The sequence below is a fragment of the Anastrepha obliqua genome, chromosome 3 (assembly GCF_027943255.1).
Source record: "Anastrepha obliqua isolate idAnaObli1 chromosome 3, idAnaObli1_1.0, whole genome shotgun sequence".
NCBI classification, from domain to species: Eukaryota; Metazoa; Arthropoda; class Insecta; order Diptera; family Tephritidae; genus Anastrepha; species Anastrepha obliqua.
Window position 1 is genome coordinate 70,932,527 of NC_072894.1, and position 67,841 is coordinate 71,000,367.

The window sequence follows — 67,841 nt, forward strand, 5'->3', positions numbered from 1 at the left end:
GTCGGGGTGTGGACGCAAATTAGCGATATGTTAAAAAAAACGGGCTTTGATGCGGATTATTGCGAGACGCTCGTCTACAGGAGTGAACGGCAGTACTTGGCAACGAAGTCTCTCTCCCACAACAAATCCGTCCCCGAATTTGCGCTCCTTATATGGCAGCTGTAGTAGACGTCACAAGTTCCTATGGTTTTCTTGCCTTGCCCCGTCCATCGTATCTCTTGGATGGCAGTGGAGGACATCAACCAGCCGGGCAGAGGCACCTTCCCCATTAAGGGCCCGGACATTCCAGGTGCATGCTCTAGTTATCTAGTGGCAGCTCGTCCGCAAATGTCACTTATCGTCTTACAAAACCTAGACAAGCTTTCGGAGTTCTTAGTCCAGTGTGGACCTCACGCATTATTTCTTGTCGCACAAAGCTCAAAATCTTTCGCTCGAATGTTAAATCTATGCTGTACGAGTACGAAACATGGAATGCTGCGCCAAAAGATATACACAGAATGCAGGTCTTTGTCAATAAATACCTCCGCCAAAGCCTCAGAATCTGCTGCCCTAACACTGTTATAATAAACGATAAATTGTGGCAGAACAACATGCCGCACATCGCGCAAACCACCCAATGAAATTTCCAGACAGGATATTACATGGAATCCACAAGGCAGCAAACGTTGAGGACAGCCAGCACATAGCTGGAGAATTCAGCTGAAAAACGAATTCGAGTTTATCCAGCTATGTTTGGAAAAAAAGAACATTTGTGAATTACAGAAAAGCTTGGAAAATCTTGTTACGGCCCTTTACTCTTTAACGGTGTCATAGGAATATACAATACCCTATGATCTGAAATTACCAGGAATGTTTGAATAAAACCAAACAGAGTTAGATATCAGGCAAATTTCTTTTATCTCCTTCAAAATATTACCCGTCCGAAGCAACACACATGTGCCAACGTTTAACCCAGTCCTCCATGACCCCTGGTAGGCCGACGAAAGGATGGCCTTTAGCTCCTTCGTCGCATTCTCATCATGCAAAATCCAAGAATTGTTAGCCTATATTTCCGGCCGTTTGTGACATACAGCATCTCTCAAACGATCTGATGGCGCTAAAAAGTATAAGATGTGTGTGTACAGTCCTACGAACATAAGAAAAAAGTATGTACCGGTTCCCACGTGCGTGGTACGTTTAAATTAAACATTTCCGGTACTTTTTGATCGTAAGATATGTACTTATATAAGTATATGTACTTTTGCATACATATACCAAGTGCATTAAAGATCTTTTGAACAAAATACACAAGTCCCGTTGGAAAAAAGGGGCTATTAAAAATCCATGGAGCTTAGTGAAAAGTTGGATATAGAAACTCCTTTCAGATTAAGACCGCAAGTGATAGTAAGACTAGACAACTAAAGGAAAGCAATTAATCCCTTTAATGGCGGGAACTGTAATTATTATCATTCTTTATCCTCAAAAGTGACTCATGTCATTCAAAGATGGATTTACGGATGCGATTTACGGATTGGATCTTATCAGTGTATCTTCAGCCGCCAGATATGGATAATGTGTCAAGTTTTGGATAATGCCCGTGAAAGAAGAATAGACAAACACCAATTCTTTGCCGAGTTTAAAGCCGGTTGCGAGAGCTCGAAAAGCAAGTGAACACATGCAGCGATAATTGAATTTGGTATTTCCCTATTAGAGAAGGAAAAAACTGCTTATGCCATGCTTAATTGCGCCAGTGGTCAAATCGAATGGAAGCCGCCCACAAATTCACTCCTCTACGACGCTCCGAAATATTTAAACTGTTGGCCGTTGAGGGTTGTGAGTGATATCAGAGGAAAGCTAAGTGTCAACAACTGGCCGAATAATTTCCACCCCCTGCTGCTTCTTGAGTGATAGTGCAGATAAACTTTTGCCGCAACATATTAAATCATTCACTTAATTTTCCTATTGGCCGTTAGATGATAAAACAGATTTGCGTTATGACTGATTTTTCATACATTTGTGTATATCGCAGGAAAGTTAAGTGTTAGCAACGCGTGGTCCTGTTGTACGAATAGTTAAATGTTGTGATTTTGTTTTGCGAAAATTATTAAAATAAGTTTGAGCGCTTATCTGCCTAGGTAGGTGGATGAAATTGCCGGGTATATGCCAATGTTTGCATACAATGTATCTGATTACAAATTATTATTACTAATAGTTGTTGTTATAACGTACAATATATGAAAAATGTTGATAGTCTACTATGGTTGTAGTAGCAATTGAAAAACACTTCAAGTGCCCAGCAAAATATGCAAAGTCAGTTAACCGCTTGAGTAAGGGTATCTATTTGAGTGGGGTAGGTACAAAGCAACACAGCGATAAGCATTCTAACAAGACTCTCCCCAAAGGCTGCGCGCAATATTCCATTCAATCGCATTGCAGCAATTTGCGGGTAGACAACTCGCATGCACGCATACACACACATAATCGTGGCAACTCTAAAACACGAAGCGAAAATGATCGTGCCACCACTTAACGAATAGGTAGCAATTAATGTGTATGGCTTGCTGTCGTTTGGAACCTTGTTGGGGCGGCGCTTACTAACTGATTAACACAACAGTTAACGGCATTGGGACAGGCGACCGATGAAGACCGAGTGCATTGAATACACTGAACGCACTTCAGCCTCACAAACGATCGAACAACAAGGCGCGAATGGTAATCTTATCTTGTTTGTATCATAAATTAGACGGGAGTACAAGCAATTTGTGCGATATCGATAGGACGAAAGCAATTTTGTACAAATATATTGCCAGCAATAACAATGCGATGGTGAGCTTTGATATTCGAGTTCGCTTAAAAGACTATAGCAGCGGAAATTTGCCAACAGTTGAGCGAGTGATTTCATAACGTTAGCACTTGAAGGTTTCGGAAGTGAGTTTCGCTAGTAAATCATAGACAAAGACTTTTAAGTGAACATAGTATAATATTAGTTACATGCAATATAATATTATGTCTATGAATAAGCAAACGTTTAGTAAAAAGTAAATAACAACAAACACAAAACCAGAGACAATAACTCATTAAAAATAAAGTTAAGCAAAAACGATTCAAAACAAATGCGAAAAACTCAAGTCAAAGCGTTGCAACTGAAGAATAAAGAAAAGACTGCTTAGAAAAATCAAAAACGAGCAAGTGTCGTGTGTTTGTGTATTTCTTTTTGAATTCCACAAAATTTTAAAGTACAACAACGTTAGCTAAAATGAAGTTAAGGTGGGTAAAAAATGCATGCGCTTACAAACAAGTACAAAAAAAAATACAAAATGTATACCGTTTATCGGACATTTCTTACAGTGCTAACGCATATAAAATCGTACATACCAAGTCATAAATTACTCAAATTTTAAATTAAAAAAGGAAGATTCATTTTATGGGCATGGCATGTGATCGGATTGGATTGCTCATTATTGTGTAAGGGCGGTCATTGTGATTATTTGAATATTTTGCGGTTATTTTATTAGAGGAAATTAACGTTTTGGATTACAAATGTTATCAGCAATTAAAATTTAGAAGGCTGAAATTTGCTGAACTTTACACAAGCTTATTTGAAACGCTGAAGGGCAACATAATGAAAGAATAATTTTTACTACCATTGAATTGTAATATTCACATACATATGTATGTTTAGTGCAAAACACTAAGATGAAAAACTTATTATAATATGATTTGCTATTCTCCTGTGGGTATGCCTCGGTCATCCGAGACGATTACGTATGCTCATACATGTGTATGTATACGCAGTCTTTAAAGCCACGTATGAAAGCCGGGAAATACATGAGCAACCAGGAGTTGATGCGCCTTTACATACTGTTAACGATGTCCTTAAGATATTAGTGGGCGCTCTTACTATACATATATGCATCTTCTGTTCAAAAAGTGCCTGGCAACATCGAAAAACTTAAGCAAATTTTGATAGCTGTGCGTATTTCAGGCTGAAATTCTAGCCATTATCGAGATGGCTGTCTGATTAGGCAAAAATGTGACTGACTACCTTTAGCCCAGCGGCGATTAAATCTCCTGGTGGGGTTGTCACTACTATAAATCCATCATTGCCCGCAAATACCGTGCATCTCTTAACGATATGGCGGAATATTTCCGCATCCATTTGATATGGGTACCAGAGTATAATGGCATTAGCGAGCTATGGCACTACCACCCGCCTCCCTCTTCGTATGGAGATTGTAAGAAAACTTCTCTCAACCTACAAGTAACATTGTCACTTCAGTCAACACAGGATGGGTAGATATGTAACGTTACAAAAAGAATTCGGCCAAAAGGTGACGTCAGACGCTCAAAGATGCTACTTAGCCGGTCAAGGAAAAACGTCTCTTTGTTAGGTGCTTTGATCACAGGTCACTGTCTTAATTCGACTAATGCAGAAGCTGCAGGAATGAAGAGATAGAAGAGTCTATCATACATCTTCTCTGCCACTGTCCTGCATGGCGTGCCACTAAGTTTGCATAATTTGGCTCGTCGTTTTTGAAAGAAACTGATAATTTAGAGGTATAGGTGTCAGGCAGATCAATGGGTTTGTACCTAAAACAAATGGTTTCACGAGGAGTAGCAGGTAAACAGCTACTGTGGTATCACAATGGAACGGCAATGGTCTACGTGAGATGATTTAAAGGCCGACTGCTATTTCCACTGTATTTTAGGAAAGATACAAATTGAACCGTGGTTTATGCTGATAGTTTTGAATAACTCATAACTTCTGGTATAAAAAAGATGTTATGTACTTTTAAGATGGTATAGTAGACATTGTAGATCTGGTCGAGTTTAATACAAAACCAACTTCCAAATTTTCCATACATCACCGAAATGTTTATACATACATATATTTTTAAAGCTTCTTACTTGCTGCGTCGAAAGATTGATAATTTCGCTCCGATTTGAGACGATTTTATGAAGTGGAAGTCTAAAGCTTTTGAATCATTTACATGTATGTATATATCTATATAATCTTTATTTATTGCCAAAAACCTCGTCTTCCGATACTTGCTACATTAAAAAACTAGCAACTTCGCTCGCTTTCGACCGATTTGTTTTTTTTTTTTGACACGGTTTTATAAAGAAGAAGGTTCAAGCTTTCGAATCCAATGTGTACATATATCTACGTTTTCCTTTAGGTTTCTTCGAGTTTCAATCAAGAAACCCCCTCCTTCACAGTTGTTTATAAAGAAAATTAGCAATGAATAATCTTAGAAGTTGAAAAATGTGAAAAGGCAAATTTTTGTTTCAATTTTAAACCGTTCTTGAAAGAAATCAGCTATATTTTAGCAAATTGAAAATGCTTTACTTTGCAACTGTCAAAAAAGATGGCATCGAACTGTAACAGCTATCAAAACAAAAATATGTAGCAGCAGCTAAAACCGAAATTTAGCTTGAAATACAATTTTTATGTGAATCTTTTGGTCTTAAAAGTGACAAGAAATTTTGAGAACCACTCTTAGCTGCCTTTTCAAAAGGTGCTATAAAAAATTAGCATGCGCTCTTATGAAACTCATTATAAGTTATCTACTTATGTACGTGAAAGAGTCTAACAATTTGTTTCCCCATGCTCCTTGACTTTCTGCATGACACCTGTAATCTATGGACACTATACACACAAAGATAAAATCCCGCGTTTTTTAACACTATCAACGAAGCTGCCAGTCATGGCAGAACAAACACGAAAAATATTCCTTTCACTCAATCATTTCTGATTTTTTTAAGTATGTGCTAATAAAAAACAAAAGCTAAATTGTGTGATTATTTGAAAAGCATTGGTGCAATTCACAAAACTTTCAAGATGGTTTACTTTCCACTATGAAGATACACATTTGCATTTGTTTGTGTGTCTTTTCTGTATTATGTACATTTTTACATTTAATTACCTATCTGTAGTTGTAGGCTATTCTGTCAGATTATAATGTTATTCAGCTAAAGAAGTTTTTCGATTTATTAAAAAAATGTTTTTCAGTGTAATTGTTTGTTGTCTATGTGGAAAACGAACTTCCAACTCAATAACTGCGTTCCGCATATGGGCTATATAAGTAGATATATATATATGTGTATTATACTTACAACTTTCATTCACCAGGTGTTAAGAAAATCAAATACTTAAGATTAAAACCAGATTAAAACTGTTATCTGCACGATTATTGTTTTATTCGAAAACATAAAAATCGACTTTAACAGACTGAAGGGAAATTGCTGTCGACGCATTTTCCCAATTGGATCACCTGCACAAGTCGTGAAATGTGATCGATCCACATAAATAAATATTTTGCTACAAACAAAATGATTTTAATTACACATTTGTTCGATATATCAAAACGTGTAGGAGTCAAAAGGAAAATCGCTAAATTGTTTTATGTGTATCCCCACACGTTCATACATAAGTTATATCTACCTAATCGTTAGTGCTAATTGTCTAATTGAGGTATCATAAATTGCTGCGCAGTAGCGGTCGTTCGTGCATTCGTGCATTCGTTCATTCGTTCATGGATATGGGGGCGTCAATACCTGAAAATAACTGGCCCATATGTGGATATTGTGCGACCATACAAATGGATGACTGATTTACAGCTAAACTGTAAAGATATGATATAAACGTGCTGCTTAATTTTTGTTATTAGAATTATGGCAAACTCATTTAGATTTGAAGCAAGCGACTTTAATGCAGATTCTACTGGTCAAATTTTATTTGTTATTATTATTTTTGACAAAATGAAATTCTTTTAAGGGCATATATCTACACATATATGAATGTGTGGATGCATGCTTATATAGATAAGGACTCAGCCGCCTACACAATATTTATTACAGCAGTCTGATGAGTAGGTTTTCTATATTTGTAAATGGCTTTTAGTTGGAAAGAGATATTTATTGATTGATTACACTCTATAATACCACAAAAAAATAACGAGGTTCTAGCTGGATGGAAACTGATATATGCACAATTTTTTTACTATAGCAAATACTTTCAATATTTTTGCTTTGAATATAAACTAATATAAAAGAGATCATAAGGCTCTTTGATTTTAGTTCAAAAAATGTATATGAAAGAGTGAAACAAATAATGTGAGAATTTTAAATAGGTAATTGTTTTGTGCAGCGAAAAAGCACACGCATGCACCAGCATTAAAAATTGGTGTAGTATTTGAGACCCATGAATTTTTTTTTAATTTTCCAGACAAAATAAATTTTCCAGATCATTGATAATTCGGAAAAAACGAACTAGAACAAAATAATGCATGAATGCAAAAAGTGGAGCACTCGATTTCTCGGATAACGGGTAAAATTGGTAATAGCACCCAGTGCAAAGGAGCAGTCCCCTTGCAGTCCTTGTGATAATTATTTATGAAGTTTAAGAAATTAAAGCGAAAAAATATAACTGTTCGATTTTCATTTATTTGTGGGATATTCAAGTTTGATTAGTCAACTGTAACTAAAAATTATATCAATTGTGATTTGACACATCTATGAATATTTACCTCATCGTTAACTACAAAAAAGCATTTGAGCGTGCAGCATAGCAAACCCTTCGTTAAAAAAAACACGCCAAATCACACGTATTCTCACGTATCTGGCAACTTTCTCACATTAAGGGTGTGTTAAAAAATTTGCTCTTATCATTACCAAATATTTCCACCAACAGTGACCATCATATGATCGGTCAAATGAGTACTACTGTTCTTGTAGACGTGTTTCAAGTTTTCACCTCATTTTTTCTGAATATGTCAGAATTCACCTTTTCTTAGGATGAAGTAGCACACCTTACAAAACAATAACAAAATTAAGGCCACCCTTCAAAAGATTCAGACGTAAACTTTAAGAACTTTATTACTTGCAACCATTTGGCATATGTATGTATGTATGTACGAAGGCTTGTTGTTTTGAAAAAAAAAGACATCATAAGGTGCTATAAAAACTCTTAGCTAATTTTTTCGAAAAGCTATTCAACTTTTTTATTTCTGCAGCAATGGAGGTAGTAAATTTTTATGATAAAGAGGCATTTTCACACCCCTACATAAAATAGTGCTTAAAAACCTTAAATACTACGAGTACTAACTGTTGCCAATAATACTGCTTATCGCTACACTGAAAGTAATTAAATTTTGATTCGTTCGAATTGTCTGCCATCTAATTTACTTACTTTGACATTTCGTCAGCCATGCCTTTTTGCAAAAGATAAAGTGAATCACAATAGTGATTTCTTTTTAAAAGTTCAGTAAAATAACAAAAATTAATTTTTTATCTAGATCGTTATTGGGTCCGTTAACTTGACTTATTGTCGATAAACGCACTGTTTGGGCTACTCAAATAAGTTTGAAATATTTCCCAAAGTCGTTAAAGTATAACGACACGGGGATATGATCCTGACTTTTTGTCAAGATTTCCAGCGGAAAAGAGCTTTCACTATCAAAATAACATATGATTAAATTTAATGGGTTTGATTCGCGGTTGAAATATAGTAATACCGAAGGTTGTGCATGATGCGGCACCGCTTCTGGCTTTCTTACGTAATTGTTGATGTTTGTTTACATTTTTATATTTACAACAAACTTTTTTCTTTCGCCTCTTATTTCTATTATCTACCTTGTTTACCTTAACCTAGCCTAAATTTTCTCGTTTGTTTGCTATCGCTGGCTATTTTGGAACTCTCATCTAAATTCTCTCGTGTCGCTTATTGCATTTACGTCACGGCAGAGTTATGTATATCTCTTTCACTTCAATCCACCCAATCGTGCAAACTACATATTACGCTCGCAGTCTACTGTTAATGTAAACTGATACGCTTTCAATATGTAACTCTCAGTATGCAAAGAAAATGTATCACGCAAGAGTCTATTGTGGGTTTTAAAAAATTTAATGCATGAATTATTTTTGTGCGATCAATTTAAAATTTTCATACCCATCAAAAAATGTTAAATCTTTCTTTATTGCACTGTTTCCACGAATTACGAACAAATTGTCTTTTCTAATTTTTATCGGAAATTTATTGAAATTAATTGTAAAACAGTTAACTACCAAATTTATCGAAATTATTTGAACCAACCTTAAATAATAACTAGTAAAAGTTATTTTACAACACTGTAAGCAAAAACAGGCTTTGTTAAAAAAATAATAATTATATCGAGGAGGAGTGGAGATGTCCAGCAACTGCATCTTCTAAGAACTCTGAAGTTATCATTAACCTCTGAAAGTTTAACATTAAAGAAAGCAAGTCCTTTGAAAAGTTTATATTTCTTTCTTTTAAAGAACAAGAACAATTAAAAAAGCTACCAAAGTGAATTACGAATACGCTGTGGAAACAGTGTAACTCCCGATTTGCTTAGAGAGCCAATTACATGCTGTGAAACATAGCATTAGCGTGTATCATTCATCATGTTTTGGCAGCCAATTTCAATTGTTGAAATGGAAAAATTCCGTTCTGTTCAAGCGTTCGGGAACCACACATTAGTATCAGCTATATTGGTAATATAATCTTTCGTCTACAAATTACATTTGCCAGTTTAATTAGAAACTAATTCTCCTGCATTGCTATATGAAAAAAACAAAAAACAAACAGTTCTTGGTATTACTAATTGATATGGAACAATTCTAACACCAACGCAGAATCACATTCATCCCATATCTATGTATGTATCTATGTACTCCTACATATGAACTTCGACCTGAGCAAAATACACAAAATTACTTTTGTCAAAGAATTATTATGCACCTTCATAAATATTTATGCTTAAAATTAGAGACTTCGTTGCCAAATTTAGGCCATTGCCAATAGAGCTGTGACGCGCTCCACTATTTGTTTTTTTACTAAATTAGTAAAAAAAATTGTGTGTACATATTTATTTAAATTTTTGGCAAATATTGATATACATACATACATATGTACATATGCATGCATGCGCCTATTTTTTGCTTCCTATATTAATTTTTCCTTATTATTTTTAGACTTTTACGTTGTTTACGTCACACGAAGCCTCAAGGTCCCGACGAATTTCATACAACGCCGCAGGATGTGGAGCAGCAATTTACCGAAGTACGTAAATCGTTTCGTGAAGCCGTGAAAATTTTGTTGTTGGGTACAGCAGAATCTGGCAAGACAACTATTATCAAACAAATGCGTATATTGCATATAAATGGATACACAGATGAGTAAGTTGGATTTATAATGAAGAACAAGAGTTGTTTCCCAATACTTTTATGATTAATCGGGCAGCTTCTACAATTCATTTCCCAATTAACTTCAATGTAAATGCCAGGAAATTTCAATGAAATTCAATCGAAGTGAATTAGAGAACCTGCGCGAATATAAAGTAGTACTTAACCCGATTATAGTTAACGCCTGATAGCTGGGATGACAATTTTGATTAGATTTTTGTTGTACTTGAAAACCAAAAAAACCGATTTTCGCTAAAAAAATTAGCAAATTTATTATTGTAAAAGTAAACTGTGTACAGTACTGTGCAACATTTCACGATTGGTCCAGTAGCTTTTGAGTTATAGCGTACACTCACTTCAAAAATAACAAATTTCAGAAAAACGCTTCTAAACACGAAACCCGGCCTGGAGCAAGGGGCCCTCAAATACTCAAAACTTCGCCGATTTTGCCACGATCGACTTGACCCAATATTAATTTAAAACAATTTAGTTTACGTAAATGATGATGAATGAAACAAAGAAACGCAAACGACACAAATTAAGAAACAATTGTAAAGAGAATAAAATACAGCAGAGAGCATAAATTAAGTTGCAGGAAATTATAAGTGTATTATTTTGCTTATGAAGTAAGAAGTTTACTGCTTATCCAAACAGAATATTTATAATAGACATATGTCTTCCCACGGTGGATACAGATCCAGATTTCGTGGGGTATTGCTTCATGTTTAGCCATATTTTTTCCTACGCCTTCCCTATATTTGAAAAAAAAAAGTTACTTAAGCTTCTACATCCATATATATATATATATATATATGAATGTATATATGTATGCATGTGTTTATAATATACTTGGTATATATTAATGTATTTTTTTATTTTATTTGCAGAGAACGTTGTGATAAAATCCCTGAAATCTATCAAAATATTCACGAATCTATGTATCAGTTGGTGCAACACATGGCTATTCTTGGTCTACAGTATCAAAGTATAGCAAGTCGGAAGTGTGCGGAATATATACTCTCATTGGGAGATCAGGCGCCGGAATATATAAATGAGGTGTGTACCTATGTTTTCTATAAATTAATTTTGTTACTCAAGTATAAGTGAACAATAGTTAATACTAATTAGGGACGTTTTCTCATCTAACCAGTGAAATAAACTTTACTAACCGGTCCGATAAACTATTCCTAGCCTTAAAGTGCACTTTAGGTATTTTCTTCTTCTGAACTGCCTCACAAAAATAAATTTGCTAGTACCAAAGTTACGGCAAGGCTGGAAAGGAAAACCAATCAATTGCATCGAACTAATTTCACTCCCTTTTAAACTTAAATTATTATTTTATTTTATTTTTTATATTACATTTTATTTTATTTAAGAGTTAATTTACTTTAAATTATAATACAAGACAGAAATATTATTGGAATGATTTTTTTTTTTCTTATAATCTGGTAGGTCATTTCATGATATTTATTTTTTGATACCCGCCGTGGGATATTTTTTGACTAATTTTTCCAATAAAACTGGGCGTATGGCGTCTAGGGTGGATAGAAAATTGCAATAAATCGATTTCGCGCTGTACTATACAGCAAGTTATGCCATCTTATTGGAACCAAAAGTCATAGACGTTTAGCTGATTAGTATTTGGAAAAAAAATTGATCCCGAATAGTTTTTTTTTTTTTTTTTTCAAAGTTAATTTCCACAATTTGGAAGCGTCGCGTAAAATCGCGGGAATTTTGAAAAAGCCAAGTCGACGGTATTTAATATATTGAAAAAATATAATTCTTTTCTTAGAAAAAGTGGTACTGGAAAAGAATCCACAATTAACTCAAATGTGACCAACAGAAGGATTATGCATTTATTTGGGTTAAATGGCAGCCGTTTTGTGTGGAGAAAGGAAGGCACAGCGCTCAATCCGTCTAATATAGTTGGTACTATGACGCATGGTGCCGGGCATGTTATGATTTGGGCAGCAATGACGGCAAATTGAGTGGGCTCCTTGTGTTTTATTGAAAAAACTATGACTAAAGTAAATTATCTAGAAATATTGAAGGTGCCTATTCCCAAAACTGTCGAAGAATTACAGTTACCAGTTCACCTTCAAGCACGACAACGACCTAAAGCATACTGCGCTGATTGTAAGGGTTCCTTTACAATGTTAAAAAAGTCTTGCCCCTCCTTCTCAGACCCCAGATATCTATCATATTGAGCACTTGTGGCCTTATATTAAAAGATAATTGCGTAAGCGGCAGATTATATCTAAATATAATTGACGCGTACACCCTTTTTGGGTGTTTGGCCGAGCTCGTTCTCCTATTTGTGGAGCGTGTCTTGATGTTGTTCCACAAATGGAAGAACCTACAGTTTCAAGCCGACTCCGAACGGCAGATGTTTTTTATGAGAAATGCACTCGGAGGTTTGTCATTGCCCGCCGAGGGGGGAACCGTTATTAGAAACAACTTTTTTTCTTCATTTTGGTCTTTCACCGAGATTCGAACGTACATTCTAATTACGCACCAACTCGTTCGGAACCGACAGCCGTGGCAGATTAGTAGTAAAAATTACCTAAAATCACCCATGAATCCATGCAACGACGTCCACAAGCAGTAATTAATGTAAAGGGATACTGCACAAAATATTAGTTCGTAAATTTTCCTTTTTCTCCATGTTTTCATTACTGTCCCACTTTATGTTTGAGTTGTAAAATTAAGTTATTGTTTTGTTTACTGGAAAACGTCGAAATAATTAGAAATTTTTTTTATTTTCGTTTTTTATAATAAAATACTGAATGGAATACTTTATATTGGCTTTTGCCTTTTGAAAATTGATTGAACTGTTCTCACGTTATAGAGGATTGAAGTCAGAACAAACAAGTGTTCCAATTTTTTTTTTTTGGTTCACTGTACTTAATATTTTCATTGTGTTTTTCCAAAGAAATCATTTATGTATACGTATGTATGTATATGAGTATACAAATATGTTCATTAATATTTACGTCAACTGTAATCGCAAGTGGCTACTTCGATTTTTACATTTCATTGATTTTGAAGTAAGAACAAACACATATACACATACATACATATGTTAGTATAAATTTACACACTGTGCAATATAATGGGTTCTTTAGTTAATTGGAAAATTGAATTAAATTAAATGTGCGTTATAATGGAAAACCATCTGTCACCTTTTGGGATGCGCTTGCAACTATTAACTTATTGGAAAAACGTATGGTCGTACACAAATGCGAACAGTATATCACATAAATAAATTTCCACCCAGCAAAATTATGTTCAAAGTAGAACAATATATGTTTTGTTTATAAATGAAAATATTGAAATTTGTTTCCATAAATTAATATGATTTAATTATGAACCAATTAGTTTTTTGCGTGATGAAATTTCCGATTTTGGAGATAAGAAATACTTTTACAATGTATTCGAAAATAGGAGAAAGTATTTACTTCAATGCAATAGCTCTGGCTTCTGCTATAATTTTGGCATTCTTCCGCATTGCCAACAAAAAAGTGTTAGTCCATTTTTTTTTTTTTAATTTCCAATGAAACGAAAAGTTTCTCTAAGTTTACTTAATATGCCACACAATGTAGCGCTTGCTAGTTAGCCACCTTTACCAATTCCTTGACACACTTTTCTCAGTGGGATGGTGCATTATCACCAAGGGAAATAAATTTGTGCTGCATCTTTTGATATTTTAGGCATTTTTGAAATGAAGCCCGATTTAGTATGATTAGTTGTAGTTAATATGTGTATATTGAGTTAAGTAAAAATTCGGAGCATTAATGCGCTTTATTCCGATAATGGCAAAAACACAGTAACGATTATATGATGTAGATCAATTATGCGACGCTTTTTGCGATAGACTTTGTTAATTTTTAAGATATTTTCATAATTCCAATATTTTGTAAATGCTTGCCGACGTGATAATCCCTTGGTGCCAGGTCTGAATAAACGGTGGATGCAAAATAATCTCCCACTCAAGCTCACGGAGCTTCTGCCCCCTCGTAAAATAAGTGTGAGGCCTGGCGTTGTCCTGATGGAACCCAAGCCCCTTCCCATTCACCAATTCCATCCACTTCGATCTTCTAACAGCAGAGGATTGAATTAGGAGTTTGGTCCGAAAAAAGTAGCTCATAGGGGATGCTGCCTTCCAATCACACACGAAACAAACAGCAAAGCCTTCTGGTTCCATTCAAAACAGTATTGGGTTTACAAAAAACTTAAATTTGCTTGGCCGCCTGCTCAGACACATCGTCTTGGCCGTAGAAAAAAGAATTTCCTCAATTTTGGAACTCTGTAATACACAACCTATAAAATCAAGCTTTTGATGCAGCTGTGAAATTCATTCATTTATAGCTTGCACCTTCCATTTGAAAGATTTCTCCATAGTCATATTCCCACCTAATAAACCTTACCAGACCCGCATATTTTTAGATTTAATGGTAATATTTTGTTTTCCATCGCTCACAAGTGTGCAGCTAATTAAATTTTAGAAATGCATTTGAAATTTCAAGAAAGCAGCTCAATTAGAAATATTATATTATATATAAAATTTTATTTGCACTTTAAATCAAGGAAGGCCTGGCTAAACTCATCCGCGTAACGGAGTATTATTGATCATTTTCAGTAAAAGTTCGCCTGACCGTTAAAAAGTTAAACAATAGCAATTTTTTCCAGGTATTTATCCAACAAATTCCAAATGTTCTCTCTAACTAAACAGAGTAATGACTCACACCATCTCCGTAGTACCCACACTTATCGGCATGCTGATAGATAAGCTTATCATGGCCCATGCGCATGTAATGTGATTTTCCAAGTGCCTGGGTTGGTGGGGTAAGGAGTTGTTTTTACTATTTAATCAAATTAATCCATTGTTCAACCAAGCACAGGGTTGGTAAGACACTAACCGAGCGCTATTTCTAAATGCCTTTTGTCTGTTCATCTACCTGTAATAATAATAATAATAATAATAATAATAATTTAATAATAAAAATTGGAGCTTACATCCTTTGCTGTGTGTCTGACCGAGCTCCGCCACCTATTTGTGGTGTGCGTTTTGATTCCTTTCCACAAATGAAGGGACCTACAGTTTTATGTCGCCTCCGAATGGCAATAGGTTTTTTATGAGGAGCTTTTTCATGGCACAAATACACTCGGAGGTTTACCATTTCCCGCCGAGGGGTGTGGCTATATGGAAAAATGTGGTAAAAAATTATAAATTGTTACTGTTACACCAAAAAACGAATCAATCGATTCAAATATTTCTTCTTTGTTAGCTACATTGAGATGTTTAGTTAATTATTTTCTATTATAATCAAATTTTTTTTAAACAACAACTATGTGCAAAATTGGCCGAGTTACGTTCAGCGGGAATAAGTAGGCAAGCAAAGATAAGAAGCGCACACTTTCTTTACGTATCTTCCCATCTGTTTGGTACTGCTTTTTTGTTTTTTGCGTTTGGCGATGTCATGCAATATTGATTTTACGTTTATATTCTAATACTTGTTACTTGTATTTAAATATACGATATGCTGCTGCCTTTACTCTATACTATATAACATCACTAAAAATGTACGCACAAACATATTATATAAAAATATTTCTTTTATCTCTCGTCTCTACAGGATTATTGCGATCACATCCTCACTTTGTGGAATGATATTGGCATTCGCTCCTGTTTTGAACGTTCCAACGAATTTCCATTACTGGACAGTACGAAATAGTAAGTATTTCCACTTCACCGAAAAACACAAAATAACCAATTTTTTATTATGGTTTTTTAATTTCTCTTTCATTTTATTTTAGTTTCCTCGACAATTTCGAACGCATCTCCGATCCCGACTACATTCCGTCCACCGAGGACATACTACATAGTCGTAAGATCACCACTGGCATACACCAGATTACTTTCAAGGTGAAAGTGCCTCGCGCTATGGGTGGTGGAGTGCAAGAGTTTCGAATGTATGATGTTGGTGGCCAGCGTGATCAGCGTAACAAATGGATACAGGTCTTCGAGGGTATACAAGCGGTACTCTTTCTCATCTCCTGCGGTGATTTTGATCAGAGTCTGCGTGAAGATTCACGACAAAATCGGCTGCAAGAGGCGCTCAATTTGTTCCGCAGCGTTTGGCAAAATCGTTTTCTCGCCTCTGCCGGCTTCATTGTCTTCCTGAATAAGCGAGATGTGATGGAGCGTAAGATACGCGCTGGAAAGCATATTGTTGATTATTTTCCTGATTTTGAGGATTTTTGCAATTCACCGCAAGAGGGTAATTATTTCGATGAATCTGATTGGACGAAACGTTTCATTCAGCAGAAACTCATCGATATCACGCACGAAACATTTAAGCGCAATTCTCGAAATAATATTGACTATTCGAGGCGAGAGTGTTACTATCATTTTACCGTTGCCACTGATACAAGCTGTGTGCGGAAGGTCTTCAATGATGTACACCAGATGATTCTACATCAGAATATAAAGCAGATGGGACTACTGTGATGAGATTTTCATAACCTGCAAGAAAAATACTTTCTTCGACTGACCGAACCTCTAAAGCATTCACTGAAAAAACAACATACATACATATAATTAAAATAAATTTATAAAAATTTCATTTTATTGATCAGACTTAAGTAGACTAGTATAGAAAGAAGATTCGCATATTAGAAAAATATGCAATCCTACATTTACACAACAGGACACATCAGATTTTGTGTATTAACGTAAAATGCTGATGGAAGAAAAGAAACGAGAGACAAATGCATCAGCACTGCCAGTCACCGATGATAGAATTGTATGACAGTCAGATTTCTTGTAGTACGAATGAGTTGGTGCAGAGAAAATAGTGGCATATGCTCCCTCATACATAGCATAAATAGTATTCATACATACATAAGTGAACGCAAGAATAGTAATTTTTAATAGTATTAGGTCCTAGCTGAATCTTTGAATTTGCTGTTCAGCGCTATGATTTAGCAATTCCTATTCTGCAACTGTGATTTTAATAGGGCTAATTATTGTAGGCAACAATTAGTTTTAATGCGTAGAATTTTCTATTGAAGTATATATGTAATAATTTAAAACTAGCATATTAACAAATATTTGTAAACTATCACACAATATGTGTATACATACCTTAAGTTTTTACAGAAGACCGATTTTTGAACTTTTCTCAAAGCTAATAAAATAGAGCAAAATGATGTTTTGAGTTTTGAAATAATAAAAAAGGCTATTAATAAATTATATACACACATGTTTGAGTTGTGATATACAATTTGTATGCATATTCGGCCACCGTAGGCTAATGGTTCGTGCGTGACTATCATTCGATAAGGTCCGGGTTAGAAGTTCACTGCGGGCATAAAACTCCAATTGATAAAAACTCTTATTTCCAAAAGCGACAGCCCGGAGGGAAGCAATGGCAAACCTCCAAGTTGCCAAGAAAAAATGTCCTCATAAAAAATCATCTCCCGTTCAGAAGCGGCTGAAAACTGTTGATTTTTTTTATTTTTATTTTTTTTTTTTTTTATTTATATAAGCTTATACAATGTAATAAACATTCAGCGCTAACATCAGAGGCTATCAGCTGATACTGTAGATCTATTTGTGTGAATAACATCAAGGCGCACATCACAAATTGGGAGAAGAGCTCGGCCAAGCACCCAGTAAATATGCACGCGCTAATTATATGCAATTATACACATATATTGTATATACATACCAGGTGTATGCATTTGCAAAAGAATAATTGGATGGTGTGGTACAAATAAATATAAAATGTCGGTATGTTTCGAATAGAGACTGAATCGTGGCGGAATAATGACATTCAACTGCATTATACATATTTTACAATGTTGCCCATATCCATTGTGCGTTTTATGTGTTGCTTCTATGGAGGCAGGGCAATTTTTGCTATTGTCTTCAATTTATTATCAATTATTTATTTTCATAAAATTTTCATTTGAATAAAAAATGAAAAGTACCTAAGTCAAGTTGTGAAATTTACAGAAAAACGTGGACAGATGAAGACGTGGGTTTGCTCCATGTACCACCGAAGCAAGTTGGACTGGATGAGCGACTTTTACAAAATAAGTTTCTAAAACCGACGACGAAAGCACAAAGCGGTTATGCCAACCACTTTTGAGGTGTTAAAGTCATGCTATATTCCAATTTCTAATAAAAGCAACCCAAATCAATCAACCAAAATTAGTTAAGGGCTGTTTTGATGCACAGGTGCAATGTATTACATGTTAACTTGTGAGGAACACAGTACGTTTTCTCCAAATAAAATTTCTCACAATAATTCCTCTGAGTTTTATCACTGGATTGCTAAATAAAAGTCACAAGCTAATGGCATCACATCTTCATTGCTTTATTAAATCACTTAACTTTACGTTCACACGCTTAGCTTAAGTCTGATTACTTTGTGCGCATACGCCTTTGCTTATATACATGTGCTTATCAACTATCGTAATTTATAGATGTGGCAACTGGTATCTTGTCTCGCTTTATTCTGTGTTGTCATTTGGCGTCCAAGCGTGTTAATGTTTTCGTTTTAGCAACGCAAACTGAATACCAAGGGTGGCGGCACCTTCCCAAAACCCTTACTTTATTTTTCGAGACCACAATAGTGCAAAACAAACAAAAGGAAGAGAAATTGCATGTTTGTAAAATATCACTGAATGACTTCGTAACATTTTGATTTGTGACATTTAAACTAAACTAACTAATGAAAACGAAGTATCACGGTTCGCAAAATTTCATGTTTTAGCACACTGCACTCTACTTAAGTCTGATCGTTAGATTAGCCGATAGACTGCAATCCGCGGCCGACTAAAAACCCTCAGTCACCAGGGGGAGTCTCCCTGGTCTCCTACGCCGACGACTGCACGATAATGGTGTCGGACAATTACATTGATGTCCTGTGCGCCAAGGTAAACGACTACCTCGCCTGTCTTTCTCACTTCTTCACTGCGAGGAACCTACAACTTTCCCCCACGAAGTCTACGTCACCCTCTTCACCACCTGGACAAAGGAGGTGAAACTGCAAGGCATAAATCGATGGCACACCAATTCCGACTGTTAACAATCCGAAAAATTTGGGAGTTACCTTCGACAGTTTGCTCTCTTTCTCGGCACATACAACCGCTATTGCCACTTAAGTCCAAAATCGTTACAAGGTCCTCAAATCTCTTGCCGGCAGCATTTACTTGGGGCAAAGACAAAGAAATGATGCTATCGACATTTAAGGCCGGCCGGTTTTAAACTATGCTGCGCCTATCTGGTCGCCTGAAACCAGTGATTCGCAGTGGGCGAAGCTACAGACTTGTCAAAACACTGCCATTAGGACTGCGACAGGATGTCTTCTGATGTCCCCACATCAACGTCTACATGACGAGACCCATATGCTCCCTGTAAAAGAGCATAATAAACTGCTAAGCAACTAGTTCCTGTTAGGGTGTTACCGCAGGTCCCACCCATACAGACACCTGCTTGAGCCTGAGCCGCCTCCCAAGCATGTCAGGAGGCACCTCCTCAACTACCCCGACCCACGAATTCCGTCATCGGAGTCCAACCACCACCCATTGCAGGCGAAGAGCTCCAACTTCCCCGAGAGTGCCACATAACCTTAGCATAATTACGTTCTGAATACTGTAGCAGGTTAAACTTCTACACTACTTCCAGAATCGACCCAGACGGGAGGCCTTCACATGCCGGACATATGTTTAGTATGTCGGGGTCGATTTTGGATAAGTAAACTAGCCCTGTCTAGTGTACCGTATCCCGCCATGAGAATGCTCTCACATATCGGCTCACACAAGGCAGTTTTTGACCACTGAAAACATCGAATTAATGGGTCATCCGCCTTACATAAATCAGGGAATGTCATCAAACGATTTACTTTTGTTCACGAACATCAAAAATAAAACGCGAGGTCAACGTGTTTCAACGCCAGTCAAGAAGCTGTTGAAGACTTTAAACAGCTCGTTTTGGAGGTATCCACTTCCGAGTGACAACAGTGAGTTCAAGCCAATGAAGAAATCTGTTGACTTTCAAAAAGGATATGTTGAGAAACAATGAACCCATTTTCGTTAGAACAGACAAATCTCGTAAAATTAACAGACTCATCACGTCTCACCATTCTTGTTGTTTATTAATGAATATTTTTCCCATAAACGCTAGGTGAACTCTTTTATATATCGGGTATGGCGAATTGTCCTTACCTTCTTCGAACCTTCTTCGTTTTAATGTTCCCCATTTTTTCTTAGAAGTTACGAAAAAAATGTATGGCATGAATACCCCTTTAAAGCGGGCGCTATGAATTATAATTCTGTTCTTCCAAGCCAGCTCTTAAGAATCTTCTTGTTAGACACTTGTTATAATGTATATTTAGTTCACTTTGTTATTTGGTTATCTTATTTTTATCAAATAGTCTTAAAGTTTATTGTTTACTAACTAATAAATGAAATTAAAATAAGGGAATAAATCAAATTCTATGCCTTGAACCTAAAATGTTCAATGATGTCAAGGCATGTGATATTTTTTTTTTATACTAGTACTTTCAACTTAGGCTTAGGCATCATTGTGGTCTTCTTCATATTCATCTTCATCGTCCTCGTCATCTGAAAGAAAAATCGTAGTCGAAAAGCGATGTATAAATATTTGTTTACAAATTTTAAATGTTAGAAAGTTGTAGTTCTTGGCATAAAATATATATACACATATCTACATATGAACCCTTGACTTTAACGGTTTTCGTTCATATTTCAATAAAACTGATTCTGATTCTCATTGGTGAATGATAGCAGTTAAAATATTATTAAAATCCAACATTTTTATGGTTGGTAGATAGAAAGTGCCAATTCGAATTCTATTGCTGGGTCAAAAGTCCATAGCGAATAAACAACCTTAAGGGTGTCATGAAAATATATTTATCTAAAAGTTTACTAATTTTTAGTCAAATTGAAGATAATCGGCCTTATCATGAATTCTATGTGAGCAAACCAATCATCCAAGTGAGAGTAAATTCCAAACTTGTTTTTGTACTTGTTTTTGTATTGTGTTTTTGTGAAGTTTATGGCAATGATTGGCTCACATTAAATTCACGTTAAGGTCAAATGTAAATATAATTAGTATTTGTTAAATTTAGTATTGTGTCTAGGCAATAAAAACATAATTCTTATATATATTACGTCTAATATAAAAACATTGTTTTTTTTTACCATGTTCCCTTCGTTTCCGCGTGTAAGCCCGCTTCGCTAATGGCGCTTGATCGGTTTCGCCGTGTAGTAGCGAATTTCGATACAGTACAAGGGGTTGCCACTCTTCTGCTCTGCTCGATGGCATACCCGGCGATATCCGTCGATCGAGGAAGCTCAATATCACCTTTTTATCTTGCTTTAATAATTTGTTGTTGAATTCATTTAAAACTTCAAGGAATAAGAGACGTGTTGGTGCCGCTACTGGGTCTTCGGGTATATCGCCGACAGCAAAGAGTATGCCAGCTCGATGTAGGGCAATGACCGGTTCACGATTTTTAATGGCATCAAAACCAAAAGTCAGCGCAAATCGTTTAGCCAATTCCTTTAGATCAGAGAAATCATGGGAGTTTTTGGAAATTAAGCCGTTCTCAGACTGTTGCTGTAATTCTTTGAAAACTGCAATCAAACTGAGGAGCAAGGTCAAGGCGAAATTAATTTTATTTATTTCCCGCGCCTTTCCAAGTGTGGCTTTAATTATGTCGCCATACTCATTATAACACTAAAAGCATAAATGATTTTAATGTTAATGCGAATCATGTAAATTTCAGCTCACTATATTTATTCACCTTAACGTAATGTTTAAACATGCCGGCTGCACTTTTTGTGGGTATAATATTGTAAACGATAAGTTTGCAAAATGAAGCCAAGAAGTTACGTTTTTTGTGCAATTCCTCAATTCGTGTCTCGTCTTGAACAACTGCAATGAAATATACGCACTTTAACTTTAAAATAATTAAAAGTTTTTAGATACCTTCTTGTTTGATTGTAAAAACGTAATGCTGCACGAAGTTATTTAGAATTAATTGTTCGTCCAGCGTTGACTTATACTCCAAAGCGCGTATATATTCGTTGTCACTTTTCGAAAGTTTATCCGAAAAGACAATCAAAAGATCACATATCGACTGATAAGCCTGGTAGAAGAGTAACAAATACAATAAGTTCAAAAAATATATGCAGCATGAAAGTAACTCACTAACCGACTCTTGAATTTGTTCCGTTGGCCCGTCACGTGTTAGTTCAAGGCAAGCAGACATATATTTGATGAAGTTATCACGCAATTCAGTGCATACCATAGCAATGTTACTACTTTCGCATTGATTTTCAACAAAGTACAATCCCCAACTTATCGAAAAGTAGCACGCTTCAATACAATAGATCAAAGCTTCGTTGGGTAAAGTACGTTCAGAGTTCTCTCTTGACTGACACTCTTCCACATCTTGGAAGACTGATTCGAATAAATTCCAAGGATTAAGATTATGAGAAGCGTAGAGAATAGATATCACTTTGAGCGATATTGTTACATTGTAGATTTCATCTTCATTGGGCAGTTCTTCACCTGAAATTAATGCAACTTTATTATTTTTTCTCTCTAAATATGTTGTTCATTAACTTACCGGCAATCAAGTTCCGCCAGTCATCAATGGCATCCTTATATTTATTAACCGCAGTGTCGATAATATTCGACCGTGCTACATCACAGCGGGTATAAGTGGCGCTTCCTTCACTGCATAAGTACTCAAGTGTTTTAGCGCAGGTCTCAAGTACTTCTCGATCCGTATGTACAGACATTATGTAACTCATTTTATCTAACAAAGCCTGCAAGTTCGATTCCTGCCGATTTGTAGTATATATATCTAGTTCAAAATACTGCGGCACCGCTAATAAGTTAGCTAACTTCTCACTATCCGCTTGATATTTCTCCAGTAAAGGAGGAAGTGTTATAATGAAATGTTCAGTCAATCTAACTTTTTCATCCTGTATTGCTTTCAGCTCTTTTGAACTTAATGTTATTTTACGATTACTCGCACGTCCTACGGGCGCCTCACCTGTCGCTGACTGCTTTACGCTGCTGACCATTATTTCGATAAGAGTTGACTCCTGTTTATTATCAAGCACCTCTTCGTTGAGGCCCGGCTCCTCGATAAGTAGATCAGTCATGCATTCCCAATCTTTGACCATGGCATTATTGTCTATGAAAGAGTCTACCAGGTAGGCACCATGTTCATGCAGTTCCGATTCAATAAAAAACTGCACTAAGTCCCGTATTAGAGGTGTATTTGGGAGGCGTATTTTACCGCGTCTCGTTTTAGTCTCTTCCATATCGGCAGTTAAATGAAAGAGCCGTACATTTAAAAACTCAGCCGCAGCTTGCGCGACGCCGCGATGCGATGAGTATACCAGTTCATACACTATTTCACAATCTTTATCAGCCAATATGTCAGGGTGTATCCTTATTCAAAAAAAAATTATAAAGTTTAAATTTGTGAACTCTAAGTTCATTTAAATATTATTTACTTTAAGATGCTGATGACCAATTTAACGGCGTGTACCGCAACCTCAAACTCTTTATCTAAAGTCATGGCAACAATACGATCTTTGAATTTTGATGTAAACAGCTCCAATTTCCCTTTTAGTTCTTCTTTATCGTACAATGGTAGAAGCGCCTGTAGGCAACGAAGCCGAACCTCGCCGACTTTGTCATGTAATGTCCATCCAATATACTTTAGGTATGAGTCGTCAAGAAAATTTTGAGGATAATTTTCCATCCAGACACCGATTTCAGCCATACAAATTGCACGTATATCCGGTAATGTGTCCCTAAAATAAAGAAATTATAATATTTTTTCTCTCAAATTCAAAATTGATATAGAACCTGTATCGATGTACGAAAACGGATTTAAACATGTAAGTTAACATATTCTTAATTTCGTCCATGTTCTCCTCAAGCTCAGCACGCTTTGTCATCAAAGACTCGAGCCGGTCCGATGCACGGCGGTCTCGTGACTAAGTACAATTAAGTCAATAATGTATTGGAGTTTAAATTTAGGATGTTGAACTAACCTTAACTCGTTCAGCTTCGTATTGTTTTGCGGCATTTTCAAAATTATTTGAGACTAGCAAAGCTACATCCACCAAAGCTGTCATCAATTTCATAGCTGCCAAAGTTGCGGTATGACGGAAAGCACGCACTTGTGAATCAGAAAGACCCGTTAAAAGTGATATTACATTGTCCATAAGGAACTGATCATATATAATAGAATATTGGCACTGCTTCACCAGAGTTTGGACAAAATCGCAAAAATTCATTTTGAATTTTTTCCATTGTTGACCAGGCATTATTAATGGATATTCACCGCTCTCCTGTGTGACACAAAAAGAAAAATTGAAAACCAAAATATATATCCAATTTAAATCAGGTTAATAAGTTATTGACCTCATCAAATTCTTCAGTCATTTTGCGAATAACAGCGGTGTGTTCCATTGGATGTGGCATATCTTCAGATATTTTACCCTTGCAACCACTTGCATTTATGAAAAATTGCATTAGAGCAATTAGGGCAGAATCACGATTTTGTTTGTATTTTTCAATCCAATCATCAACAATACTCTGTAAGAAAATTTTGCGTGATACCGGAAGTTATAAAAATTTCCTGTTCCCTTTAATGTTTACTTACCGCTATTGCCGACTTGGAATGCCGTACAATATAGTACAAACTGTTCTCATCCGTAGTTACATCTCTCTCCATATCAACCCTCTCCTGTTCCTTTTCAATGTGCTCCTTTCGTGGTCTTTCCACGCGCTCACGACGTTCCCCTTGCGGTTTCCGCTGCCCTGGCTGTTTTCGTTTGCGCACCACAGGTGCAAAAAAATCGTCTTCATCGTCATCGATGATTGGCGGTTTGTCACGCACTCCTCCCCGAGCACGGAGTCGGGTCATTCGTTTCATAGGGCTATCGCCATCCGATGTACTTTCATTTAACGCTTCCCTGTGAATTGCACAAGAGCGCAAAGTTATTGAATTTTGTGTAAAAAAAAATATGTATAGAGACGTATGTGTACGTGACCCCGAAAGAATTTCTGCTATGAAAAAGCTCGTCAGAAAAACACGGCGGTACCTCGCCATTTTGAGGAACAACATCAAGACGCACGCCTCAAATAGGAGAAGGAGCTAGGCCGAACATCTGACAAATTAAATATTTATTTTTATATATAATGCAAAGTAGCATCTAGGCATCATTTGATTACTAACCAAGGCACATTAAACTGCTGCCTGTACCACATTCCCACGACAGTCGGTTCCACGTAATTGGAACGACCCGGATTTATATCCGGCGAAGGACTGGCACTTCAGCAGCATTCCCCGTATATGTATGGAGGATATTTATGCTTCTCCAACTACGACAGGAACAAGATTATTTTGTTTTTGCTTTTGGTGCCTACAATGTCAAATCCTATAAACAAATATTGACAGTTTAGAGTACCTTAAACAAAACTTGACAATTTGGAGAATAAATAAATAGAAAAAATCAAGCCTTCCCATGAGGTTCCCACAAGCCTGTTTTAAGTGTTTAAAGGCGAAATATGTTATGGATAGAGTAACTTCGGGTATTGTGATATGGGAGGGTAATGTTATATACCCGCTTATTTTCTGAACTATACATGTCTCAACAAGAACTTGAGTGGTGCGGTCGCAATAATTTAAGTGCGTACTTTGCAAACCAATTGCTTAGAATTTAACACAATTTTTTTTAAAAGAATATTTACTTTTCCATTAACGCGAGTCTATTTAGCTATAGATCAGGTAAGTTTTCAATAAAACTGAAGTGGGATTTTTAAAACCAAATTCAATTTGAAAAAGTAAAGTTCGGCTAATGTGATATAGCCTTTGTCGCCTAATGTGATATACCATATTACATTAAAAGTACAACCCATTGGCACCCAAAAAAATGATAAACTTTGCTATATTTTGTTAGGTCATGCCCAAGAAAGGTGATATTCGAAAGTGGGATGCCGAGAGTATGAAGAAAGCCATTTTAGCTGTGAGAGGAGAAAAGATGGACATAATCTTGGCTTCAAAAACATTTCGTGTGCCATTTGCAACGTAGCAAAGAGTCGCTCGCAGTGACCGATCTATAGACGATATTTTCAACACGCCATTAGGACTTAAAACCGTATTTAACCCAGATTTAGATATGGAATTAGTAAAGTATGTTAAGTATATGGAGTCGCGGTTTTTTTTCTTTTGATAAAGGAATGCACGGGTAAGGATTGGTTATATGGCTTTCTAAAAAGGCACAAGTTTGAAATAAGCCTACGAAGTGCGACAGGAACCTCAATGGCTAGGGTTAAGGGATTTAATGTGTAAAGTGTTAACAAATTTTTAGGCTTATTGGAGAACGAGTACGAAAAGTATAATTTCGCTCCAACGCAAATATGGAACGTGGACGAGACCGGATTGTCTATTGCTCAAAGTAGGCAGCCAAAAATTTTGGCGGCGAAAGAAAAAAGGCATATTGGAAGTATGACGTCAGCGGAAAGAGGATCACTCATTACCGTGGTGAACTGTATGAGTGCAAGGGCCGCCTTTGTTCCGCCCTTTTTTATTTTTCCCAGAAAAAAACCTTCACGGTTAATGAGACATGCCACTCCCGGCTCCGATTTTACTTGCCATATATTACTTGCCGAATATTCACTAAATGGTTTGAACATTTCCTACGATTCACAAATGGTTCAAAAGAAAACCCAGTGTTGCTCATTTTAACGGCTGCTGCGATAGTATTAACAACATCGCCATACAAAGCATCTTTGGAGGAGAGCATAAGAAATGTCGCCACTTAAATCCCGTAGCGGTAAGAAGCGTAGAAAGCCAAATAGGGAAAATTCGTCGAGCGAATCTGAAGAAAGTTTGCAGCTGCAAAGTTCAGACCAAAACCCTTGGATAGAAGCTCCACCTAGTAATGACACGGTGTGTGCTTTTTGTAACAAGGTAACGAAGGCAACCTAACATGGCTATCGTGTTTACAATGCGATTTAGTTTGGGCACACAATAAATGCCTCCCCAAACGGCAAGCTATTTTTGTATGCAAGTCTTGTAAGTCATCTTAGAAAATTCGGGCTTAGGATCTCTTCAAAACTTACTTATCTATCTATGTATTTTATTTGAAGTTTTTGTTAATTTAGTTTAAAACTTTCATAAATTATTTAAAGATATACATCTGTACATATGAATAAAATGTTTGTTTTTGTTTGAAGTTCTGAATAATAGATGAAACTATAAAAACATTTTATGGGTCTTACTTTTGTACATTTTTTTTGGGGCTTAACTTTTCCAGGAGTATAGGCGTGTAATGTGATACTATATATCACTTTGCCCGAATAGACTATATCACATTATCCGCCAAATTTTACAAACCTTCCTTTTCGACTTTTGATTTCAGTGGAAAATCTGCCGATTGACTGAAAATAGAATACTCCAAATTGAAAATTAGCTACACAATACATCAATACACTGTATTAAGCAATAATAAGTTAATAAAAGTTTGAAATTATGGAGTAAGCAGAAAAGGGATTACCTATATCACAATACCCGAAGTTCCTCTACACCGACTTTTGCGAGAAATTAATATGTCACAGCCAGGAACTAGATCTTCCAATAACTGTACATTTAGTAGCGATTTTTAAAGTCCATGATGCATTTACGCAAAAATCTCTAAAAAGTGTTTAAAAAAGTATACCTATAATCATATAATCTCTTATAATATTTAATCTCATGTCTTGGATTTTCCGCAATCGCGTTATCTAATTTCTTTATATGGATTCAAGTACATATTTAATTGTATTGCTTCATAAAATAATCGTGATAATTTCTAGGCATTCGGCGAGTTCTTGTAGAATTACTTACATAGAGGGTTTTGAAATCTTGATTGGATATACTATTTAGAAGGCAAGGGAGCACGCTTCCAACTCTTTATTGGAATTGTTTATCTATGTTAATTAAATTTTTCATGTTGACATAATTATTCCATGGATTTACTTTTAATAGTGTACAATTCTACAAATGTCTACAAATTATACTTTATAACATTTGTGTACTATGTACAAGAGTATATGTATAAAAAAACAAAGTCAAGTATATACATGCATATATATATAATTGGCGCTTGACCTTTTTTTTTTTTGGTGTTTGGCCGAGCTCCTCCTCCTATTTGTGGTGTGCGTCTTGATATTCTTCAACAAAGTCAAGTACCAGTTCCTAGAGTAGATAAAATTTTGTATATTCCTGCTCATTACCACTTTTACATAACCCAAGAAACACAAGCTTCCAATAAGGCAGTGCCAAATGCTGTTATTGCATAAAGTGTAAAGAGTGGCTGTACTTGGCCGGATACAAACCAGGATTGTTCCGATTGCGTGGAGCTGTCGGGCGAACGTGCAGTTTCAAATCTTTTGCACTACTCTTATTACTCCACCTTTGTGATTCCACCATTATACAGGGCTCTAGTTTGTACACATGTACAATTGTGCAAATCAAATTTACTTACCCATGTTCTTCATATTCTGGAGGTGGGTCATTCATCCGAATTCGCTTTCCACCCCGCCTCGCCATCATCACAGCGTGAGTTCGCACCGACTTAGTATTCTATAATTGCTAAAGATATAACAATGTACAAAATCAAATAAGAATTTAAAACAAAATTTTCTATATTTCTGTATTCGTAGGACGCACTCACAAATTGGATTCTAGGATTGTTGATATTATATCGATTAACCGGCAATACAGAAATGTTTCTTCCGCGTCGATATTCGATAATTGTTTTTAGAAGTGATCGATATATTTTAGATATAGTCATTTAGCACTCATGAAATTTTCATTTATAAAAAATTATCCAAGGTACATTCGTCAATTTAAAAGTGCCTCCCAAGTTAACCGAAAACGTTGAACAAATAGATGCGGTGTTTCATTAGAATTTGGGATTTCCGAACTCGAACAGAATTACATTAGCTATTAGGGTGTCAGCTCAAGACGTAGACGAAAAGTCGTTCCGTTCGCACTATTGTCTATGCTTCCGCTTCCAACTGCATGTCGGCTGTTTAACGTAGTTCACTCTTTCATTTTTCTTTTGTTGTGACATTATAATGTACCAAACGTTGTTGTTGGTCTAGTGCCACCAACTTTAAAGAATTTGCCTTATGCAGTATGTATAAACAAAACGGCACCGACTCGCCATTTCTCTGTATCTTGAAAATATACTAAAATTTTAAAGCAGTCTGAAACTGGTTAATGTAAGGTTTCGTAACTATAGCATATCTGCTGAGATGTTCTCGAGTCGCCAGAAAAAGGAACATGGTCCCTCTCCCTTCGATTCATCCATTTTTCAAACGGATCCTGCCTCCGATAAAATATGTTGTTATGAAACATAATATGTTCTGTTCGTCCAAATTTTAGTACCTTAACTAATATACCTCTGGAGATTTCCAGCAATTTCAATTTAGAAAAATTGCAGCTAAACTGTGACAGTGCCTTTGACAACGCAAATTGCTGGTTTTGAAATTTCAATTTGTTTGCTTTTATCATATATATATACATATAATGAATCATTTTGTGGTGGCTTTGGTACTATTTAATACTTTTATAAATTGGGTGCAATTTATACATTATATAGGATCCGGCACTCGAAGTGCAACCAATTAAAAAGACCACAAATTTAGTTTAGAAAATTACTTTTATTCAATTCAAACTAAAAAATATATGAAAATAGTACAAAATTAAGAATCATTTTACTTTTCTTCGATATCACCACCTTTGACACGGTCCAGAAACGAATAGTAAGCTGACCGAATGTGACTTGAATGTGTTTTGGTCCACTCGCGGACAATGGCTTTTTTCAACGTCTGGAGACTGGTGAATCTTTAAGTTCGGCCCTTGCTCTCCAAAGTGGCCCAAAGAGAATAATCCATCGAATTCGCATCTGGTGAATTTGATCCATTGTGTAGACTAATGAATCGGAACATTGTTTTTTAGTCATTCACTCGAGATTTGTGAGATCGTATCGAGTCCTGTTGAAACGCCCATGGTTTACCACCGAAATGTTTGTGTGCCCACAGCTTCAAAGCAACCTTCAGAATACGTTAACGCTTGGAGAGCGCCCATCTGCGTTTACAGCAGCCTACACCATTACCTGTGGCGATTACGTTCTGGATATTGTAACAGGTTAAACTCCTACTTATCCAGAATCTACCCCGACATACCAAACATATGTCCGGCATGTGATGGCACCCCGCACGACACTAACCACCTTTTCACATGCTCCCTAAAACCGACTCATCTAACACCCTTCTCCCTCTGGAACCATCACGTCGAAACAGCAAGTTTCCTGGGCCTACCTCTAGATGAGCTAGACGAAGGCGACCGGTGATATGCCCGACACTGGCGGGGCTACTATTACTGTCAACAAACAAACAAACAATTACCTGTGGCAGCTGCTGCCTCCTGGTGGCGAATCGATGACTCAAATTCTCGTATGAACGGTTGGTCAAATTAAACCTATCGTTGTCGGAGTTTACGAATTGTTCAATTTGAAAAATTTTCTCGTCGGAAAACACAATATTCCGGAATTAACCGCTTTCAGCCAAACGAAGCAACTTTTACGCTCTTTCAAGTCTGACTTATGGCTTTTGGATCTTGTAAGGCTTGACTTTGAGTTGCTATGGTCAGATATTTTCAGTTCTTTCGCCATTTGATATCTTTGTATAATTTTATGCTTAAGTACTGATATGTAACAGAAATAGTACAAGCACCACAAAGGGTTAATTCTTTTATTTACACCTTTTTAAAATAAAGGCACGTGTATCTTTCGCGTCGGGTTGGCATTCGCTTCGCTTTGACGCAACGCCAGTAACTCAAGTGATAGCCAAGGACAAGAATGATAGAGAAACAGATTGCACCTTCTCTATTCACCGTGTCCAAGGTGGATTTATTAAGGTCACAGCATTCACCCAGCTGAATTTTTCGCCGTATGTATGGCTTACGTCAAAATGATATGCTTTGTTTGTATGTATTGGTATGTTCACATTCGTATGTTTACATTTGATTACTGATTTTGACGTGATGCTTGGACCAAACGCAACAACAAATACATGTAGGGTTTTACTTATATGTGTTTGCTGTCACCTGTAATAAATTCGCCTTGGCCGTGTCGTAAGAGTCCAAGAATAAACAAGCAAAGGGAAGAAAAAAAGTAGGCGAAAGCAATGGAAACAACCAGACACAAGGAATTACGCTCAACTCGCCTTGACATTTAATAAATATTTCTTGGTAACAATGGTGGGCGCCAATTTACTACACCACAGCAAGGCGAATTAATAATGAATTCACCATGACCACAAGTAAGTTATTTGCAAGGTGGATTTAATAAGGTGACAGCATTCACCCAGCTGAATTTTTCGCCGTATGTATGGCTTACGTCAAAATGATATGCTTTGTTTGTATGTATTGGTATGTACACATTCGTATGTTTACATTTGATTACTGATTTTGACGTGATGCTTGGACCAAACGCAACAACAAATACATGTAGGGTTTTACTTATATGTGTTTGCTGTCACCTGTAATAAATTCGCCTTGGCCGTGTCGTAAGAGTCCAAGAATAAACAAGCAAAGGGAAGAAAAAAAGTAGGCGAAAGCAATGGAAACAACCAGACACAAGGAATTACGCTCAACTCGCCTTGACATTTAATAAATATTTCTTGGTAACAATGGTGGGCGCCAATTTACTACACCACAGCAAGGCGAATTAATAATGAATTCACCATGACCACAAGTAAGTTATTTGCGAATTATGTTATAGATTGTTTTCATCCCGCCATTTCCATACAAGTTAAGAAAGTAACATAAGTTGTTTGCGAATTAGACCGAAACATATCATTGTGTTAATACACCGTTGTGTAGAATAAAATATAGAAAATGCCTGATTTCAGTGCAAATATATTGCCGGAGGAGCTAACAAGTGAGGATGGTATTGCTTTTATTGCGTCGCTGGAGGATCCGAAGCGATGGGGAGCAATTCCCCTTCTGAACTACACTCCGCTGCATGAGTTGAAGGATATGAGCGTTGTGAGGTTTCGAGGCATGATTCAAGACATGCATGATCCTGAAATGTATTTGGAACGTTATGAAGTAACAAAAGAAGATAACACTTCTAGAATTCAAGAAGGGAAATATCGTGACTGTCTATTGTTAAATGATGGTGAGCGTGTAAACTACGAAACAAAGGCGAATGTGCATGGCGAACGCCGAACTTTTTTCGTAATATCTATCCCTGGTCTAAACGACTGGTGTCAAGATTATGAATCTGAGTGCAGTCGTAACACTTTGCCTAAACCTAGGATAACGGAAATGGCATCAGAAGGAGGTAAAAAACGTGGAGCGTCCACCGGATATGAATGCATGGATATTGAAATAGAAGCGGAAGCCGGAAATAATCCTCATTATGACGCCAATAAGCGCAAACGGACAGAGGTGTATCCAAATGATGCTTCTGAAAACAATGGAGTAGGTCGCACTTCAAATTCAGTCATTGGCATGGAGTACCATCTAAATTCGCCCATACCTGACCGTCCTAGCAAAGCTTGTATGATAAAAATTTATTATGACTTTGAAAAATATAAATTGAATACTATTCTTGATGTGGTCGGTTTCCTATCGGTAAATCCCGCATTAGACGCATCAACGATGGATGTTGATGCGTTTGATAACGTTAATGAAATCCAAGCACAAAATCCTCCGCCATCCCTTATACCGCGCCTTCATGCAATAGCCGTTCACTGCTTGCCACATCCAAACCCATTGCTGGATGAAAGATTTCTATCACCTTCGCAAGAAGGCTGCAGTCAAAATTTAACTAATACCTTCAATATGTTATCTATGCTTGATGAGTTCCGAGTTTTCTTAAAACTATGTTTATTCAATGATGATTTGGCAGCCGATTATTTTTTATCACATCTTATATCGTCAGTGTAAGTAGCTTTGGAAACCCTTTGGGGTTTCTCTGCATAATTGTAATTCCGGATCATTTCAGTAATGCAGTCACGACTTTTTGCACTGCATATAAAATATGGCCTTTAGTTGCTAAAATCAATCAATATGTACAATTTTGGTTTTTGATATTTATAGTTATTGTCGAGCAGAATGTCGATGCCTTGGAAGATTTCTTCTAAACATTTTCAATATACCGCAGAGTCGAATTCCAGAATACACAAAACAAGTTTACAAACTGTTAGGTTTGTTAATACCAGCCAGTCATTACATCGCAATGACCGCGGATACATTGAACGATTCAACTTTTGGGGCAAAGTAAAACACAAAGGAAAGACGTTTCGGTGAACAGTAATAATTTTCGTTTCTATTGTAGGAAAGATTATGAAACCAACAAATTAGTCTCGGGCATGCTTCAGCTTGCGCCGCAAACCCATCTAATTATAGACGAAACGTTTACCAAATCAGATACTTTAAACAGCAATGGTGTATTGTCTATGCAAATTCTTGGGCATGTAATGAAGCATCAGCAGCTAAAATGCAATTTCCAGTACTATGAAATCGAATATGAAGTGGACATACCGGTATTGTGTTTCAGTGAAAAGAAAAGTATTCTCCCGGTAAGTGGACGTTAATGAAACGATGTTAGTTAAATTATTATATTTATTTTTGAAACGTATTTCACAGTTCGATGCTTATGTCCCAATCGAGTATGATGAGCAATCACTTGATGTTATAGAAGAATCGTTAAAGGCTGCACGGCATTATTTGAATCCAACACGTCTACACCAATTTAGATGTTTCTTAACAACAGCTAAACTTGCCGAATTCAGTGTTAATGAAGCTGAAAGTGAAATGATTCAAAACGACTTTGTAGAAATGCGGAAAAACAAAAGTATTCGTGACGCGGAAGAGCTGCATCATTTATTAGTATTAGCTCGCTTACTGGCTGTTGCGCAAGGCAAAAACGTGCTAGATAAAGATGCATGGGAGCGGGCTAAGCAGATGGAATCAAATCGTCAAAAAAGAATCAGTGCATTGGCAAACGATGTAACACGACAATGTAGCATTTAATAAAGAACTTGTAGCGATACTTAAATGCGTTTGTTTAAATATCTTTGTTAAACCTATAGTATCTAAGGTGGCGCCATTAAAAAACGGTTACCATATTTTTCACGATTTTGACAAGTCTGACGTCAGCTTCCTTCAAAACAAATATCCTCTTCTTCTTCACAAACAATCTTGTATTTTTGCCATATAATGTCCTACCGTCTTAATTTTCACTACTAAAACTGATCGAAATTATTTTATTTATACCTATATTTTATTTGAAGTTTTATGTTACAATAAAATGGGTTTATTTAGTAGTTATAATTAAAAGTATTCATCTAACGGAACTCCAAAGTATTATCCCGATGCGAGTTACGCGGCCACCTTTGACCCGAAATTTACATACCTGAAAATAGAATTAATACATTAGGTCTATGTTTTAAATGCATATGTTGAATCCATTAAATTTTAAGAAAAAACATAAATTATCAGAATAATTTGCGTTGGATAATGGGACAGTTCTCTTCATGGTAAATCGAAGCGAGCTGGGTCAAAGTTTCATCATTTTAAATTTATGTATGTGGGTTAGGGCGGGTACAATATTTGATCTACTTTGCTTCGGCGCTATATTATTGTGCTGAACAAAAAAAAGTCCATGGAAGCATATTTCCAAAATGTATATTAAGCTTCCTTATTTTTAAACTTATTTAGCGGATGTTGTGTCTAGATTTTAATAAGCTGTCATTTCGTCATATATATGACTGAAAAATTGAAAACAAATAGGCCACGAACCTGTAACGCACGATGGCACCGCGATGGATTAACGTTAAGAAACGGAGATTACTCTTTAGCGAAGACTTTTGAGCAAAATTTAATTTATCGTACCCAAAACTGAAATATGGAGACGACGATCCTGTTGTGATATGTGACATTAACATGTCAGCTAGACACTAAAAAAATGTTTAGAAAAAAGCATGTTTGTTCAACAAGCATTAATGGCTTGTTCATAATATGATCAAAGTAGAATAAAGAACACAAAACTACCATTATTTTTTCTCACTTGCAACAGTTTGGGCCCCTCTCATTATATATGCGCATCTTTGATTTTACTCGATGTATGTATACAATATAAGCATTTCATTCTAGTAATTTTTTATATTAATTTAATTAATTTTCATTTAATTTAATTAACTCTCTAGTTTCAAAACAAAGAAGTCCGATTCCAAATTTTTTAAAATTCAAATTTAACATCTAATTGAGAAAATTTGAAAATGCAAGCCATTCGAGTCAATAACTTCACGCTTAAAATTTTTGCATTTTACATATATGGTGACTTATGTTATGCTAATAACTAGAGATCGGATTTTTATGCAAATTGAATATGCAAAATATGTGCAAAAGAGGTTTATTGGGTACAAACCAACAAACACATTTCATTTTTATATATATAGATTCTGCATATTTCTTGCATATTTTTTGCATATTATTTGCATTTTCAATTTGCATAAAAATCCGATCTCTACTAATAACATATATACGAGTATTTATTATATATATTACCTCAATTTTACTGTCACAACATAAAACTTTTTCCATGATCCGAGGGGTGAGGGTGACATACCCAACTGTCGTTTAATCGATGCTAACAATTAGCAAACCACTCTGCAAAAGATAACATAAATACATGGTTAATTTAAGGAAAACAATGCAATTGCAAATTATTATTTTCAACATCAGTTTGGATTTAGTGTCATTTAACAGTCAAATGATGGGGAATCCGAAAATATCTCATCACTAAGAAAATTACAATATACATTTTTTAAATTAATTTTACTTACATCAAGGAAAATTCATCAGAAGTAATTTGTGTCGTTCTAGAAAAAAAGAGAGATGTATTAAAAAAAATATTTTTAAAACATATTTTGCATAAATGCAGTATTTAGTTAATTCATCAGCAATTTTATTTTGCGTTGGATAATGGGACAGTTCTCTTCATGGTAAATCGAAGCGAGCTGGGTCAAAGTTTCATCATAGAATTATGTATATTAAATAACAAAAGCATAACGTAAGCTTTTATAAACTCGATGTATATTTACCTTTATTTCCTTAAGATCCCATTAAAAACAGGCATAAATCATTGGTGTGCACATCTAGATCAAAAGAAAAACAAATTTGAAAATTCATATTTACAATTTATGATATTATAATGCAAATTAGTTCGTCAGCAATTTTATTTTGCGTTGGATAATGGGACAGTTCTCTTCATGGTAAATCGAAGCGAGCTGGGTCAAAGTTTCATCAGATAATTTTGTATATTTATACATTAGTTTTCTACGAAAAATATATTTACCTAATTTATATCACATAATTCGGTCAAATTGGCATCTCTTTATCTGTAAGAGAAAAATTATAATTTTAATTTCTTCGCTAGGTAAAAATTCAGCATTAAGGGGGGGGTAGGGTCACAAAATCGAAATTTTTTTTCTTCACTCATCTTATAGTAAATCATTTCAAGAATGTTGTGTCAAAATTTTATGTGGATCGGAGCAGAACTCTCAAAGTTATAGCCTTTGTAGGCACTCTACCTCAAATGCGGAGCATCGATAATTTTTCAGAGTCATTTTTTCAAACGCGTTTTTCCCGAAACGACTTCTTAAAAGTCGGTGCCAATCACAACTCCGAAACTATTCAACCGATTCTTTTCAAATTTGGCACACGTTTTCTAAATCAAAAATACCTCCCCCCTACACTGTTTTTTTTTTATTTTTTGTTTTTTAAGGTTGTTTTTCACTTACAAATATGGCGAAATTTTTCGCCAAAAATGCTCGTTTTACGTTTTTTTGCCACCAAAACTACAAAAATGAAAAAAAAAAATTTTTATTAATGTAGGGGGGAGCATTACGTCATACTTTAACTGAAAAATTCGACTTTTTTAGTTTCAGATGATTCTACGATGAATGCCGATTGGCACCGCAGAGCACCTCTCGAAAAACATATCTCCAAAAAAACTCTGTCATGGGCTTATTTGTCAATATTTTATTATTAATATTTTTTAAAAACTTATTGAAAAGATGTACAATAACATGTAACTGATTTTATTAAAGTATCTTAAGCCATATTTCTGTAAAAAATTCACAAAAAAAGTGTTTTTTTTTTAGCGCTAAACCCTACCTCCCCCTTAAAAAATAAGGAAAAGTAATCAGATAGGATTTAGTGTCATTTAACAGTCAAATGATGGGGAATCCGAAAATATATCATCATCCAAGTTCAATTCACAAGAATACATGAAAAATATTAACGTACCTGATTTATATTTTGGGAGTCCACCTCTCTCACGTTCTCCGTCTTAAGAAATAGCGGGTATATGGTACTGAAAGGTAAAAAATCAAAAATTAAGTTTAATTATATTAAGAAAATATAAACAAGTTTATTCAAAAATCCAATCAGTGATCTAATTTTGCGTTGGTTAAGGAACAGTTATCTTCAATGTATTTTCAAAGCGAGCTGGGTAGGTTATCATCATTTGAGTTAAGCAATGTGAACAAGGTCACAAGGGTCTCTCCTAAAAAAAATTTAACTTACCTTATAAATGCATAGAAACATGAAGACAACGCACTTTCGCCATTCAATATTAAGGAACTGCAACAAAATAAAACAAAATATTTTATTAAGATAAAAAAAAAAAACAAAATACTATAATATATTAAAAAAAAAATCAGTTCTACTATCTATTTTGTAAAACTTACATCAAGATTCAAGTTACAATAAAAGTTATCATCAAATTAATCTTAAGAATTTTTTGGAGTTCGTCACTCTTACTTACCAAATGACATTATCCACTTAAAAGTATTTAGCAGGTAGAATTTTCTCTGCAAAAAAGAAAGACACTAAATTTATATTTCAGCATTTAGTTAAATCATATACAATTTAGCAAATTTAATCAGATAAAAGTTCACATCAAAAACATTTTCAAGAGTAGCAAATAATTCGATTACATCATGAAAAAATTCGAGACAAGGATTTATATAAAAAATGTATTAATACAAACCTTGATAAGACAGAAACATCCATTTACTTAAATTATATACATGATGCCTATCATTGTCGGCTTTGCTCTTAGAATCTTTTGTGCCCTCTACTCTTCATAATATTGAGCGTTAATATAATCTGAAACAATAAAAAAAAATCAGTTAGAAAAACAAATCTTTAGACTGCAAAAAACAATTTCTTGTGAAACCAAATCAGAAAGTAATGTCATCAAATCTTTTCAAGAGTAGCAAATAAAAATGGAACATCATGAGCTTCACAAGATACACATCGAATACAATAAAATACCATAACTTACCTTCTATTTAAGTAGTGTATCCATGGAAAAATCCAACTTACTGCAACAAAAAAAGTCAACATTATTAAGAGTTCACAAAGATCAAATATTATTTTATTGAAAGTTCGTGCATCAGAAAAAATTTGGCATCATTAACTTAAAGTCAGCGACGAAAAATATTGAGAACATCATATTAAATTTCACACACTTAACAAAAATACTAATTATAGAAAAATGTTTTACCTTTGTAACTGTAATGTCGGGATACCACCTTAGAAGAATTTACATCTGAAAAGAAAAATCGGAACGTCTTCCCTTCTATCTATCTTTCCACCTTTGCAAAAATAAATACAAGCTATTATTTAAATTTTTCTACAAAACTCCCATATATGAGAGCTTTGGTGGTTTTCTTTTCTTTATATCTTCTACATTATAAAATGAATGTTTTGTAATTCAATTCTTTGTTTAAACTGATTCCTGAACGGGTGGTTCGTAACCTTCGGGTCTTTCGACAACAGCACCTTCTGCCGAAACAACAGCATCAGTGCCTTTGCCACCACCATCACCGTGCAATTCTAACAATTTGGACAGATCAAAACGTGGCTTCTTCAACACCTTAACTTTACGAATGTAAACATCATGCAATGGGTAGATGCGTTGACATTTCTTTTCGATGTCCTTGGCAATGGAATCAAGTGCGAGCTTGTTTACCAATTGCTTCAAATCAGAACTGGTCACATCGTTGGTGATGATATCAGTCATTTTTGAGCGAATGTTACGCACTTGAGACTGTTGAGCGTAGCAAGTTTTACGCTGAGATTGTTGATCCTTGGCGGTGAAACCAATGCAGAAAACACGCAACATGTAGCCGTCAGTGGTCTTAGCCTCGACAATGGCTTCGATGAGCGTTTGCCATTTCTTTACCATTGACCTAAAAAACACAACAAATATAAGATCATTTTAAATGTATATATGTATATTATGTACATAATATTCAGTGGTACTGGTAAAAATGTCTACAAGCTAATCCCTAAATGGGGACGTTGAAGCAGTCCCTCAGGGTGCCGCTTGCAGTTATTTTTGATTTTGGAGCATCGTAGAGACAAAATACAATAAATATGTGCAGATTTGTCTGAATTATACGTCCGTATAAAAGTAGGTATATCTATATAACCTCACTTTTTCATTATTTGTGCTGCACAAAATTATGCACATACATACGTGAATGTATGTATTTATATATGTACATAGCATACTAAGCACGTTTCTTCACTGCGGTAATAATCATTAGCCGCTTTGATTCAATCACTTTATTTTTCTTACCTGTACTTATCTGTGGTCAAATCCATGCCGTGGAAATTGCAGAGCACGTTGCGGTCCTGAACATCTTCAGCAATCAAACGGAATTTGCGGAATGAACGATCAGAGTCATTGTCGTTCTGCAAATCGGCCAGCGACACTTCGAACACACGGCCCTTCAAGTAGTCAGAAGCGATTCTCTGACCTTGGGTGCGGTTCACTAAAGTTTTACCAATCTGGCGTGTTACAAACATGTTTGGAGCTTTCACATCGTACCAATCTTTGCGGGAGAAGGGATCTACTACCTTCTTTTTACCACCTTTTTTACCTCCTTTAGAGAGACCCTTATTTTTACCGACCGCCATCTTCAGTGCTCAAAGCGGAAAAAGATCGAATCACGTTGACGTCGTAATGTCAAAAGAAGGAAACCACAAATGGCTACCACTGAAGTGTAACTAGTATTGTGCTGCCATCGTTTTCAAAATATTTAGGGGTTTCACAAGACCCGTCAAGACAAAAAATCGTTCATATGAGCTGTGTTTTTTATCCGCATATGTATCTGCCCTTAAAATATTAATGAAACAATAAGCGTACAGTTTTATATGTGCTTGTAAAATAACTGCAGATAAAATCAAATTATTTTTATCTGTTTTAAGCAATTTTTTTCTCATTTGTTTTCGACATTATTTCTTATATCATTTGGCACCAGGACTTTCGGTGCTTATAGTTTTAATTAGATTAGATTAGATTATTTTTCGAGGTTTGCACTTCGACCTTATGGTTTTTTGTAGCCTCTACTCATCACAGTACCTCATCCGGACCCTGTTCCATTATTAAACTCAAGATAGAGTTGGGTTAGATTGAGCGGGCCTTTCTTCTGGCTGGAGTTGGTCAATATGTCTGAGTTTTCTTCGCGCTATAGCGTTACATTCCATCAGTTTTAATTACAAAATTACTTATTTCGAACTGTAGAAGCTGTATTTTGTTATGATTATCTGATTCGGCAAACTATCTGATCATCGTTAAAGATATTTTTTAGAGCTAGGCTGGACTATCAAATAGAATTAATTTACAGTTTGTGAAAAGATACTTGTATTTCGAATTTATAACATTTTTTGTAACAACCTTTGAACACCTCCATATTATTATTCGGGTTATCGACATATGGCAGCACAAGAAAGGGGAATGCCAGAAGAAAACACTTCGTAGGAATAGGAATATCAAATTAACTTCAAAGCAGAATAAAGTTTACAAGAAGTGCTAAAGAGGCAACGGGAGGCTGTCAAAATATTTGTGTATAGAAAACTACGAAAGTCAAACGAAAACAAATATACCTGTTTTCTGAAAAAATTTAAGTTCGATCGATAAATTAATATCCTTGTTTTGTTAAGTGGGTTCTGTAAGTTGTGATTGTAGTAGAAAGGAGGTAAATAACTAAGAACCTCATTAGAACCGGAGGGGGCCATTAGGTCCATTTGAAAATGTCACAAAGCGCAGTTCCTGTACCTCGTAGAAGTGGAGCTGCAGAAACTCCAAGATTTGGCGATGCTACAGAATGGGAAGCGCGCGAGGTAAACATCTTAGCATTATATATAAGCATATTTGTGTATATAACAGTTATAAATGTATCAGGCCCAAAGGCAGCGCGAACTGGACGAAGCACGGGCTCGAGCTGCCCAAATGGAAAAGACAATGAAATGGTGGTCAGATTGCACAGCTAATTGGCGCGAAAAATGGAGCAAGGTATGTATCATTTTCGATGCCGGCATATAACTTACCATAGTCACGATTCGATGTTTATAAACAAGTAAATTTGTTAAATCGATATACACCTACCTACATATCTACAACTAAAATGCTAACATTCGGTACAGGTACGCACAGAACGCAATAAAGCTCGAGAAGAAGCCAAACAGTTGAGGGCAAATCTTGATATAGCCATGAAGGAATCCAATTCGTATAAGCGAGAGAAAAATGACCTCGAGATGCAGATATCTCAACTCAAAAAAGAAATGGAAAAAGTCCACACACTAATGATGAAACATGCCGATCAATTTCATAAAGCAGGGTAACCAAATAAAATCTTCTGGGAAATTGTTTGTGCAAAAATACAATACATGCATATGTTCGCATTTTAGGATGTGTGATGTGTCTGAAGATGTTGAAGCAAATGGACGTGATGTTACCTGCTCGCCAGATGTTTCCTCTGATGGTTTAAAAAATGTAAACAGCGAAGATGGATTGGTACATTTGGAATACATATTTAAAGGGAGCAAACAATTGTATTTAATCTTTTAGGTCACTAAGGCAATTTGCAATGATATTAAAGATTTGGACATTGAAGAATATGTGCTAAAGGGCGCAGTGCCGAAAAATGTTTCTGACATAGGTACGTATTTGTTAAATTTGTATACCAATATTAATACATACGGAATTTTAAATGTACCAGATGAAGTGTCGGCTGAGGAAAAACGTCTGATTCAGCAATTATCTAAAGATGACTTTGATGAAGAGTATTTGCTTCAGAAAATTTCTATGCTTCAATTGCGTTTAGATGAAGGGCAGAAGACGGTGCAAGCAGAAAGAGAGTGAGTAGTTTTTATGTCTATATTCATGTGTTATGTTGCAACATTTGATTTGATTTGAGGAATACTAAATCAATTACTTTTGTTCGTGCATTTTGCCAAAGTTGTAAAGATGAAGTAAAAAATTGTCTTGCAATTGTTGTAACAAAACATTTTAAAGAAATTTCAAGGGGTACTGCTGTAGTTTCCCTTTCGATAATGTAGACCTGAGCTTCGAGAGATCGTGCCTGTTTTTTTCATCCTGAGTTCTTTGATAGATGGACCCTTGACGGACACTTAAGTTATATGTTTATTGTCGTACATACTGGCAGCTGTGCCTTCTGGGGTCTTTGAGCCATTTGTGTAGCAATGCAGGGTATCACTAAATTAAAGCAAAATGAAATCAGATTAACTTACAATTCTCACAATGTACTCTTTGCGTCCGTTTGCAAGTTTTCATGGCGCACAATTCAAAATCAAACGATCAAGAATAGTTTTTAAAAAACGACGTACAAACCTGCATACGGAAGATACGCTGCAATCTAAAAGCCCAGCTGAATTACTGGAAAAAGTTCAGGATTTCTCGACTATTCCTGTAGACACTGCAACAGTAAGAATTTAAAAAGTCAGTAACGTAATAATTATTTACATAAAAGCAAAACTGATGTTTGCATGCACATACGAATTCAACGATGTGAATAACTCATTCAATGAAAAATGCAGATACCCACATTTTAAACTAGGATTATACACAGCTATTTTTCTTACTGTAAAACTAGTACAAGTGAAAATGTATTTGCATAGTAAACATTTGCAATATCTCTTGTGATGAAATGGTACTCTTTCGCACTCTTTTCGCCCTTTTTGTGTACGAAAATATTGAAACAATTATTACAAATTTCATTTTACTAATTAAATTTTTTATATTTACAGAGAAAAAAATATTTTACACAAAACGATTGAAAAGTTAACTTTAGAGATACAAGAAGTACGAGATCGTCAAGAAGAGCTGCGTCTTGCTAAGCAGGTGATGAACAATTGAAATTACTAAAATAAATGAGTTTCTTCATAAATAACCCTATCGTTTTATAGGAAGCTGTACGTGAATTGCTTACACTACAGGAACAACACCGAGCTGAAATGCGTATAATAAACAATTCATTGCAAGAAGAATCTGCGTCGCGAGAAAATTTGGAAAGACGTTTGGCAGAACTACGAACTGAGGTAAATCCCAGAGAATATTAATTGAACAATGGTTATTTTTTACTAAATTAGTTAATTACTACTTTTTATGTAGTTGGAACGTCTACAGGCTGAAAATGCTTCAGAATGGGGTAAACGTGAGCGTCTCGAAACTGAGAAACTTGCGTTGGAGCGCGACAACAAAAAGCTACGAGCTGAAGTACGTGATTATCAAGAGCGTTCCGAACGTAAAGGGCGTCCCATGCAGGCGAATGACGTTGAAGTACGCGCGCTACAACAAGAGTTGTCAGATCGCAATAAAGAAATTAGTGAGATTAAACTATCACATTCCAAATTGAAGAAACTTTTAGCCGAAACTAATACAGAGTTAGGGCATGCCGTACGTCGAGCAGAACAATATGAAGCTGAGGTATGTACTCTATTTGACATTTACAAATTAATTATGTGCATATATCCATATATAAAAACTGAGAATTTCTACTCCATTACAAAATACCTCCTCTAATGAAAGAAAATATTAGTCCGAATTGAGAAATTAAAAAGTGTGAATTTTAAAAGTATCAAAATTATTTTATTATGATCTATTTGTGGATATTTCCAATCTTAGTGGTCTTTTAAAGTATAGATACATAAAAAATAAATGCAGATAAATACGAACATATCAATCGAATTTTAATTAGCGAACGCTGCTATTCCTGTAATACCACGTCCAAGAATAAGCGCATGAATATCGTGTGTTCCTTCATATGTATTGACCGCTTCCAAATTCATGCAATGTCGTATAACGTGATATTCATCGGATATACCATTACCACCAAGAACATCACGCATACTGCGAGCAATATCTAGAGCCTTTCCAGAATTATTTCGTTTGATAAGTGAAATCATTTCAGGAGTATGCAGTTTCTGATCCTTAAGGCGCCCCACTTGTAGACAAGCTTGTAAACCTAATGCTATATCGGTTAGGGCATCGGCAAATTTCTTTTGTATCAATTGATTTGCGGCCAGTGGTCGCTTAAATTGTTTCCGATCTAGTGTATATTGGCGCGCTATTTCCAAGCATGACTCCGCTGCACCTAAAGCACCCCAAGCAATGCCATAGCGCGCATTGTTCAAACAGCCGAATGGTCCCTTAAAACCCTCCACATTTGGTAATAGATTGCCTTCCGGCACATGTAAATCGTCCATCAGTATCATTCCGGTGGTGGAGGCACGAAGTGAGAATTTCCCTTCAATTACAGGTGTGGACAAGCCCTTTTTAGATTGTGCCCGATCTACTATGAAGCCTCTCACTTTGCCATCTTCGCATTTTGCCCATATAATGATAACGTCCGCAATTGGCGAGTTTGTTATCCATGTTTTCGAACCATTTATAATGTATGATTTGCTGGCACTATCATATTTCGCACGCGTCTCCATACCGGCTGGGTCGCTACCATGATTTGGTTCAGTTAAACCAAATGCCCCTATAAACAATTAAAATGCATAAATATTAGTTTTCTAATGTAGATGTTAGAACTAATAACAAGACCGTTATTTTGGAGAATTAATCTTAAGCCTATTTGGTTGCATGTCTTGATTTTCTATACAGCAACTGGTGAGTTTTCACTTCAATCGGTTTTACGTTAATAGAGTCACCCGAATTTATATCTGACCAAAAACTGTCTAGTAACATTCCCTAAAAAGTATTGGTGTTTTATGTTGTTACAGCGGATTCCTCTCTTTCAGTTAAGATTTTCCAGTGTTAATGTCTGTGTAGAATGCAACCCTTTCGAAACCGTCTGGAACAGCAAAGGAAGCTCTTTATGGAAATGTATCTCTATGCTTAGCCATAAAAACTACTTAGCAAATATGTTACCTCTTTTAGCCCGGCCCATCGAAACTATTACATTAACTGCCTTCACTTACTTAATTGCATATCATGGACGAATTTAAATATAATTGGTGCTTACACCCTTTTTGTGTGTTCGGCCGAGCTCCTCATCCGACATGTAGTGTTCGTCTTGATGTTGTTCCACAAATGGAACAGCCAACTTCGAACGCTGATATTTTTTATACGGAGCTTTTTCATGGTAGGAATACAGTATTAGGTTTGTCATTGCCTGTCAAGGGGCGACCGCTATTAGGAGAAAACTTTCTATCGTTTTGGGGTTTCATGCGCGGAGATTCGAACCTATGCACTCCCGAATGGTAATCACGTACCATCCCATTCATTAGTGGCGCCCGCGGAAGAATTTACTTATACTTACATCATTTGTATCTATTTTCAACCAAAAGGTTTACTACTTACCAATAAGTTTGCCCTGAGACATACGGGGTAGATAAGTTTCCTTCTGCACAGCAGAACCATAATCGAAAATTGCTCCCATCACCAGCGAACTCTGCACGCTCAAAGCAGATCGATAAGCCGAATCTACACGTTCTATTTCTCTGGCCAGCAAACCATAAGCCACATTTGATACACCGGCACAGCCATAACCTTGTAGTGTACAACCCAAAGCACCAAAACTGCCAATTTCTTCCATAATTTCTTTGTGGAACACCTCATTGCGATTGGCGGCAGTTATACGCTGCGACAGACTTGTTTGACAATAACTACGGAATGCGTCGCGTATAGCGATCTCATCTTCGGTCAGCTGTGATTCTAAATTGAGTGGATCATGCCAATCGAATTTTGGTGGCTCCGCTGTGGTTGCAAATTTTTTGGCAAAAATTGTTCTTGCATAGAGTTGTGGTCTCGGACGCAATGCCGATAGAAGGTATTTTGTAGTCATTATCAACTGTATTTTTATCTGATCAAAATCTTTTATAATTTATTACACTACTTGCAATGATTATTTTTTTGTTCCCCATACATTTAATTTTCTTATTAAATGTGTCCACACCGCTTGCGTGCTCTTCTACGATTGTTCACTTAAAACAGTGGCCAATTTAAATCTTGCGATAATATTTTTCGTGAATACTACCTTCAAAAAATATACTCATTCTACATTCCTATAAGTGTGATCTAAAATATTATGAATTTCATACTGTAGATTGTAATACAAGGCGAATTGAATATCTGTTAAGGTGCTCACACTCACCAACGTAAACGTACGCCCGTAGCAGCTGACACGATTAAACTAATGATAGCCCCATGTGAATCAATTCTCACCACCGTTTCGTTCCGTAGTATCGTAGATCGTTGTTTCATCGTGATACGGGCGTACGATTACGTTGGTGACTTTGAGTACCATCATTTTATCATTCTTGATTGTAATACCATTGAAGATCAAGGCAAATTGAGTATCAAAGGTGGCGCCCTTAAAAACAGTTTATTTTTCGCGATTTTGACAAGTCTGATGTCAGCTCCCTTCGCTCGCTGCCGTGTGTTAAATTCTGAAAGCACAAGTTATTATAAAATATTCAAATGCAGTTTATTTGCGTTTTTATGACGAAGACGGCGTAGTAAGAAAGTATGTGTGTGTGCGTATATTTGTTTGTGAAGAAGAAAGGTAGGCGAAAGCAATGGAAACAACCAAACACAAGAATTATACGCACGCACACATACTTTCTAGCCTCGACGTCTTCCGCATAAAAACGCATAAAACTGCGTTTGGAGGCTTTATATTCATTTGTACTTTAACAATTTAACACACGGCACTTCGTTTGCATTAGTTTAAATAGTTTTAATCACACAAATCACAATATTACCAAGCCATTCACTGAATTCTCACAAACAAGCAATTTCTCCTACTTTTGTTTGTTTTGAATTGCGAAGGGAGCTGACGTCAGACTTGTCAAAATCGCGAAAAATAAGGTAAGGGTTTTTTAATGGCGCCACCTCCACTACTCAATTCGGCTTGAATCATTGTTGCATATTGTGCATACGAATGAATACAAGGTGATAGCGGTAGATCTTATATAAATTCTCCTTGAATTCGTAAAATAACCATAGCACCGAGATTTATTGACAAGTTTTGACAATTTATTTGTATCACATATAATTTTTTTATGAAAATATAATACATGCATGTTAGTTATTCTCCTAAAAAAACCCTATAAATCCAATGGGTATTGTTTAGTATAATGTGACGTGGACAATTTTAGGCAAAGTACAATAATTTATTTAATGAAACTTTGTGGAGATGTTAGGGGGTGGTTCAGGAATAACCTTTACAACTCCCAATTTTCGGAAATAATATTTTTGCAATTTTTGGCCCTTCGGGAACTTCACTATAATTTGGCACATTATAAAGTATATTTTTCTAAACTCCACTTTAATTCATAAAATATACAGTCACACGGGTGTTTTTACTCGTATTAGAAATATTGCATTTATCAATATCAATACTTTACAATATTAAACGAGAACATCAATTCATTGGAATTGACAACAGTACCATGTTGCCAGATGCCTGCAAATGAAGATAAAAATACGAACAAAAGTGAAGTTGTAGCAAAGTTACTGCTACAACAACAACAACAGAAGGGAAGTATTTCAATTTAGTGTCCTGCCTTCATACTACACGCATGCATATGACGTTTTAATTTTTGGTTTAATGATTTTAACGTGGAAAGTAGTTCTACGTAAAAATATTGTGGATGGCGTAGCCGAGGTTGGACTGATGAGGGTTATTATTGTGAAGAGCGCCCGAAGGCCGCCCACGCGGATAGGAATTCTATGCAAAAATACTGTGGATGGCGTAGCCGGAGTTGGACTGAGGAGGGTTATTTTTTGGAGCGCGGCCGAAGATCGCCCACGCGAAAAGGAGTTCTATGCAAAAACCACGAATACCCCTTTGTAAAGCTTATTGAAGCAATACAATACACTTATAAACTGTACTTTTTAGTTCTTAATTAAAAAAAAAAATAAATAATTGGCGCGTACACTTCTGTTAGGTGTTTGGCCGAGCTCCTCCTCCTATTTGTGGTGTGCGTCTTGATGTTGTTCCACAAATGGAGGGACCTACAGTTTCAAGCCGACTCCGAACGGCAAATATTTTTATGAGGAGCTTTTTCATGGCAGAAATACACTCGGAGGTTTGCCATTGCCTGCCGAGGGGCGAGCGCTATTAGGTAAATGTTTTTTTTTTATTAATTTTGCTTTCACCGAGATTCGAACCAACGACCTCTCAGTGAATTCCGAATGGTAATCACGCACCAACCCATTCGGCTACGGCTTACTTTTTTTATTTTTTCTGATACCTTTTATATCATTCTTTTCAAGTTTCGGTGAGTCATATGCGTGTTTAATATAATCCAGACAATGGCGTGGTTTTTATTCCGAATTTTCTTCTGCGATGCATTTTGTCATTTAAAACAATTAGACGGAGAGCTGGCTACATAGATAGTGCCCGCATCAGGTACATGGCTAATTTATATTGAAAATAATAGTATTAGTGTAGACGAATAGAAAAATGACAGGGATTCTATGTACGGGAAAAGTTTGGTTATATATTTGAGAAAGTGTAAAAAAATTGGCAGACATTTTGCGAGGGGCTAACTCGCCGGCAGACTGCGCTGAAGATTGCAAAAATTAATTAAAAAAAATCATAAGATATCACCGGAGACTTAGAAAAACACCAAATTAAAAAAGATACTACTCAGTTGCAGAATTTTATAACTATATTAAAACAAAATATGAATCCTTTCAACACCGAAGATACTCAGAGCAGCGAAGACACTCAGAGCAGCGAAGATACTCGGAGCAGCGAAGATACTCGGAGCAGCGAAGATACTCGGAGCAGCGAAGATACTCGGAGCAATGAATTGTTTAATATTGCAACTGCACGAGCAGCATCGAAAGAAGTGAGCGACTTTTTATTAAATGTGGAAAGAACTGGCCGTGGTTTAAGAGAAAAGTTTATTTCTGAATGTGCTGCGCCTGATGATCGTTTGGAATTAACTATTAAACAAAATAAAATACTGAATTTCGCTACTTCAACCCAGAAAAGATTTGTCTCGATAAATAACAAAGTTCAAGAAGTACGACTACAGCGTGACTTGTTCGGCCGAATGTTAGCTATTTCAATGAATGACAATGCTAATGTTGAAAAACTATTGACTTATCCTCTAACACCCGTTCCAATGTGTATGTGTCACTTGGATGGATCGATTTATAAAACAGATAAATCTGTTTTGTTGAAGTCGTTGGAAAAAGATGTTCAAAGTACAGCCCCAAGCTACACTGACATTTGTTTAATAGACGGATTATTTCTCATACATTGTATCAAGGATTTACCAAAAACATTCGGAAGTATCTCCAAAAAAATACTTCAAATGGTGACTAACAATGCAGCCCGTGAAATTCATGTAATTTTTGATAGATATTGGTCACCATCTATCAAAGATTACGAAAGATCTCAGCGAAGTGGTTCCTCTGGTAATCGTATGTACGTGATTTCTGGACCTGCACAATCAAGACCATCAGACTTTAATAAAGAACTCCGAAATAGCTTTTTCAAAGAGGCACTCGTGAAATTTTTAATCGTCATCTGGCAAAATCAAGAATTAATTCCATTCTTTCAAAATAAAAAAAGTGCTACTCAATTTTGATAACTGTTATCAATATGAAGCTGTGAATGAAAGCATATTATTTTCAAAAAATGATAAGTTTACTCTCGATTTGCATGAAGAGGCGGATACAAAAATAGTATATCATGCGTGCAATATCGAGTCAACAGCGAACATTCTAATAAAATACTCAGATACGGATATTTTAATTATTATGTTGGCTAATATGATTCACGTACAACACAATAGCAAAGTTTATATTCAAACAGGGGTTTGGAATAAGCAACGAATAATTGACGTATCGACGTTACATGAAAAGTTAGGCGAGATAATGTGTCAATCTCTGCCAGGATTTCATGCTTTAATCCCGCATTATTTCGCAAGGGATAGCAACGTCCTTTACAGATTTTAAAGAAAAATGAAGACTTACAAAAAGCATTCGGTCAATTTGGACATGAAGACTGTGAGGAAACCGCTGTTTTCCCGATTCTATATCTGTAATTTGTACAACTTTCCGTTGTTGAGCTCCGTAAATGATGCACGATTCGCCTTATTTTTAAAAACCTATAAGGTCAACGATTTGGAGAAACCTTTCCGGAAAAAAAAATTGCAGAATTTTGACTCATCCACTTTGCCTCCTAGCCAGGCTGAATTAACGCAGCATTTATTGAGGACCAAATATATTGCTACAATAGGGAAAAATGCTCATAAGAAAATTCCATCATATTTACGACCAGAAACTTGCGGATGGATATTAGTAGAGGGAAAGTATACATTTAAATGGTTCGGCGGACCACAGCTGCCTAGTACAAAACAAGATATTATTGATCCTGGAACAAACGAAGGTAATATATTTATCCACAGAACATATAACTATTCCATTCTATTAAATGTCTAAAAATCATTTTGCTTTGTGCTTTGTAACAGGCGATGAAGACGTTAATGCAGAAAGCGAATCAAATGAAGATGAATATAGCGATAGCGAAGGAGATATCACGTTCGAATCAGATTCCGATTGCGAATGTGACTAAAAATGTTGATGTGTAGCGCACTTTTTAACGTCGTCTGCCGCGGCCTTACCCTCACTTTTTTGTCTGCCATTTTGTAAATGGCTTTTGGAATGTTTAAACTTTAAAATACAATAATTGGAATTCATGTACCTTATGATTTTTTTTAAATTCATTTTTGCAATCTTCAGCGCAGTCTGCCGGCGAGTTAGCCCCTCGCAAAATGTCTGCCAATTTTTTTACACTTTCTCAAATATATAACCAAACTTTTCCCGTACATAGAATCCCTGTAGCTTATGAATTTTTTCCCACCCAAAATTCACCCCTTTCACCGCGTATCCCCCCTTTGCGCCCCAGTTTTGCAATGGCAGACATTCACTTTTATATTCGTCTACACTAATACTATTATTTTAAAAATAAATTAGCCATGTACCTGATGCGGGCACTTTCATGTAGCCAGCTCTTAGACTAAATGTTTATATTTTCAAAAATGTTTCTATGTTCTAAACATAAGCAAAAAATACTCCAGATATACAAACATCCTTCCAGTGAATGTCTCTGCATTCGAACTTCGTTCTTATTTGAGGTGTCTGGCAACATCAAATTTTCGCTAAATTACACAACTCTAACAATAAATTTCTTAAAAACTAAAGGGTTTTTCAATTGGTGCGGGTCGATTTTGGCGCCCTGTGGCAGCCATTTTTTTGGTGACATCTGTCAAATCTTTTGTTTATTATTCAGTTGCTTATGCCAAATCATCATGGCAAGTTACACGATTGAACAGCACGTTCAAATGATAAAAATTTATTATCAAAATGAGTGTTCATTAACGCAAACGTTTTTCAACTGGCGCGGGTCGATTTTGGCGCCCGGTGGCAGCCATTTTTTTTGGTGACATCTCTCAAATCTTGTGTTTATTATTCAGTTACTTATGCCAAATCATCATGGCAAGTTACACGATTGAACAGCACGTTCAAATGATAAAACTTTATTATCAAAATGAGTGTTCATTAACGCAAACGTTGCGCGCATTGCGCCCATTTTTCGGTAGACGTGGTGGCCCTTCCAATTTCTTATGGCTTATATTGAACCATATGGACCTAGACGACACAGCAAACGCCATTTTATTCCATTTCAACATCTACCCGCCCTTATTGAAAAACTCTTTATAAGCATCCGGAGGCTGCTGTTTTCCCTATCCCTAACCCCCCTATTCTCCTTTTTTTCAAAGCGTGTTGCGTAATATTATATAAAATATTTTCCAATCCAAATTTCGAACTTTGTGCAATTACAACATTACACTTTTTAATCAGAATTTTTAGAAAATTCCGAGTATGTTGTTTTGTAGCCCACTCAATTTTGGTAATAATAAATTTAATTTGGCAAATTTCAAGTTGCTCAAAAAACGCGTTGATTTTTTATTTTTTTTTTTATTTTTTGCTGACGGGCATTCCTTTCCATATTAAAAAAGGAGAAACAGGAGTTACTATTAGTTCTTTATTTTCGGCCAACACGTTAACATCTACTATATGTACTACGTACATTAAGGGTGTCTCATCAAAACAAGTTGCGGTTTATAAAATTTGCTATATTATATTTGTTATATTACATTTTGAGACTTTGCGCCAGTTCGGAAAAATATTGAGATTTATGTGAGCTGGACCTACTTGAAAATACCTAAAAAAAATCCAGTTTTTTATAAATATACTTAGCTTTGAAAATATAAAAAAAAACCATCAGGCGAGAGAAGAGTTTTAGCTTGAAATGAATCAATGATCAATGGAATCAAAATAATGAGATTTTTGGTACGTTCATTTCGGTTAGGCTCCCGTAAATCTTAATAGTATTTATCATAAATATTGGGTATGGGAATAAGTTTCCACCCTCGTTGCTGATACTATTTTTGTGTTCGCTCAAGTAATTTACTTGTGATTTAAAGGTCTCGCAGTAGTTGACAATCGGTTCAAACGTAAAGATCCTTTTTTTATTTGACGTCAAAAATGTCTACGTTCGTCCCGAAAAAACAGCATTTGCGGGAAGTGAAGCTTCAGAATTAGCTTTTAAAGAAAAGTGCAGCTGATACGTGTCGTATATTGATCAATATTTACGGTAATCACGCTCCATCAAATGCAATTTGGAGAGTGGTTTCGACGCTTCCAAAGTGGCAATTTAGACGTGAGTGATAAAGATCGCGAGGGGGCACCGAAAAAAGTCGAAGATACTCAACGCATGTCGAACCCTTGACGATATATCTAAAGAGTTTGATGTTGATAGATCAATCGTCGGTAAACGTTTGCACGCGATGGGAATGGTCCAGAAACCAAGTAACTGGGTGCCACATCAATTGAAGGAGAGGGATGTCGAGAACGTTTGGTGAAGTGTGAGATGCTTTTTAAACGGCAGAAAAGAAAAGGTTTCTGCATCGCATCGTCATTGGCAATGAAAAATGGATCTATTATGATAACCGTAAGCGTTGAAAAAGTTGAAGCCTGCCAGGTGAACCAGGTCCATTGACAGCGAAAAAAAACATTCATGCTTCAAAGATTATGTTGTGCATCTGGTCGGAGAAGGGTGTCATCTGAAACCATCACTGGCGATCGTTACCGACTGCAGCTAATGCGATTGAATCGAGCTCTCAAAGAAAAACGGCCGGAATGGAACGGTAGACATGACAAACTGTTTTTGCTGCATGACAACGCCAGACCACACGTTGCTAAATCGGTCCAGAAATATTTAGAGGGGTTGAATTGGAAAATCTCGCCCCACCCGCCGTATTCCCCAGACATTGCACCTTCGGATTACCATCTGTTCCGATCGATGCAGTCAGCCCTTATTGGAGAGCGGTTCACTTCTTACGAGAGCATCACAAACTGGCTCAATGAATAGATCAAGTCAAAGGAACTCGAATTTTTCGTCAGAGGAATCCGTATGCTGCGTAAAAGATGCTGCCATAATATCATGTATTATTTAATACTCAATTATTCCCATACCCAAAAAATTGGCGGAAGTCTTGGAATATAATAAATCTTATAATGCATCCTAATGTACATATGTATATGTAATAAGTAAGTTGAAAAGTTAGAAGCAAGAGCAGCAGGGAAAGATTTTTCCTTCAATAAAAACTAAAAATTGTTCATTAGTATAAATGAGGAGCTCATCAAGTGAGTCTATCAGAATAATATTGAATCAGTAAAACAGATTGTACTAACAAATCTTCAAGAAAACTAATAAAAATGTATATTTACATATTAAAAAAAAAAAAATCAACAATTAATAGATTTTTTAAATATAAAAAAAAACTCTTTTGTATTATTAATTTAAAAGGTAAAATCTGAATCTTCGGCCGCCGTAGGCGAATGGGTTGGTGCGTGACTACCATTCGGATTTCAGAGAGAGAACGTTGGTTCGAATCTCGGTGAAAGACTAAAATTAATAAAAAGTTTTTTCTAATAGCGGTCGCCCCTCGGCATGCAAGGCAAACTCCGGTGTATTTCTGCCATAAAAAAGCTCCTCATAGAAAATATCTGCCGTTTGGAGTCAGCTTGAAACTGTGGGTCCCTCCATTTGTGGAACAACATCAAGACGCACACCGCAAATAGGAGGAGGAGCTCGGTAAACACCCAAAAAAGGGAGTACGCGCCAATTATATATGTATATATATAAAATCTAAATTAAAAGTTGACGTTTCTATTCTATTATTTCTTAAAATACTTATTTCAATAGAATATCTGTGAGATTATATTACTTTATTTGATTTCATTATAAAATAAATCATTTAATTTAGTACTAGAAATAAGGAAAAAATCGATGGCCTGTGCAAGTATTGTGTTCGCAAAATGGGGAAACTATTCAACAGTTAATGTTATAATGGTGTTTTTTAAGGCAGTTTATTTATTTCCAAACTTTCTGCTATGAAAATCAAGTCACGATCAAATAAAATGCATAGGAAACCCTGACCGTGGTAAACAAAAGCCACTTCTGTAAATGATAAACCTCCGAGTGCATTTATGCAATGACAAAAACTCCTCCTCATATAGAACCATTTGCCATTCGCAGGTGGTGTAAAACTGTAGGGCCCTCCATTTGTGGACGCAAGACTTACCACACAAATTGGAGAAAACACAAACATCCAATAAAGGGTGTAGTAGACCAATGCTTTGAGTACAAATATTTTTTAACAATTCGTAATTTCTAATTTTTTTTAGCCATAAATAAAAACTTATTGTTAAATGTTGTTTTAGGTAAAACGTTTACGTCAGCGAGTGGAAGAGTTGAAACGTGAATTAGCTGGTGCTGAAGATGAATTAGATTCGGCTGTAAATCAAGTACGCCGCTTGCAACGCACCAATGACGAATTAGTTGGCCAAACCGAAGGACTGCAAGTGCAAATACAACATTTACAAACCAGGTTTGTCATTCTTTAAGTTAACATTTCACAATTTGTTTGCTCTAAAGTCGAAATGTTGGCGCTTTTGTAAACCTTTGTATGTATTAACTGTTTAAAAAGGTTACATTTTCAATTAACATTTCGGATTGCTGCTTCTTGTAATGGATACTTATTGTCTAAATCGAAACGCATACGGTTTACTCATTCCATACACATTTATATACATATATATGTACATTAAATATATAAAATGTAAGACGTGCACACAGTCCTCAATTGCGCACCATCGGTGGTGTACAGTTGCGCAACAAGATCGCTGTAGAAATTCCTAGTGAATGCTTGCCCAATATTAATGATCTACGTCAGATTTTCGATGATCAACCAGCTGGTAGTCGTCATAGCCACAATGCGGCTAGTAGTTTACCAAATGGTGGTGGTGTTGCCGAAGTGGCCATTCCGAAACGCTCAAGTCACACTGAACGTACTTTGATGCAACAAACCAGCACTTTTTTCGATGCAAAACCGTCACATTTGGAAGAGAATATATTTGAGTCGAAATCGCGTAATCTCGAATTCGAGCGTGCCAAACAAAAATTTGATAATCCATCACATCTACAGCACCAACATCATCACCGCCAGCGCGAGCAGCGTGAACGATCATCGGGTAGATTTGCTGGTGGTCAAGCTGGCCAACAACAACAGACTGGTGGTAATCGCTCCAATCTGGCATTGCCACTAAAAACGACCACCAACTCGGGCATGGTCATTAGCGGTGGCGGGAGTGGCAGTGGCAGCGCGAGTTTGAATTCGAATTCGATTGCGACTTCGAATTCAAATCCCAATACAAGTAAAGATGATATAAATCGCCAATTATTTAATGATGATCATTCGCATTCCTCGACGTCTGGTGGTGGCAGTGTTGGTGTAGCAGGTGTGGTGGGTATTGGTGGTACTGCTAGTGCCACCAGCACTGGCCAATATACCAGAATGGATGCTGGTAGTGGCGGCGGAGGTAGTGCTTGTGGCAGTTATGCAAGGAACAGTATTAATTTAGATGGCCTCAAAGTGTCTGATGATGAGGTAAGCACTGCACACATGTGACTTGGGAAACTCTTGATTTCTGATTGCATTCGGGCGTGTATTTTATTTGTGCCTGAATAATTTTTTTTATTTTTGATTTTATTTACATTGATTTATAAAAACAATACTAATAACTTTTATTAACAAATCTTATTTAAAGTTGTATGCGTTTAAGTGTATGTAAGTATGCTTTGAGTTTATTTTAGTATCACAAATATATGTATGTACATACCTATATACAGCTATGGACAGAGGAATAGCCCATTTTTCCACAATAGCATATAAAAATGATTATTTTTACTGGACGACCTAGTAGAACAATTATTTTTGCTCAAATTATATTCTTCTATTTCGGTATTATAAAAAAAAAGCAAAATAAATAACAATTCAATATCTACAATTTTAAGGAGCTCGAAAAATCGGAATGAAAGAGACACTGACGCTCTTTTAGCGATCAGCAAGAAAAACAGAAATTAGTTATTTCAAATTGGTAAAATTTGTTTATTAATTACTTATATATATGTATATATAATATATATGTATATAATTGGCGCGCACACACTTTTTGGGTGTTTGGCCGAGCTCCTCCTCCTTTTTGTGTTGTGCGTTTTGATGTTGCTCCACAAATGGAGGGTCCAACAGTTTCAAGCCGACTCGGAACGGTAGATATTTTTTAGGAGGAGCTTTGTCATGGCAGAAATACACTCGGAAGTTTGCTATTGCCTGCCGAGGGGCGACCGCTATTAGAAAGAAATTTTTATTAATTTTAGTGTTTCACCGAGATTCAAACCTACGTTCTCTCTGAATTCCGAATGGTAGTCACGCTCCAACCCATACGGCTATTGACTAATACGTGCCTACTATTCGGAAGTGTGTATATTGAATCCCCATGCATGAAACACCGAAATGATAAGAAAAGTTTTTTCTAATAGCGGTCGCCCCTCGGCAGGAAATAGCAAACCTCCGAGTGTATTTCTGTCATGAGAAAGTACCTCATAAAAAAGAACATTTTCCATTCGGAGTCAGCTTTAAACTGTAGGTCCCTCAATTTGTGGATCAACATCAAGACGCACACCACAAATAGGGGAAGGCCAAACACTAAAAAATGGTTTAAGCGCCAATTATATATTTAAAAGGAAAACAATTTTTTAAAGGAAACAAATATATTTGTAATTATAACAAACCAGAATTTACCGAAAAAATTAACTTATTATTGAAATATGTATAACTGTGTTATTTTGTTGTCCAACGCAACAGTATGCATTTCGAGTAAAACATGGAAAAAATTTATTAAAAACTAACGGTACTTATTATACTTTTACATTGGCATAAAAATATGTAAGAATATCAGTTAATCATCTAAGGAATAACTATTCGTATAGGGGATACCTTAAATATGCTATTTCTATGTCCGTAGCTGTTTTTTTTTTTTTTTTTTGTAAAAATATTCGTAAATAAAAACTTAATATTTATATTCTTTGCTTATATTTACCATAACTATAATCTTTGGTTTTTATTTTTTCTCCACTCACTAATATTCGCAAAACGCCTGATAAATCCTAAATATCATAAAACTTTATGTAAAATCTATAGTAAAATTTAATTTAATTTCACAGACTCCGTAATTACGGCTCAACGAGCTTACTACTAGACGATGAAACTGAAGGAAACAGTGATGAGGGAATTTAAATCATCGACCGATTTTAAACACTAAAATATATAATCATATATTTAAAAGCAATAACATAAAAGTATTCCACATTCGACTATTTAAATAAATATATTATACATACATATATTCATACATACATACTTCTAAAGTTAGTTTTAAGCTATACTAATTTGTTCATGATTTTCTTGAATATATGCAACAAACTACATATATATGTCGCCTTTTTCATTTAACTGCATGATATGCTCCAAAGTAAAAAGGATGTTTTTAAAAATAAGAAGTATGAGTTTTGACAATTGAATTTTGTGTTATATTTAAATTCATCCCTTTCCGACTCAATGTCGCATAAGTATTTTATATTGTGGCAGGAATTTCTTCACAATTTTACACATTCCACTACATAGATAAATATATATACGTACATACTTCTATATTTAGTTTTAAGCTATGTCTACCATTTTATAATATGCATTTACATATGCGGTGAACCAGCCATGTTCGACGAATACGATCAACCAAATATTCAAAACGTGAAGGCACAGATGCAAGTAGTTGTCTGAATTAACGATGTGGCCCGGTAGAATAAACTCTTCGTTGGCAATGCAATTGCATTGATACTTAATGAGTTTTGTTTACCATAATCTAGTGCCTTCCACTCGTACTTGGATTCTTCTGGATCATATTAAAAACAAGGAGTCCGTTGTCCTTTGAAAGCTGAATTCCACGTCATTTCATTTAAGATGCAATAATTCCGCCTATATTCGTCTGAAATGCATGGAATATAGACAGTGCATCAGTGAAAGATCTACTTTTTCGACGCATGTAATTGTCCATAAAAATTCCTATTTTTGAAAAGCGCACTTTGCTTTGGAATGCATCTTTTATATTTACTCAGTGTACGCCAAAAAGCGCCAAAACATAATTCTTTCCTCATCACATTTTATTAATATTTCTCATCCACCATTTATCTTCCTAAAAGAGATTCGATTATCCAAGAAAACTGTCAGCATGGCCCTAATTCATGATCCCATGTCTCTTCATCGAAAATGTTGTAGGAGCTCGTAAATCGATGTATCGATCTCCTTTCTATGATCTATGCGAAAAAGAAGTACTTGGTAATCGAATCTGAAAAAGTAGCTACTAAGAATCAGCGGACTAAGTGACAGAACGCACTCAACTTTCGCTCTGTAACCTTCCGAAATAAATTGATTTAATGCATTTTTAAAAATTTGAAGCCCGTAAAATTTTTACACGGTTGTGCGAGTATTATGAAACTAAATTTTACTATATTCATACTCACTCAAAGGCGGCCGGCGTAGCCGAATGGGTTAGTGCGTGACTACCATTCGGAATTCACCGAGAGAACGTCGGTTCGAATCTCGGTGAAACACCAAAATTAAGAAAAACATTTTTCTAATAGCGGTCGCCCCTCGGCAGGCAATGACAAACCTCCGAGTGTATTTCTGCCATGAAAAAGCTCCTCATAAAAATATCTGCCGCTCGGAGTCGGCTTGAAACTGTAGGCCCCTCCATTTGTGGAACAACATCAAGACGTACACCACAAATAGGAGGAGGAGCTCGGCCAAACACCCAAAAAGGGTGTACGCACCAATTATATATATTATATGTATATACTCACTCAAATATTAGCGATTAAAATAATAGCAGCGCAATATATTTTAAAGTTTTGACCATTTATTAAATTTTTATTTAATTTAATTCGGAAAAATAAACAAATTTTCAGAAAAATCTTAAATTTTTTATTATCATTTTCTAGGTATGCAGTTTTGTTATAATAAAGTTTTTTTTTACGCACATATGTATTTGCACTTGGAGAAACAAAACAAAAACGCATATCGACCATTGTTCATAATTTGTAAAAATATTTAGCATAACTGTTCAACAAATATCAAATTGCAAAACACCAATAAAACTACATCAGAAACTTTCGAAAAATCGATTTCATCCGCAACCGCATGGTGGCGCAAAATGAATCACTCTAACGGAAGATGTATAATTTTTGCAAATTTTTGCTAGACAGCTGCATCATACCGTCCCCTTAGTATAACAATAGCCTATGTGCTCATAGGCTATTATTTTTTTATTGAATTTGTGGATTCTCCATCGTCGATTTTATATGTGGTCAAAATTTTGTCAAATTCTAGTTCCACAAAGTGGGTCAAAACGTCAGTCAAAAAATAATAAATATTTACAGACATAACGAGATTTGAGTGAGAGCTACTTTCGACAAAAAGTTTGAAATTCATTTTCTCAAAACATCAAAAAATTTATAGGCTATTTTAATACTAAGGGGACGATACAAACAGACAAACAAAAAGAGCGTAAAGGTCCAAATAAAGATTTACATCACTCAAATCATTTTTTTATTATATTAAGTAAAAGTTGTTCAAAAACAAAATTGATGATTAGTTTTGGGTTACCTTGCATTTCGTAAGCGCATACAAAACTGTGCGCTTATTGCTTCATACAAAATTTACGTATGTGCGTGTAAAAAGACACAGCTAATGTTGTGGAAGCTTAAACTTCGCCATGGCACTAATTTAAATTACACAAGCTAGCACTATTTACATATACAACTTACATACATAAGCGTTATACATATTCGATTGGGGGGGAAATGTTTGTATAAATTTTAAATTGTTTGATCGATACTTTATGAGATATCGATATCACAGCCATCTACCGAGAAAGTAATGCATTTCTTTTTCCCCCAATCGAATATGTAAATTGGGTTAAATAAGTAGAACAAGGACTTATTGATAAGTTTTAATAATTTATTTGTTCCTATTTAACTTCAATAATTTTCTATGAAAATATGGTTCATTCCCTACAAAAGCCAATAAATCCTAAAAATAAATTAGAAAAAAAAAAATTTCAAAATGGTAATCAAAATTTCAAACTTTAAAATCCAAATTTCAAGACTTTCCAAAATCGCTTAGATTTTTGGGAAATTTTGTTTTTGCTGACAGTGTTGAGAGTGTTCTTCCTTATAACTCTTATTAAATTACAGGTTTTCTTCCTAGACGTCGCGCATTTTTACAAGAATTATCCGAGCAATTATACATGCCATAAATGCTGAAAAGGGCAAGAATGGCACTTTTCTCCTCGAAGTGCTATAGAACGCTTGGCTGAGAAAAATGTTTAAATATGAACCAATCAGAATTCAATGAAATTTTCTCCATTGAAGGACAAAAGGATAGACATTCAAAAATTAAATGATGTTGCTTCGTGTGCTACCACGAAGAATTTAGAAGGAAAAGATCAACAAGAAAACTTTGTAATGTAGTGCAATAGTTGCTCAGAAAATAAACACTATATGCATTTTTACTCATAATAAGGAGTATATATTTATTTATCTTCCATATAACATAAAAGTTAAACTCAGTCATCAATTTTCCTAAAATATAGCAATGTTTACAAGTGTAAATAATGCTAGAGTTAGGTGAAAAAACGAAACAATTTTAACAAAAAGAAAAAAAAAAAACAAAAACAAAGAGCTAAAATTTGGGCTTGCTTACTGATCTCCGGAGAGAAAGCAAAATTTTACCCACTGAGTTGAAATAGTTTTTAGATTGGACCAAAACTCTAAAAGCCATATTATCTGAAAACTAAAACCTTTATAGATACAGTCGACTTTCGTTAATTCAAACCTGCGATGTTTCAAACCTCTCATTAATTCAAAGTTATCACGAGTCCCCAACAAAATCTCTTTATATTTCGAATTATGTCCATACATTTTTTTGCCTTCGGTAATTCGAACGAAAAAATCATTGCTACGACGCAGTAATTCGAACTCATATAGTCAAACACTCGACAATTCAAATTTGCAAAATTTCTTGGTGTGTTAGTAAGAACTTTGCATTTTGGGACTCCCCTGAAAATACCTTTACTGTGCGTGGTTGCGTGTTATGCATAAAGCATAGGCACATTGTGACGCACGCTTTCGCACGAATCGCTTCGTTGGTATAAAAATTAAAAATTTGAATTAAATATGAGCCCTAAAAAATATAAATGTTTGACGATTGCTGAAACGAGGAAATTAATTGAAAAAGTAGAAGGAGGTGAGAAGAAATGAAGATGTTACTGTCTTAGGATTACTAACCGATGGCGACATTTTATCTGTGACAGATACGAATAAAAAGAGCGACGATGAAGATGAAGACGATACATCAGAACCTTTGGCAGAGGTGTCAGTTAAGTTAGCAAGAGCCTCATTCGATAACTAGCTTTTTCTCCTTAAAAAAATGATTGAAAAGTCTAAGCAGCAGTAATGTGCTTCGAAGCACATCCGTATATATATATATATATATAATGATATAATATACATATAATTGGCGCGTACACCCGTTTTGGGTGTAAAACATTAGCAGTTAAATAAAAACACTTGATAATTCGAAGTTTTATTTATTTTCTCTAAAAAATTTCGAACCATTTAATATTTCAAACACTCGATAATTCGCAATATTTTAAGAGTCCCTCGAATTTCGAGTTAACGAGAGTCGACTGTATATGTAAATAATGCATGATGGAAAGAATAATGAGATGGCGCCTATCGTGGTCCCGTTGCTTTGCTCTCAGCGAATTTGATAACTAGTTACGTGATTTTAGCTCCAGTATGACCAGATTACCATTTTCGTAACTTGATTTAGCTTTTTTTTTGTTCTTTAGTCTCAGAGTTTTAGTTCTTTCTTCATGATATTTTTCTAGCCTGTTCTAATTAAAATTTAATGTTTATAATTTTGTAAAATATACATTTTTTAATAATTATTTAAATAATTCACCCAGTTTTATTTAGCTTTACTTTTTTTTAACATCTGGTGGCATTGCCCGCGATTGTAGCTGTTTCTCGCTACTGCAGTGTTGCCTAGCTTTGGATATAAAAACGCACTAAAATGCCCATTCAAAGAAAATAACCCAACAAATTTTTATTGAACCACTTAAAGAACTTTGTATACGTGACAAATTGTCTTTAAAATGTGCGTTTTTTTTTTAAAATAAATGTGTTATGCTTATGTACAATTTAATTTATGAGTTTTTTTTTGTTAAGCGAGACTCTTTTGTTAAGGGAACGACTTTTTTGCTGTATTTGAAATTATGTAATATAACTAGATAAGGTACTCTTTTTGTAAAAATGTCAGTATGGTTTCTTTAGTATTTCCTGGTATTTTGTTGCTTATTTTTACAACGAATACAACTCTTAATGCCCTATGTCTCACTAAGGATTGATGACCGGAAGAAACGATTTCACCTCTATGATTTTAATTCGCATTCAATAATGATATATGATTTTAATTCGCATTCATTAAGTTCAAACGCTTTTTAAAACGTGTAAGAAGGTTTTCAATTTTAAGAAGAGTTGAGAGAAGAAGATTTAATATTCTTGCATAACCTTAAATGGAGCCAAAAATTAAATTTGCACTTTCAACTTATCAAATTTTATAAGAGTAAAAAATTTTCATTAGCACTAAAATCTTCTCAGAGTGACCTTTTTTAACCGTTTTTTGTTTAATAATATTGTTTGTTTTTTAACTTAAAATTTCGGTAGCTTTAAATTTAAAAAAAGAAAGAAAACGAAACTTAAAAGTGTTTGCATTTTGGGTATAAAAAAGCATTAAATTTATTGTGAAGAGCAAATGTTTGGCAACACTGCACAACTCGGCAAACTCGACGTCACGCACTCTTGATGGGCGCAATCTTCTTTCTATCATTCTTGTAAATAATCCTTAGAGCGAAGCTCAAAATTCCTCAAAATTCGTGTTGATTTTTGATAATTTTTTTGTTGACGGTGTATTTTTTTATATGTAAGAAAATAAATAAAAAATTTCAAAAATCAATGGGAAGCTTGAGCGACTTTAAACTAGCGCGCCTATTATTTTAACCGCCTCTGCATATATCATACTTACATAAATAGTCTTTATAATCCGGGAGCCAGGGGTCGATTTTGGACTGCGTTTATATGCCATTAAATTCTTGACTATACTTGTGATTTAGCTTTCATGAATAACGAAAGTGAACGTCAGCTGGCGCACCCGCGGTGGGTGTGATTGTGGGAGGGTACGAAACGTGTCGAAAAAATATTTCTACCAACTCATTTAAAACCGGTTGAAAATTTTTTGTGTATTGTTGACATTTAGTAGAATAAAAAAAAATAGTGAGCTGCACCGTAGAGGTGGGAAAATACGTCAGCTGAATAGGCGAACTTTTTTCGACACGTTTCGCAGCATCCCACGCACGTACCCACCGCTACTGGACCAGCTGACGGTTCGTTTCGTCATCCATTGGATGGCGTCTGCCTTCAGTATTAAAATCAGTCGGCATGAAATGATGAGGTCAAAATGACCCCTGGCTCCCGGACTATTAGACTTGGATTCGAATAAGTGCATATTGGGGTTCGCTGTACACAATCGTATTGAAAAGTATTAAAATAGTTATTCAAAAATACACATATATATACATACATATATATATATATAGAAGTATATATACTTCCTATTTACATTACTAAAAACTAACTACATTACCTACATTAACTAACTACATGCATACCTAACATTTGTTAAATATAAAATACAGAAATGAAAAAAATGTCGTGTTCGAAATTAACACAATTGTATAGATATAAGTCATATACGTGCATGAGTGTATTGAGAATTTAACGGTATCTTGCAAAAGCATATTACATATAATACTCGTACTACTAAGAAATGTGCAACCTAAATACCATATAATACAAATACAGCCATGAAAATTGCATTCAGTACGAAATATCTCAAATAAATATAAAATGTAATAACTCTCTAACGTCATCAATTACGTTTTTTAAATCTCGATTCTGCACAACTTCAACCTTGCACATTGAACTATTGTTAGCTAAGGGAAATTTTTAGCATAAATTCGAAAAATAAAGTCAGATACTTGAAATTTGGTATAGTTGATTGTAATAGCATTTACAGGGTGGGCCATATAGCGTTTGCTTTTTGAACCTCCTATTTTTTTTAAAGGTTTGACATTTACGAAATGGGACGCTATACGCTTGAACAAAATTGGGAAATACTGAAAACCTATTTCCAAAGTGGGGAGTCTTCTTCTTCTTCCGCGGTTACAGTAAATGGCGAGCGTTACCGTGACATGCTCAACGAGTTGTTTCCAAAAATTGAAGAGGATGACATGGACGACATTTGGTTTCAACAGGACGATGCAACTTGTCACACTGCCAAAGTTACACTCGAACTTTTGGCTACCGTTTTTGAAAACCGAATAATCAGCCGAAACTCCGATATCAAATGGCCGCCTCGGAGCTGTGATTTAAGCCCGTTGGACTATTTTTTGTGGGGAGCCGTTAAGGACAAATGCTATGCGAACCATCCAGAGATGATTGATGCTTTAAAACACGAAATCGAAGTTGCCATTCACGAAATTGGAGCCCACACAATCGAGAATGTACTTAAAAATTGGGTTGATCGAATGGCCTACTGTAAAGCCAGTCGTGGCAGTCATTTGAACGATATTATTTTTATTCATAAATGACAATGTTCAATCTTCAAAATAAAAAAAAGTTTGAAAAAATATTGATCAGTTTTTTTTATAGCCGATTCAAAAAGCAAATTTTACATGGCTCTTCCGACCGTGCTAACTCTTACCGCTCGAATTTGAAATTACGATTAATACGAAAAATTCGATGAAACCCATATTAAAAAAATTTAAATACTTAGTCACATACTATTAACATATAAAATAAATAAATAATAAATTCTTAAATATCAATCTCTACGACGAATTCGCCATCTGGAGAAATACAATATATCTTTTTGTGTTGTTACAATCATTTAAAAAAATTAAGATTCTATCAATCAGTTCAATTACATTTGCTGAATAGTTTCTTTTTGTTTCAACTAATCATTTGAGAAAGAAACTAGATACACATAACATCGGACGGTGGTCACTTTTGTAGAATTTTTTGCGTGCATCTGAAGCGTTTTCCCCAAGTGAACCTTTTGGCAGCACTAACTGTATTTTATGTACAGTTGCTGACATTGGAGACCATGGACATACACGATGATATTGTTTCCAAACTATATTCTTGGAATTTATGAGCATTCATTGGAAGTTAGCAACCCCTGCCAAATGGAATGGTGCATGACTACAGTTCAGTAAAGCCCGGTTTCGAAACACTCGGCATGAAACATCTAATAGTAGTCGCCCCTCGGCAGGCAATGGCACATTTGCGAGTGTATTTCTGTCATGAAAAAGCTCCTCATACGAAAACGACCATCTGCCGTTCGGAGTCGGTATAAAACTGTAAGTACCTCCATTTGTGGAACAATATCAAGGCGCATACCAAAAACCGGAGGAAGAGCCCAACAAACACCCCATTAAAGGGTATACGCGGTAAATATGAAAAAAAATTAAGCTTGAAATCGCAGTAAATCTTAAGTAAAAATGCTCCCTTCGCTTTATTGCCGTTATTCCTGCACAATTTTTAATCAGCATTTACAATTTCCTTTTTCATCTCTTACTTACATTTTTTAAGTTCCAACCTGTATGAAATTTTTGATACAAACTCAAAAAATTTTATTCACGTGTGAAGTGGATTTGTGCACTTGATAAATTTGATATTCGCATAAAATCTTTAAGATTAGCCCCACAGAGAGCTAAATCCCTATATTTTTCTTTGAATTTTTTGGTCGAAACTTCAGCAAATTGCAACTTTCTCTTCAGGCTTGGTCCAGCATCGTAATATTCCCTGGGTGGACGTCTTACTGGATTCGATAATGTAATAATAATTCATTTAATTCATGTTCACTAAGTTGTTTAAATAACCAGCAGCAAACAGCGGAATCATTTGGATAGTTAGCAATCCAAATATTGAGCAGCGTTGAGGCCAGAACTCAACCTTGCCTACAAAATAAAAATGCCCTATAGGCCGCAAAAAGACTTTATATTATATTACTAGCGTACCCTCGCCCACTTCGCTAGGCGATAAATTCAATGATTTGCTGAAAGAGAATAAAATTAATACGTAACAAAGCAAATCTATATATATATAAATGAAATGATGTTCGTTTGTACGCATTTTTTTGGGCCGATACGAGGCCAATTTTATTCGTTCTTTTTTTCATATTATAGGGATCCACTTGCTCGATTCATAGACTAAGTTTCGAATTAACATTCATTTTATGTGTACAACTTTTTTTGAATAAATATACGAATTTTTCGTTATTGTGAAACGATTTGTGTCGTGTTGCTAAGTTGCAAATTTTTTTCGGCGGAGAGTAAACATAAACACAGAGGTTTGTACGCTCTTTATGAAGAGAAATGCTTCAGTACACATACACGAACGCCGAACTACTGATTTGTGTTTTGTGTGCAGTTCATTTGTAAGAGCAACAAGTGTGTTGACCAAGGATAATAGATTTACCAAGGTTTGCCAGACAAGAAACAGTTATTCGGCTCTCAGAGAATTTGAC

At 35.5% G+C, this 67,841-nt stretch overlaps 6 protein-coding genes and 1 long non-coding RNA gene across 12 annotated transcripts; 3 read left to right on the forward strand and 4 right to left on the reverse strand.

The window, feature by feature from the left end:
- The first annotated feature begins 2,729 nt into the window (after positions 1 to 2,729).
- LOC129242856 (guanine nucleotide-binding protein G(f) subunit alpha) lies at positions 2,730 to 17,378 on the forward strand. Of its 3 annotated transcripts, none has more exons than XM_054879739.1 (5): positions 2,730 to 3,246; positions 9,973 to 10,176; positions 11,070 to 11,238; positions 15,819 to 15,916; positions 16,000 to 17,378. In XM_054879739.1, the coding sequence occupies exons 1-5, from the start codon at positions 3,236 to 3,238 to the stop codon at positions 16,691 to 16,693; spliced, it is 1,176 nt and encodes a 391-aa protein (XP_054735714.1). In that variant the 5' UTR covers positions 2,730 to 3,235; the 3' UTR covers positions 16,694 to 17,378. The 3 variants fall into 3 exon arrangements, with proteins under 3 accessions (XP_054735714.1, XP_054735715.1, XP_054735716.1); XM_054879740.1 differs by lacking the exon at positions 2,730 to 3,246 and adding an exon at positions 9,347 to 9,492; XM_054879741.1 differs by lacking the exon at positions 2,730 to 3,246 and adding an exon at positions 9,583 to 9,656.
- Positions 17,379 to 20,545: 3,167 nt separating this feature from the next.
- On the reverse strand, positions 20,546 to 28,987 carry LOC129240988 (cohesin subunit SA-1). 2 transcript variants are annotated; one of them, XM_054877096.1, is made up of 12 exons: positions 28,780 to 28,987; positions 24,912 to 25,224; positions 24,671 to 24,844; positions 24,298 to 24,597; positions 24,110 to 24,240; positions 23,752 to 24,054; positions 22,851 to 23,686; positions 22,434 to 22,792; positions 22,208 to 22,367; positions 22,023 to 22,144; positions 21,418 to 21,955; positions 20,546 to 20,817 (listed from the first exon to the last, which is right to left on the reverse strand). In XM_054877096.1, the coding sequence occupies exons 1-12, from the start codon at positions 28,845 to 28,847 to the stop codon at positions 20,768 to 20,770; spliced, it is 3,354 nt and encodes a 1,117-aa protein (XP_054733071.1). In that variant the 5' UTR covers positions 28,848 to 28,987; the 3' UTR covers positions 20,546 to 20,767. The 2 variants fall into 2 exon arrangements, with proteins under 2 accessions (XP_054733071.1, XP_054733070.1); XM_054877095.1 differs by having other exon boundaries at positions 22,023 to 22,153.
- Positions 28,988 to 32,064: 3,077 nt separating this feature from the next.
- On the forward strand, positions 32,065 to 34,371 carry LOC129240365 (mini-chromosome maintenance complex-binding protein). The gene is made up of 4 exons (XM_054876122.1): positions 32,065 to 33,253; positions 33,411 to 33,590; positions 33,649 to 33,892; positions 33,960 to 34,371. The coding sequence occupies exons 1-4, from the start codon at positions 32,202 to 32,204 to the stop codon at positions 34,344 to 34,346; spliced, it is 1,863 nt and encodes a 620-aa protein (XP_054732097.1). The 5' UTR covers positions 32,065 to 32,201; the 3' UTR covers positions 34,347 to 34,371.
- A 204-nt stretch (positions 34,372 to 34,575) lies between these two features.
- LOC129240367 (uncharacterized) lies at positions 34,576 to 38,882 on the reverse strand. The gene is made up of 10 exons (XR_008582068.1): positions 38,668 to 38,882; positions 38,371 to 38,489; positions 38,146 to 38,191; positions 37,905 to 37,961; positions 37,626 to 37,692; positions 36,673 to 36,715; positions 36,419 to 36,472; positions 36,161 to 36,196; positions 35,883 to 35,984; positions 34,576 to 34,728 (listed from the first exon to the last, which is right to left on the reverse strand). It is a non-coding gene; the product is annotated as an uncharacterized LOC129240367 (long non-coding RNA).
- Positions 38,883 to 39,004: 122 nt separating this feature from the next.
- Positions 39,005 to 40,357, reverse strand: LOC129240366 (40S ribosomal protein S3a). The gene is made up of 2 exons (XM_054876124.1): positions 39,970 to 40,357; positions 39,005 to 39,577 (listed from the first exon to the last, which is right to left on the reverse strand). Exons 1-2 carry the CDS (start codon positions 40,308 to 40,310, stop codon positions 39,112 to 39,114), a joined length of 807 nt encoding a protein of 268 aa, XP_054732099.1. The 5' UTR covers positions 40,311 to 40,357; the 3' UTR covers positions 39,005 to 39,111.
- Positions 40,358 to 41,187: 830 nt separating this feature from the next.
- On the forward strand, positions 41,188 to 58,563 carry LOC129242779 (coiled-coil domain-containing protein 102A). Of its 3 annotated transcripts, XM_054879619.1 has the most exons (13): positions 41,188 to 41,516; positions 41,578 to 41,688; positions 41,820 to 42,013; positions 42,084 to 42,189; positions 42,244 to 42,334; positions 42,395 to 42,533; positions 43,443 to 43,536; positions 43,602 to 43,733; positions 43,807 to 44,121; positions 55,456 to 55,622; positions 55,859 to 56,681; positions 56,842 to 56,861; positions 58,298 to 58,563. In XM_054879619.1, the coding sequence occupies exons 1-13, from the start codon at positions 41,427 to 41,429 to the stop codon at positions 58,368 to 58,370; spliced, it is 2,355 nt and encodes a 784-aa protein (XP_054735594.1). In that variant the 5' UTR covers positions 41,188 to 41,426; the 3' UTR covers positions 58,371 to 58,563. The 3 variants fall into 3 exon arrangements, with proteins under 3 accessions (XP_054735594.1, XP_054735595.1, XP_054735596.1); XM_054879620.1 differs by lacking the exon at positions 56,842 to 56,861; XM_054879621.1 differs by lacking the exons at positions 55,859 to 56,681; positions 56,842 to 56,861.
- Positions 44,262 to 46,730, reverse strand: LOC129242780 (glutaryl-CoA dehydrogenase, mitochondrial). Its single transcript, XM_054879622.1, has 2 exons — positions 46,003 to 46,730; positions 44,262 to 45,178 (listed from the first exon to the last, which is right to left on the reverse strand). The coding sequence occupies exons 1-2, from the start codon at positions 46,484 to 46,486 to the stop codon at positions 44,385 to 44,387; spliced, it is 1,278 nt and encodes a 425-aa protein (XP_054735597.1). The 5' UTR covers positions 46,487 to 46,730; the 3' UTR covers positions 44,262 to 44,384.
- Positions 58,564 to 67,841: the final 9,278 nt, after the last annotated feature.

Bases quoted from the DNA above. Each gene is read 5' to 3' on its own strand.
- LOC129242856 (XM_054879739.1), top strand. The intron at 10,177-11,069 runs GTAAGTTGGATT...TTTTATTTGCAG, and splicing joins ATAAATGGATACACAGATGA to AGAACGTTGTGATAAAATCC. The intron at 15,917-15,999 runs GTAAGTATTTCC...ATTTTATTTTAG, and splicing joins TTACTGGACAGTACGAAATA to TTTCCTCGACAATTTCGAAC.
- LOC129240988 (XM_054877095.1), bottom strand. From the start codon at position 28,847: ATGATGGCGAGGCGGGGTGGAAAGCGAATTCGGATGAATGACCCACCT. The intron at 24,845-24,911 runs GTAAGTAAACAT...ATTTTCTTACAG, and splicing joins ATTCCAAGTCGGCAATAGCG to AGTATTGTTGATGATTGGAT. The intron at 21,956-22,022 runs GTGAATAAATAT...TTATGCTTTTAG, and splicing joins TGTTTAAACATTACGTTAAG to TGTTATAATGAGTATGGCGA.
- LOC129240365 (XM_054876122.1), top strand. From the start codon at position 32,202: ATGCCTGATTTCAGTGCAAATATATTGCCGGAGGAGCTAACAAGTGAG. The intron at 33,254-33,410 runs GTAAGTAGCTTT...TGATATTTATAG, and splicing joins TCACATCTTATATCGTCAGT to TTATTGTCGAGCAGAATGTC. The intron at 33,893-33,959 runs GTAAGTGGACGT...CGTATTTCACAG, and splicing joins AAAAGAAAAGTATTCTCCCG to TTCGATGCTTATGTCCCAAT.
- LOC129240366 (XM_054876124.1), bottom strand. From the start codon at position 40,310: ATGGCGGTCGGTAAAAATAAGGGTCTCTCTAAAGGAGGTAAAAAAGGT. The intron at 39,578-39,969 runs GTAAGAAAAATA...TGTGTTTTTTAG, and splicing joins TTGACCACAGATAAGTACAG to GTCAATGGTAAAGAAATGGC.
- LOC129242779 (XM_054879619.1), top strand. From the start codon at position 41,427: ATGTCACAAAGCGCAGTTCCTGTACCTCGTAGAAGTGGAGCTGCAGAA. The intron at 41,517-41,577 runs GTAAACATCTTA...TAAATGTATCAG, and splicing joins CAGAATGGGAAGCGCGCGAG to GCCCAAAGGCAGCGCGAACT. The intron at 43,537-43,601 runs GTGATGAACAAT...ATCGTTTTATAG, and splicing joins AGCTGCGTCTTGCTAAGCAG to GAAGCTGTACGTGAATTGCT.
- LOC129242780 (XM_054879622.1), bottom strand. From the start codon at position 46,486: ATGACTACAAAATACCTTCTATCGGCATTGCGTCCGAGACCACAACTC. The intron at 45,179-46,002 runs GTAAGTAGTAAA...AATTGTTTATAG, and splicing joins GTCTCAGGGCAAACTTATTG to GGGCATTTGGTTTAACTGAA.